This window comes from Amborella trichopoda, chromosome 4 (assembly GCF_054954075.1).
Source record: "Amborella trichopoda isolate Santa Cruz 75 chromosome 4, AtrichopodaSantaCruz75HAP2 v2.0, whole genome shotgun sequence".
Taxonomy (NCBI): domain Eukaryota; kingdom Viridiplantae; phylum Streptophyta; class Magnoliopsida; order Amborellales; family Amborellaceae; genus Amborella; species Amborella trichopoda.
Window position 1 is genome coordinate 28,338,779 of NC_142339.1, and position 72,089 is coordinate 28,410,867.

General features: G+C 38.3%; 1 protein-coding gene across 3 annotated transcripts; it reads right to left on the reverse strand.

The window, feature by feature from the left end:
* Nucleotides 1-4,168: 4,168 nt before the first annotated feature.
* Nucleotides 4,169-53,475, reverse strand: LOC18421752 (Transducin/WD40 repeat-like superfamily protein). 3 transcript variants are annotated; one of them, XM_020662345.2, is made up of 25 exons: nucleotides 53,179-53,475; nucleotides 52,918-53,096; nucleotides 46,877-46,986; nucleotides 43,421-43,586; nucleotides 43,182-43,282; nucleotides 42,961-43,033; nucleotides 42,695-42,830; nucleotides 27,850-28,010; nucleotides 23,076-23,200; nucleotides 22,893-22,995; nucleotides 19,834-19,930; nucleotides 13,697-13,748; nucleotides 13,494-13,595; nucleotides 13,251-13,397; nucleotides 13,005-13,167; nucleotides 12,682-12,918; nucleotides 12,441-12,595; nucleotides 8,727-8,855; nucleotides 8,492-8,609; nucleotides 8,148-8,343; nucleotides 7,825-7,936; nucleotides 7,595-7,749; nucleotides 5,723-7,142; nucleotides 5,445-5,639; nucleotides 4,169-5,045 (listed from the first exon to the last, which is right to left on the reverse strand). In XM_020662345.2, the coding sequence occupies exons 2-25, from the start codon at nucleotides 53,054-53,056 to the stop codon at nucleotides 4,575-4,577; spliced, it is 4,863 nt and encodes a 1,620-aa protein (XP_020518004.1). In that variant the 5' UTR covers nucleotides 53,057-53,096; nucleotides 53,179-53,475; the 3' UTR covers nucleotides 4,169-4,574. The 3 variants fall into 3 exon arrangements, with proteins under 3 accessions (XP_020518004.1, XP_088721228.1, XP_088721229.1); XM_088865102.1 differs by having other exon boundaries at nucleotides 5,365-5,639; nucleotides 52,918-53,365; XM_088865103.1 differs by lacking the exons at nucleotides 22,893-22,995; nucleotides 23,076-23,200; nucleotides 27,850-28,010; ... (5 more) ...; nucleotides 52,918-53,096; nucleotides 53,179-53,475 and adding an exon at nucleotides 20,868-20,969.
* Nucleotides 53,476-72,089: the final 18,614 nt, after the last annotated feature.

The window sequence follows — 72,089 nt, forward strand, 5'->3', positions numbered from 1 at the left end:
TGAGAGGGTTTGACAATGGAGATGCCAGCCTCTCGACGAAATGCAAGTGGTGAGGTTGCCTTGGGGCCATCATTCATGGTATGCAAATGTGTGTGGTAGTGTGATCGGCAGCTAGGCTGCCAGTGAGGTACTTGTGGATGAGGGGTGGCCTTTGAGGCACTCGAATGAAGTGCCCAACAACTAGGCCACATGTGGGATGCTGTACAAAACGCCTAGGCCACCAGTGGGGTGCTTGTGAGAGAGGGTGGTCTTGTAACCACTCCATGTGGAGACACTGGCGGCTAGGCTGCAAGTGAGCATGTGTGTGGAGGCAATAGCGGCTAGGCTGCCAATATGTGTGCGTGTGAGGTGTGGAGTGGAGACACTTGTTGCTAGGCTGCCAGTGTGAGAGTGTGAGTGAGTGATAGTAGCGGCTAGGGGCTGCTAGTATGATGGTGAGTGTGAGTGAGGGTGGCCTTATGGCCACCCCTGAGTGAGGAACTAGCGGCTAGGCCACCAGTGTCCAGTGTTGTGGAGACACTGGCAGCTAGACCACCCGTGACATGAAGGGGCAGGAGAGGGGTGGCCTTGTGGCCACCCCTGAGTGAGGAACTAGCGGCTAGGCCACCAGTGTCCAGTGTTGTGGAGACACTGGCAGCTAGACCACCCGTGACATGAAGGGGCAGGAGAGGGGTGGCCTTGTGGCCACCCTTGTAGCATGTAGCCGCCAGTGGCTAGGTGTGTTAGTGTGGTGCTGGCCTTTTGGCCACCCATATAAATGGCATCAACAGCTAAGCCATCGGAATGATCAGCAAGTGAGGAGTAATGGGGCTATAGGGTCCCTTCCCAACCCAAATGGGGGCATGATCCTGGGTGCAGGTGGTTGAACCACAGCATAAGGAAGGCAGGAGCAACGGGTGAGCTTGACACCCACCACCTTAGAGACAAGCCTTTGGATTCCGGGATCATAAAATCCCCGATCCGAACATAGGAGTACAGAGACTCTGTGGCCATAAAGTGCATTCGATGAATGAAGCGTTTTAGTGAATAGGAAGAACCAACTTTTGGGTGGTGCATCCCCAGTAGAGTCGCCAGTTAGTCAGCCCTAGATTTTCTTCAAAAAACCCTTTGGAAAACGTGCTTTTTTCTTTTCATTTTGGAAAAAGATAGAGGTGTGTGTCATGCCCCTAGTGTGGGTGGGCATGTGCGTACACAGGTGGCCCCAGTTTACATGCCCACTAGGATATAGCTCGTGACAGGGTGAAGCGATTCAAACCAACAAAAGAAATGTGTGAGGTAAGGCATACCTCGTGAGGATGGGGTTGGATGCATCCAGGCAGGCTGCCCTCTTAGATTCCGATGCCTTGAAGCGCTTGTGAAAAGCCCCCTAGCTTTTGGTCTGCACGGTTTGGAATCGACCTCTTGACAATCCTTGGTTCGGTGCTCCCTTGGGAGCTATGTGCACTCGTACGGTCTGGGTCATATGGACTCTTAGGCTTTGTCTCTTTGGCTTGGAAAAGATGTGCTTGGATGAGGCTTGATGGCTAGACAAGGTAGACAAGGTAATAGGCGCATGACATAATCTGACAGCATTCCGGCATCACCTCCCCTAAGAGGCAATACCGTGGTGACTGTGGAAAAGGTACTAAGCGCACGGCCTAGGTACCCTAGAGAACCTTTAAGGTCAAGACACTGACGGGCCAAACCTTACTAGAGTACGCCTCAGAATACCTCTTGAAGAGTGGTCTAGGTAAGGGAGTATGGTTAGTAGGGAGTACAGGAGGTAGGGAGTATGGGAAGTAGAGAGTACGGAAGGGTGTGTGGTATGGTCTAGGGTGGAAGTGGGGAGTATAGTGGGAGAGGGATATTATCCCTCAAGCCCAATATTTTATCTTTCACTCAAGGGTAGTAGACTTTCAAGAAAGCACAAAGAAAACTATACTCTCTCTCCTAGGTTAAGCACAATTTCAATCTTTTTCAAAAGCCTTTTCAAACATTACAAAGTATGGGGTTCACATAGAGGTAACCCTTGAAACATAGGTGCACACTCAAAACCCATAGGAATTGATGAAAAATAGAATAAAATAAAACAAAAAGTAATCTCGAAATAATGGAAAAATGACAAAAAAAAAGTCCCTAAGAAAACATGTAAATGACATTTAGGTCCCCAAAAAGGAGACTCTTCCCATCCACGTGACTTGGGGCCTTCTTTTCAGTCTTTCTGGTGACGTTTTGGGCGATCCATTGCTTTGAAATGTAGATCGTGTCAAAAGAATCATTTCGATATAAGATTTGCCTAGTGTCATGGAGTTTTGATCGTGTTCTTGCAAATTTTCACTTTTCTGGTCATCATGCAAACTTGTGTCTTCTTTGCTTGATCTTGTCCAAAATGTCGCTCTTATTGTCTTCTTTTTTTGGTAGATCGAAAGAGAAATTGTCATGATCATTTTGCAACAAGAATCGTGTGATTTGGCCTCCAATTGATCGTTTTGTGTTTTGGGGAAGTCGTTGGAAAATTTCTTTTCTGGCGACCTGGAAATTGTGTGCACGTGCGAGCCTTGGACATGTGTCTTCTTAGACTTTATTCTTGGTGTGTTTTACCTTAAATTGAAGCTTTCTGAGTCGCGATCAAAATGCCTCCGACTTTTGGGTCAATCTGACCTTGGGGCTTCGATCGTTGGAGGGAGAGCATGTCAAGCACATAGATTTTCCCCATAATGCATTTTTACACGACCTTCTCTTTAAGATTTCTCTTGACTCAGCTGTCGTCTTCGTCCATGACGTATGTCAAAAATTTGCTCTCGTTGAGGAGCACAACATATCAAAATTTGAGCTCGATCTGCCGTAGATAAAAAGTGTTGCAAGTTTGTCCCATTTTGGGAAGAGGTATCAATTTGTTACTATTTTAGGCAACTAGTTTTGCTTGCCCACACCTAAATAGTAAATGGCCTACCCATTTTAGTAAAGTAAGACCTAGAGAGGTCTGTTTGGTATGAAACATGCTAGTTAATAGTTTGTCGACTTTTTGAAGCCCTCTGCGGTGGTTGGGAGACCATCTAAAATCACTTTCAAGGAATTTTGGCTATGGTGTAGCTTGCACACGTATAGAATGCAATAATCCAAATCGTATCTTCTTCTTGTCTCTTCATGTCTTCACCTACTTGGGACGAAACTTGGAAAAAGACTTTGACATGTTAAAGGCCACGTTTATATTTTTGGGCCCGAGATGATACCCTTGCTAGGGCTCTTCAAAATTGGACTAATTCCGCATGGGCTTATGTGGTTCCTAGGCATATTTGCTGCTTGTGGGCTATAGTTGCAACCCCCTCTTCTTTTATGCGTATGGGGAAAGAGACGCGTCTAAAATAGACACCAACATATGCCTCTGGGTCCAAATTGCCTAAAACCCACGTGTGTACTTGATCCTCAATTTTCCCACATTTTGTTCAAGATTAAATGTTCTCTTAAAGACATTGTTGTTGGGCCTTTTATTCCATCTTGAAGAGTGGGCATTAAGAGTAGGGTTTCATGAGTGACTTGTTGCTTCAAGCAACCCTCTTCCATTCTACCACGGCGACTAAATCGTTGTTTCTTAACGACATTGTCATCTTCCTACCTATGAGAGTGCAATGCACAAAAGCCAGCAAAGTACAACAGCCAGTAATACACAGTGACTAACAAGCCATTGAAATTCATTAATGGCTTTAAGATCACACTCATATTGAATACTCTGTTCATTGATTCCTTCATGCAACCTTCAACAAATCAAATCACCAAAACACTGAAGTCAAATAACTTCCATATTCTAGTTTTCTGGGACCCCGAAACCAACGTTAAAGAAGAATCATGGATATCCAACTAAACTAGAACAATAAAGACAACCACAAATTACACCAATAATAAAATATCATACCCAAGATCACAGGAACATCACAAACCATAACCGATGTAACAAATATCATTCTCATGGCCATCCAAAACTTTACCTATCCATGTAATAAAAATGAACTTTAGCTTCACGAGTGGGCAACTAGGTGATTAAGGTGGTGGGGCACCCCAATTTGAAGTTTGAGTCCCACTCTAGGTGATTAAGGTGGTGGGGCACCCCAATTTGATGTTTGAGTTCCATTCTTACTTCAGGTAGTTATAAAAAATTAAAAAAAGCAAATGTAGGTCCAAATAAAGAAAATTAAAAAAAAAAAATTTGAACTTACATTCATCAATACATAGTGCACAACAGTCAATACAAGCAAATGTACCACTCAAACTAATTCTCCTAAATTAACAAGATAGTTCCAGCTGCAAGGCAGCCTTCGCACCTGCTCATTGATTTCTGTGAAGCCTTCCACCCAAGATCATCAAATAGTTGAGTGCAAGGGCTTTGTTGCATTAAGAATTGTAAAACAACTCTAAAAAAAATTTCCTGTCGCCGCATTCCACCCAACTTAAAAAAGAAGCCTCGAATGTAAGCACAATGTCCAGATGCTCCATGAATCTCTGCCCATTTTGAAGCTTTTGTAGGAGCATGTTTCAAAATTGAGGATCACTCGTAATAAGAGAGAATAAAAACCATATTGGCAAGGGAATATCATCAATCACCCAAATGGTGATGGGCTGGGCCCTGCATTGGCATCAGACCTCTTGATACTGCCCATACCACAAATAATGCAACCGGGTGTTGACAGGGCAGAAAACTTCGAACCACAGAGCTCACACGCATCATGCCCAATGGTGGGCAAACGACTTAAAGTAGCCGCACAGAATTGAGAGGGATCTTCTTGTGGGTCAATGGACTTGTTGGTGAGCCCCCTCTGTATGCATATATCAATCAGACTCCTCAGTTCCTCTTGCTTGTTCGGTGGAGCTTTAGAAAGAAGGAGATCGAGCATAGCCTTAGCATAGGCATAGTTTTGCACATCCATGTTCCTCTTTATTGCAGTTCGAAGGCAATTTATGCGGTGCTTTGCAAGGAGTGCTAGCGAACCCAGATGGCGTGACAGCCTTGCCATTTCCTCCTTGGCACTCACTGCACTGGGGCCTTGCACCTTCTGCAGACGCCCAATTTCCTGCATAATCACATCAGAAATGAAAGGTTCAGATGATACTGTTTTATACCAGAACATGGTAGGAGAAAAAAATCAGAGACCAATAATGAGGTGCAATATAATTGCTTTTGAGCACTATCATGAGAAACAAACTTGACAATTCCCAAGTAAACTAAGTTGGTTAACCCAAAGATTAAAAGCAAAAGACGCATCCCTAGATTAAAAGAGAAAAGGCCACATAAGAATGTCTAATCCACAGATGATTATGCAGAATTCCTTCAACAAACATGCATGTGCTTAATTATGCATTTCGACCAAGTTACAAGGAAAAGAATGTTACGCAGTGTTGAGAAAGGTCCTGCAATGTTTTTTGAGTTATTCATATTTTATCATGCACGCAGAGAACATGCTCAAATAAACCTGAAGCAGGGCCACAGCAATCTTGTACTGAGCGGAAATGGTTGCTTGAGCTTTTATATCAGTCCCACGTGACTGGTCCTTGGCCAGCGCAAGAAAAGCCTCATCCAAACAAGAAAGAGCATCCGAAAGTTGATTCTGCTCCAAGTGGGCAACCCCTGTTTTAAAGCATATCGCAGCAGCAGCCCCACGAGGTACCTAAAACACCAGAACTCTCACTGTAAATGAAAAAAACAAACAAACACATTATGTAGTTAAAACAATTGCTCAATCTTACTCACTTGGCCAGGCCGTACAGCTTTTGGTGGTGAAGGAGGCCTTTTCACCACACCTTGGCTAGTGCCAGGAGTTTCAAGAACAGCAAGATCAAAGGCTGGTGGTGAGGGCACCATGCTTCTAACTTGAGCAGCAGTTGGAGTCTGAGACTGGGGGGGGACCCCACCATCTGGTAGTCCTGTCAACTCCAAAGGAGCCATAGTTGGGGACTGAGCCTGAGGGAGAGGGGGCACCCCGCCATCAGGAAGACCAAACGCACCAGTTGTATGTTCCTGCTGTTGAGTCAAGGACACCGGCACATTGCCATCAACTCCTCGAGACATTTGGTCTAAGCTCTGTATGTATGCCACCGGAGATGGCAAGGAAGCTGCAATCTGGAAAGACGATACAGTATTCTGAAAGAAGTCCTCTGGAATAGGTCCCGCGGATGATACTCCCATACCCATTACCATTGAAGCTGTTTCAACAGCAGATGCTGGAACAGAAACTGACGCCGTAGCAGCAGAAGAGGGAGGAGCCACGGTAGTAACAGAATCAAGCTGAGACCAAGCCAACTCAAGATCTTGGGAGCCTCCAGATGACGATTTAGCTCTAGCCATTGGAGGGCCCAATCCATCACCAAGTTTGAACTGCCTTGTGGCTTCTTTGATCTTATTAACATCAACTGTAGCTGCTGCAACAGGCTTGTCACGTATCCGTATGTGTATCTTCTTTGTTTTCATTGTTCCTTCTTCCTCATCACTGCTACTACCCTCAACTCCATATAGAGGCTTCTTGAAATCCTCCTGTGCCTTTGCCTGCTCATTTGCAGCTGCTGCACCTCCTAAGGATCTAGTAAATGTTTCCGTCACGGTGACTGATTCTGACTTTGCATCAGTGTCAGCTCTATCCTTGGACTGGTTAGATAGTGATTTTGCTAGGGTTGTGTGTGTGCTCTCTGCTTTGCTCTCACCATTCATTGCAGTGAAGGCCTTAACCAAACTGCCTTCTTTCACTTCGATTACATTGCCCCTACCTTTAAGTATTCCCAAGTAAACCCCAATATGGTCAGTGATAATCGAAGGAATACTTCCGTCGTTGGTTTTCATGTATGGCATCACCTCTCCTGCTAGCTCCCACTGTGGTATATCCTTTGTATCAACAGCTCTCTTAATTTCCCAGTTTCCTCCTCCCCATTCAGGCCCTTTAGGAACCATGCTTTCCGCTGCAAAGTTGGCAAAAATACCCTGTGTCCATCCTGTGGACCGAATCCTTAATATCCTTTCAAGATATCTCCTAAGCCCTGGATCTCCACCAGAATCTTCCAATTTCTGTGCAAGACGACGCATGGCACTTGGGTTGAGGTGGCATATAAACAAATCGAGCATGCTCTCAAAGTCTGCAATAACTTCAAAGGTTTCCTTTGCAATATCAAATTGACCAAATCTGTAAGTCAAGCAGAAAACAAAACAGACAGTAAAGATAGAGCTGATAACATGTAACATATTATGTAGAATGGATAAATCTTCGCATGCTTGAATGTCACAAAAATCAAGGTGTTAATGCTCACTATTCTTCACTTGTGAAGGTGGGCAACCCGCCTTCAAACTGACAACATAATCTCCCAATATTTTAAAAATTCCTTTTGTACAAATAATTACATTGAACCCATAGCCCATGAATGGAAGACAAGCCATACAATGGAGAGTCCTATAGGTTCCTTAGGGATGTAGTTCACATATCACCAGTCATGCACTTAGGGAGACGAGGCAACACACAGTATGGCTTGTGCAGTCCCAAGGAACGATATCGTACAGTAAGAAAATTTTTATAGATAGAAGCAAGAATAAAAATATATTAAAAGCACAATAAAATAGAAAAAACAAAATTGAACGTACTTAATACAGGCATAGCCCAATTGTCGAAAACGATGGAACAAATGAGAAGTGGGAGGACACTGTGGATAGTCTCTTGATCGAAGGAACTCATCCTTCAAAACTGAAAGCGCTGTAGGAAATCGGAGGGCTTTGATTGCATAAATGCACCGCAGTACCTGAAGAAAGTTTATGTATATTTAGAGTAAAAATCAAGAATATCAAATAACTTGGGGCAAAAAAATGTAGTGCACCTGAGTAAACTGGGGACCAGCTTGGGCTAATGCTACTGCAAGGTCACCACAAACTGAAGATCCTTTGGCAAGAATATCAAGCGACCTTGGTGTAATGCGCAAGCTATCAAACCTTCATACCACATTATCGTGAAAGACTATTAGACTTTGCAACTAGTATCCAGGATAAAAGCATAAAGAGAAACAAATATTGTACATAAAAAATATTAAGAACCTGCCCAAACAAATTTCAGTGATATCTTGATTATGTTCCTCAAACAAATTGCTCCTACTCTTTACTGGGAAGGAAAGAACCACAGGCATGATACCAGATAAGGACCCACCTGGAGGTCAATTGGTACAGAATTTCAGAAAGATCAAGTTTCTGCTCAAAATTTTGTTGCATGGTAGCGAAACCAATAAGCAGGGGTTCAAGAAGTCCCACAAGACAGCTCTTAATTTCAACCCCTTTCTTTTGCTTGGGATTGATATCAGTAGCGTTTGCAAGAAGTACACGATCATTCAAAGCACCAACCAGCACTGCATGTAAACAAGGAGACATGTCCAAAGGTTCATTGTGATATGTTGAGTTAGTTGCACAACAGAATTTTCTATCTAAGAATCCGTAAATGCCTAAATACAAGTAGATCAATATGCTAATGATATGAAAAAGAGAATAGAAGCATACCAGAATTGGGCATGCTAACTGAGAGAACATTACTAACTCTACTATCCCATCCAAGTATTCCTATTGAAGTTGCTGTTGAAAAGAGGAGGGCTGGTCCAACCCACAAAAGGGATCTATAGTATAGATCAGTTAAGGATTTGGCCCAAATGTAGATCATTAAAAATGAATCGATGAAATTCCGATACAGAATAGCACAAGGAAGAAGAAAAAAGAACAATTTAACAGTTCTGGATATTGAAGGGAAGCCTTTATCAAAGCAACCAGAAGTGGTAGACATTATCTCCAGTTCCACAGAAACAATCAATACCCTGTGTGTTGTCATTATCCCGGCAACATGACCTCTTAGAGTTTCTTGCCAATGAACCTGTAAAGGAGAAGAAAGAATAAAGAATTAAAGTTACATAGTCTGGTCAGGATTCACAGTCAGAGTTTGTTGAGAGCATGAAGTATCATTTCCACATATAACAGAAGAATGGCAGAAGAGTTCATCTTACTTGGGTCCAAACAAGTCCATCTTAACCCCAATAATTCATAATTTTGGTAAAATATTGCATTTGGGCAAGATTTTTCCAAAAACATCACCCCATTTTTGAGCCTTTAACCCGAATCCACTTTCCCTGCAATCTCTCATTTCTCAACCAAATTCTCAAGTTTGATTCAAAATGTTGGTATTGGAGCCCTCTTAAAGATCCCCGAAGAGAATTGTTCGACATAAATACAGAAGGAAGGAAATCAAGAGTTGAAATCTCGGGGATATTTTGAGCCTGAAATTGAAAATTTTTAATATCTCTCTTATTTATTAACAAAATGTGTTCATATTTGTCTAAGATGATTCTATCATAATGATTTGCAAAAGCCCTAAGAAGTTTATTTGAACCAAAAAAAGAAAAAAGAACACTCGAATTTCATTTTTTTTCTCCCCCTTTTCTGCCTTTCATTCAAAAGTTTGTTTTTTTCTTCTAATATTTATTTCAATTTTGTTTTACACCCCAATAAAATTAAATCTAATTTTCGATAATTGCTTTTACGTTTTTTATGTAATTTTTAGGAAGATGTCTATCTGCCTTTTATGTGATCTACATTTAATAATCTATAAAAGTGGATCGCATAAAAGCCAGATAGACCTCTTCCTAGTTAAGAAGATAGATCGACCATTATGTAAACACTGCAAGGTTATCTCAGGAGAGAGTTTGACTATCCAACATAGGCTTGTGGTTATGGACGTCTACATAAAGACATGGAAGAGAAGGGGTTAAAGTAATGGGTGTCAAAGGACTAGGTGGTGGAACTTAAAAATGAGAACATAGACTTATTTAGGGATAATTAGCTGAAGAAAGAAAATGAAACTATGAACATGATGTTAATGTTATAGAATGAGATGGCCGACTGTATCAAGAAAGTGGTAAAAAAAGTTTTAGGAGAATCTAGAGGGAAAAAGAAACTCTAATAAGAAAACTTGGTGGAGGAGTAATGAGGTTCAGAAGGCCATTAGTGAAAAACGATTATGTTATAAAACTTGGCAATATAATAATAACGATCAAAACTTAGAAAAATATAAAAATGCCAAAAAAAACGCTAAACAAATAATAAGTAAAGCTAAACTTAAGACATATGATAATCTTCTATACATAAAATGCCAACAGCTTTGTACACACACATTGTACACACACATGTCATTCACTATTTGCTTCTCACATCTGGGTAGCGGTTTGGATAGTGGTTCGGAGGAAAACAAGCCAAGCTCACACCGCATGTCTATTTATAAAATGTCTATATGCTCCCATGCTACATACTATAATTCATGATCTAAGTATCTATAAAACTAAAATCTCAACTTTTCTGTTTTCATATACTCTTTCCATCATTTTAAAGTAGATCCAAAAAATTAGCAAAATAGACATTTTTATAATGAGTATTTTACACGAGGAAATAAATATACAGTGCGGTATTGTGGGATCGCTATGTCACAAATTTCACTAAGGAAAATAAGGTGCGCGCGCTGAGACACGTTGTATGTAACGTTAACTACATTTAATACTAATAAGACAAAATCTTAATTTTCCTTTTAAGCACTTTTATCTTTTCATTATACAAACATTTTAACATTTAGAATAAAATATTTCACCAATATATAACGTAATAGGAACTTCCCCATAATCAATTTGATTTTTATTATAAAATAAATCTTATTTAGGTAAATTCCATATTCCACTTCATTCAAATATTGATTTTAAAATCATATAAATAATAGGTTAAACTTTGAATTTAAAACATAAATGGGATAATTTCATTTTATGAACATATTTTTAGATAACAAATTCATAAATTTTTAAACGATTTTAAATAATTGGATTTAATTCAAAGTTCCTTAAGTATAATTTAAAGTAGCTCAAGTATAATTCAAAGTGGCTCAGAGAAAGTTTAGATACGATATCATGAATTTTTCTAATGTAAACATAAAACTGGAATTGTAGTGATACTAGAGCCCCAATCGTTTTTTAAAAAATTTAATGTATTGAAATAAATTTGAATTGTATAATGAAGTAAATATTGGATTTAGGTAAATTTTACATTCATGTTTTTTTCCAAAATATTTTGAAAGCTATAAATTTTATATAAAATGTAATGTTGTTAAAAATTTTAAATCGTATTAATAATCATTTCTATAATTGTTGCCCTAATGTAACACTTATTTTAAAGTATAGAGAGAGCACATGGGCCCATGAGTGACATAGATAAAGGCCTTAACCATTTTTATGGGCTAGAACCTTTTTTTTTTAGTTTTTATGGGGGCTTACAATATAAATTTCTTGTCGGGATGGCACTACACAGAGGTTTGGCCCACCTAGGCAGCTGCCTTGGGTGCTTAGGAACATGTCTGCCTACAGCGCCTGCCTAGGCCTATATCAGTCCTCTTTTTTCCCCCAGCTGTTTAGACAGCTAGGTGGTCGAATTTTTGAACAATTAGTGTGGCTATACTTTAGGGTATCTGGCTTGAACAGACAGAAAAAAAAAGATTTAAGAGAAACATTCAAAGGTTAGTACTGTCAGGAAGAGAGTTAGAGATATAACTTTGGTTATTGCTAAAGAGGATTTTACAGGAACCCACACACAAGACTTAGGGAGAAGGTGGAAGGAAGGGGCCTGTAATTGAGCAACATAATGAGTTGCATGTGATACGGAAGGCACACAAAGAAATCTCTTCAAGCTTAACTTAAGCTCTATGGGGAATGTCAGGTTGACCTTTGCAGATAATGTAGGACAAAATGATGTTGAGAGGGGGAGGTCATTGCTCTTCTCACAAACTCAATTTATTCTATCAAACCTTTTCAGTTCCACTAATGGTCGAAGGAGATTCTATAAATGTTATCCGATGGGCAAATAAAGAAAGCCAGGTCCTGTAGAAATTGACAGAGGTGTTATTGAGGGGATGTATGATTTATTCAAGGAAGGGTGGTCTGTTTCCATGATGTACCGTGTAGGGCATAGCCAATCATCAGGTTGGGCTAGGAATCAAAGGCAAGATCTTTATGTAGGATCAGTCTTCCTCAACCTAGTAACACTTTATATGTCTCTCCATTTAACTCTCACCCTATGCCATGTACATCTGATTTCTCTGCGGCCAACTTGATTAAATGGTTTCACACTTAATATTTGCCCTTCCAAATAAGATAAGAAAAGAAAAGAAGGTAACAAACTGATGCTGAATCTAGTGCATAACAGTAGAGTACTTAGGATGCTTAGCACAATGCAAATTTTGAAACATTGTCAAGAAAGATAATGTGGATAAGAGAAGGTCACCTCTCCATCGTTCCAGCAGTCAAAGGCTCTAACAAAATAATTTCTAAAACAAAAAAAAATGTAACACTGTAAAAATTGACACACTAACACCAAATAAGATGCACAATGCAGAAATTTTAGCATAAGAGAAATTAGAAAGCTGTAGTACCTGAAGTATGGTTTCATTTGCCTTTAGAATGATTATCCTCTTCCCTTCAGGTTTTGTTTTTATATATTGGTCATCCTGAGTTGAAAGTCGATATGATTGAAGCAGCCTAGCAAGCCCAATGTGACTCCCATGGCAAGCAAACAATACAGTTAATTCTGCAGCATTTAAGCAACAATTAGTAAATCAATCATCATAAGGAGGTCATTGATTGCTAGAAATATATTCACTAATCACGACTAACCCAACGGCGAAGAAAAGATACGATCAACTTCACTATCGAACGTGAATTGCAGAGGACCCCGATCCGATTGGACATTATTCTCACTAAATGAATCTGGATCCAGTGCCCCATTGCTTCCTTTCACTTCTTGTGGAGCTGTAGCATCATTTTGCAGAGAATACAGAGCTAGGCTGGTTTTGTCATCATCCAAGATAGCATACTTATTCTCTTTAGGGCCAACAAATGCCGCATCTCGGCCTGTTACATTGAAAAGTGAAAAACATTATGCCCATATTACATCAAATGTACCAAAGATGTTTCACATGAGAAACAAGACTAGTAACCTTTAACTGATACTCCTTTACTACTAGCCGACTGGAAATCCATCTGTTCCCAATAGAGTACAACTTCATGTGTAGCACCACCTAACTCAAAAACAATCATAAATAGATGTTGTGTTGAGCTGTAAACCATGTGTTTTGGATAGATCTCGGCATTTGTAGGAACCTGAAACCAGATAATACAAATGAATAAACTAATTGTTAGGCTTCCCAGAAAGCTGTAATAACTAGAAAAATTCCAAACATTACGGTAGCATAAAGCTTCTTGTAAATAGTGTCCACTCCAGAGCAGAGATTATACGCCATAAGGTTGATTCCATCCATGTAAAATGCCCGAACAGGATAATGCAGAATACGATTCTCCTTGTTAAAGAAATTCAGTTCCAAATGAAATGGCTGCAGAGTAACAGGTTATTTGCAGGTCATAAAGAGTCCCAAAAAATAAATACGAGAACAAGAATCGAAATGTGTCTGAAATATTAAAAAAAAGACCTGACAAACAGGGAAATCTCTCAGAAGATGGTTAGTGTCTCTGATAGTGATGAGTGGTAAGCGAGAGATTGGACCACCTTTTGCATGCCCTTCCATGAAATGCTGCATAGAAATATACCATAACTAGCAACTTGGAAGTACACCAACATAAGTAAGCAAAGCACCAACTCCAGGCAAGGTTTAAGCAGTGGATAAGAACGTACACTGTGAAGAAATGCTTTCCTTGCAATATCTGATATTGTGAATTGGTTTTGACTGACACAGAACAAATTTAAGACATCAGTAAATGACTACTTGAGTCATTTATATAATAATCAATGCACTAACAACTCCCAGAAGACAGGAAGATGGACACAATAAAGTGCCTCCATAAAAGCACTAAAAAAGAGACACATTGATTCAAGTGGCTTAAATTGCAGCCTACCCATATTCAGCAGATATATAGAATATAAAAATAACAACCCAGGTTGCACTCATCGAAAGTGCTTCATTGCAACTTCCAACAATGTGTGTTCAAGCCACGTGACGAAGAGTACACTAATGAAACATGGAAATGTATATACTTTTGATACAAGAAGGTCACAATCATTGTCAACTGTTGGATGTGCAATTGAATGGGTCATGATGCATAATCATTTGAGCACAAAGTCCGAAACAAATTTTCTAGAAAGCTATGATACATTTTAATATGTTAGATTTTACATGCAAAGGCTAAGAAAATCTGTGACCATGTACCAAAAATAAATGGTCTCATAGTATACAATCCTATGAAACATATGCAAAAAAATGGTTTCATTAACAAATGATTGACAGCCAAACGCAACTTATAATCGCAGCCCGGAGATATTAAGGTTCTTCAGCACTCGAGATATGATAAATTTCAATAAAATTTGGTACACCATGCTGCTTTAAGAGAAGCTGAAAAAAAAAAGTCATTCCACATTACTCAAACAAATAGAAATATACATAGGGTACTAGACACATGCATAAGGGGATTGCAAGCCACATACACAACACGCGTTGACAACCTCTTCAGAGAGCAATTTCCATAATTGATGTTATAACCCATGCTTGTGGGAATATTAGCAAAAGGATGGGAGACTCCCAAATACTGTATCAGTGTGCATGTGTGTGCATGTGCGTGTATGTGTGTGTGTGAGCCCAAGAAATTATACTGTAGCATAAACCTGTTGGAGGTAGAGGGGGTTGTTAGACCTCAAAATTTCACTTCACATTTATCATCTCATCTAGGTGACCAAAATCAGAAGTGTTGCATAAAGCCTGTGGAGTATACTTGTATTGTAGCACTGACAGTGTCATTGTAGTCCAAGAACACATGTAACTACTGTAAATGAATAGAAGGCAAACATACAATCACATAACACATGTATCATAACAAAATCCTGCTGGACATGACTTAGTCCATTTTTCACTTTTTAGAATCCCTTGTCTTTTTTTCTTTTTTTTTGTAGCTATTAGAATCACTTACTTTTTACTATAAAACCCCCGAGTATGAAATCTATTTGAGTTTTATATTGTATCAAAACAAAGATAGAACCCACAGAAGCAACTCATCCTTATCATGCAATAATAGTGGAAGATCATGAACAACTTATGGTTGATGTCATAATCATACGGTGCTGGCATCATCTGTACAGAAGGAGCAGATTCTCAGATCCGCAATTTCTTATGGGCTTTTACTCAGATGGTCGACCCGAGAATTTTGATACCAAAATTGAAGGGATAGAGTAATTATTTGAAGTTTTTCAACTAGAGTGGTACTTTTCTGGTGTTTTCTTATTCTTGCAATATCTCTTGATAAAGTCTCGCAGCAAGGCATCGTGTGGGACACATTTGTCAAAGGATATCAAATCCATATGGTGCCACAGTAAGCCATATGTAGCACATCTCATTACATGAACGAGTTTGAGTGCATCATAGTTCTTCCCCCTTTGATCGTTCAAAAACAAAAGTGTTCTTCACATAGATCTATTCAATCTCAGACTGCCCTGGTCTAATCAATCTCTTTCTAAGGTTGTTTGAGGTTTGAATCCCTAAAAGGTAGTGTGTTGGTTATTGCTGTTTTGGCCAGACCGATTTTCTTGAATTATTTTTTTAGAGATATCATCATTTGGCACTCAGTCGATGTCCTCAACAACTCGAGATTTAATTGACACTCATCGATTGATCATCTGTTGCTTCTCATCTCAATAGGCATAAGCTCCCTAAAGCTATGGCAATTTGGTCCCAAATATTATAGTATATTACATTATATTATATAGAATAGACAGATAGATACATAGAGAGGCACCTTAGGTGGTCCATCCCAACTGCCTAGGTCATCTATATAATTTAGGAATCTTGCTCAATCTGGAATTTTTCAAATCATCCATACTCATCCCCAATATCAAATTCCTAAAAGAGAAAAAAGATTGAGTCGAAGCACAAAATATTCTTCAAATCAATTCACACTAAAAGGTTGTATCTGCATTGCGTGACTATGGATCTACAGTCCTAAGAACTAAAACCATTTCGTATTCTTTCTCGGAACTGTTTGTATAAATCAAAGATCATATAAAAATTTTCAGAACAAAATAATCCCCAAAATTATGTTTTTGGGGGCTAGACCACTAAATAGGTGGTTACACTAGGTGTTTGCTAGAATGTGCGTGACTGTAATATGAAGCTTGTGGTTTAAAGGCAAACACTACACATCTTTTAAATTATCAACCAAAAAAATGCAATAATACAAATTATTTAACAGCAGCTCTGTTTAAAGAGTTGAAGATTGTTGATAGTGATTCTAGCCTGCCATGGGGCATGTATATGAAGCAAGGTTTTAAAAACAGATCGGTGACCAGATCATCCATCTGGAAATCCAAGTCAGATCGGTACATCGGCGGTCCAAGCTGAAGAATCGGCCAGATTCGACCTTAAAAAAAAAATTAAAACATCTCTAAAATTTCTTAAAAATCTTGATTATTATAGTTTTTCAAAAAAACAACGATATTGCAATATGTTTTTTTTTTTTTTTTACAAAAACATATAAATACTGACAACTTATCTCACGTCTGAGCGTTTGTTATCCATTAAATTCCGAACACAATCAACAACTCATCTTTTCCGATCTCTGTTATCTAATGGATAAAGAAATATGTGCCAATACACACCGAAATTATTTCTCTTGCCATCTGAATTACTTCAAATTTTAAAAATATATAAAGAATACATTCTTGTGACATTTTGAATTCAAAACTGATTTTATAAGAAGTTCCATCATATTTTGCAAAAATGAATGGGATAAAAAACATTAAAGAGATACAAATGGTTGGATCTTTTAAGAAATTTCATTTCAAATGATTTTTAAATGGTATTATAAGAAGTTTCATTTTGATCCCATTTAAAAATTAAAACTACTTAAAAATCAAACCTATTTCTCTCTTTTTGATGCTGCCTATTTCTCTCGCATTACGCATCTCTTTCCCTCTCTCGTTCTTATCTTTTCTTTCGCCCATCTCTCTTTTGCTTATTCTGTTTGTTTTTGCACCCTCTCTCTCTCTCTCTCTCTCTCTCTCTCTCTCTCTTCTTATGGCGTTGGCATATTAATCCCACATCGAGCGTAGCCAAGAGTTACAGGGAGCTTAAAAGTTATAAAAGGTGAGCCGAATGAGCTGCTGAGGGCGTGCGAGGCACACATGGTGAAGACCTTCTCAAAGGGTGTGGACCACCCCTTAAAAGGGGTTCTTAAAATGTTTAAAGTTTGAATTGTGAGAAAATACATAAATTAAAGGAGGGAGGGCCAAGTGCCGCCCATCTTAAAATGCAAAATTACCAAATAAAAAATAAAAACAAAAAATAAGTATTAAACAAGACTTTAAAATAAAGGCGGAATGCCAGGCCCGTTCACTGTCAGATTATGTCAATGAACCAGTAGGTTCATAGGGGGAGTCAGTCGGTTCCCGATATATTGGGGAACCAGGTCGGCTCTACCGATATCAAATCCAGATCAGGCGATTCCAATCCGGATCAAAGCGATTTTTAAAACCTTGATACAAAGTAATGGACCAGCCAAGGAGACTATAGCTGCAATATTTATGCAAAGGAGGAGCCAATAAGAGAATTATCGGGATACTATAGACTAGAGATGTGATATGAAGATTCATTGCCCTATAATCAACCCATAATCTTCTACAACAAAGCTAAATTACCAACTCATCTTGAGATATTGAAGGGCAAGCATAACATGATAGAGATGGTATACCAAATAGACATGTGCAAATTAGGACTTCAAAGGTGATGAGCTTATATAAGAAGGCAACAGGGGAAATTGGGCAACCAATGGCAATCAACTTAGGTGGTGAAATCCTCCCAAGTGAGTCATTTATTAATTTAATTATTTCTCCTCATAAAGTTTAATACAAATTGTAATATCTCATGTTATTTTCTATTATTTGATTTCTACTTTCAATTTCCATTTTCAGGAGATTGGTGGGAACAAATTGGGGGAAAGCTCCCAACCCTAAGTAATTCACCATATGTATTCTCAGCCAAACTTGCAGTGCAAGTGGCTGCAAGAAGAATTTGAGTATTTTCCAATGCATCCACATGGATAAGCAAAGTTAGAGAACAAGACGCTGAATGACTAGGACTTGCGCAATACAACCTCATCCTGAGGCAGAGGAAATATGCTCTTATTTGTTCTCCCATTCCTGTTCAATAATTGTCAAATTCTACATATGTTTAAAACTTCAAATGATAAGAAATTCTATAAAATGTAAGACCATGCAAACACCCATATGCTCGGATCCAATTGACTTGTAGAACAGCAATATTGTAGAAGAAGGCATTGAAGAGCAACTAGATACATGAATGGAAAAGGAACCACTTAAGGAGGCAAATTTAAGTTTTATGATATAATGTTTTAGCTTTAGGAACTTAATTTGGTTTCTTTCCTAGATTATATTAAGGGATTGTCTACAAAGAGAACATTTATCTTTTGTATACGGAGGTCACAATCATTCTTTTCCTTTAAATTTCAAAATGGGAGGTTGTAAAAGTGTCATTGAATAGACACAATTCTAAAAAAAAAAAGTTTCTCAATCTTTGTGACTTGCTCCAAACCATCCAATTTGATATCTAATGAGCGGGAATGATTGTGACCTTCATGTACAAAAGATAAATGGTCCCTTTGTAGACAATCCCTTATATTAATAGCTTACTGATTGTAAGAATTATTTACTCCTAGGCTTCTATGGTGCGTATGATTTGTCAATAAACATTTTGTAACTTGATAGTTTATAACTTGATTAGTAATATTTAATACTTCCCATAGATGGTGGAGATGATGATGATTTGGAGATCTATTAGAGAGGAAGTCAATGAAGAGACAGGTGGAAATGATGACGAAGGAGGGGATGAGAAGGAAGATGAATATTACTTACTACATAGGACTTTTTTTTAGCATTTTTTGATATGTGATAAGCTACATAATTTTGACAAACCAATTATTCCTCTATGGGACATGGAGTTGTGGACTTCTGGAGTAGTGGACTGGTTTTTTACTTTTCTTTCTATGCCTTGGCTCATCAATTCATGACTTTATGTTTTATGACTTTTTGCCTTCAATTTCATTGTTGTTGCTTAATGGGTTATTGGAAGGAACTGGGCTTGGGTCAAGACGGTAGAGACTGGGTTTCCATAGCACAACGTCTCAAGTTCCATTTCTATGTAACCTTGCCAAAAAAAAAAAAAAGGGGTTTATTGGAGCGCATAATGACATATGGACATATATGAATTATAATTTTATTTCCCCTCCTCACAATTTAATTTCTTCTTATTTTTTAGATTTTTATTCTTTGGTCAATTTTTCTATTTTTCTAAATTTATTTTCCAATTTTTTGACGATATAAACGATGAATTGGTCTGGTCCTGCCGGACCAACCGAACCATTACCAACATGTTTCAAATTCCATAGCATATAAATCATTTTTGCTTTGCATAAACTCATGAAACATACAGTTAGAATAATTACTGCAAGCAATTACAGAAAAAGGGAATGAGACTAGGCCACAAGGCACCTATCAAAGCACACTGTGGCAAACAAACACATCATCAAATCATAGTGCACAACTAATTGATGCATCCAATAATTAACAAGCATGCCCTTCACAAAGCTATCAATTAAAACTAGTATATTTTCATATTTCTGAGTTTTCCATGACATTTTAATCATACAGAAGCACTCATAAGCATAGGATCTCATTTAACCAAAGGAATCAATGCGCTAAGACTCCTACATGCTTGAGAACAAGCAAACCAGTGTGAAGCCTGAAAAACTCACCCCTTCAAGTGTTGTTCTTGCAACTGCGTTTGGAGTTGATGATCAGCCAGAATTCCAGATGAGCCTAATGATGAAAGCTTTTCCTTGAGTGCCGCAGCTGCGAGCGATCACAAATTAGAATAGTTTATATTGAAAATGAGACTAAATTTATGAGTTATATTCTACAATATCCTCAATTAAGCTAATATAATTATGATACTTATTTCAAATTCTAATTTCTTTATCTTCAAATATAACTGAAAGGAAAAACAGAAACGGTTACGCGCAGAAACTTATACATGCCCAACATGCCATTGTCATACCATTTCAACAACATTACTGATACTGGATACTGCTAGGATACTTCCTTATGTCCTAACTATAAAATATATAAGATAAAATCAACAGAATAATGAGTTTTGATATGATAATAGCACAAAGTGCCATACTATAGAACATATAAGATGAATTAACTATGACACGCTGTGTGTATATCTGTTTGTGTGCATATATTTATGCACATATCTGTTTGTTATGTCAGTAAATCTGGATTCTTAAAATTTTATGCAAGGACCAATGAAACAAAAGAAAAATGACATAAATAAATGATTATGACAACAGCTGAGGATCCAAATACGAAAAGATTGAAAATCACAGCAATAATGGGAAATAAAACCGAAAAGATTACAATCCGTAAATTCTGCTTAAATTTTGGCAGAAGCATCAAGGATACAATCAGTACAATGAGGACTAGAATATGCAGTTCTGACAGAGAAAGTATGTCCAATGCTGACATTTGTGCAAGTGCATTATGTGACCAGTAATAAAAGCTAAATTGTTCTCCAAAAGTGGGACTTCTGCTCCCAAATATGGACACCTAGGTGATTCAGATTCAAACTTTACGCTGCCAGATTCCACGAAAGAATCTGCTACATCTGCAACAATGAATCTAACTTTTAAGAATACAAAGAAAATCAGGTCCTTGGATGTCCAACTTTCACAGAGATGAGAAATGGGGTGTTTGTCAAGGCTTTTCAAAAGATGCAGAGAAATACCATTATGCTCCCTGCAGCTCCAATTGGAAATAGACAATAGACCATCGACCTATTCTCACCACTTAAGAACTGAAGGACCGCAACTTCAATTTAAACCACCCAATTCTCTCCTCTAAGAAGACAACGACTCAAGCTGCCAGTGATTAAAAAACTAAATGCATATTAAAGAGTTGCAACATTACAAAGAGCGCCTCCTAAAAAGAGCGACAAAAAGCAAGCCTGTAAAAAGGCAACAAGATAGACCTACATGCAAATTATTAAATCTTGCCAAAAAGAAAGATATCTTTCACATTTTTAGATGTGTAAGTCATGGCAGTTGCATGTTTACACCTTGACTATATGCCTTCAGATATTATTGCTGATTAGGATGTATGGAAACAACAAAGAAACCAAAAAAAAATTGAACTTCATAAACTTAAAATGACTGGAAGCTATAAGTTTACGTCATCCCATGGTTACCACAAAAAGATCTTTGAATCAATTGCCACAGAACTTCATTTAGTAATCCAAAAGAGATTATTTGGTCAATGGAATAAAATCATTCAATTTATTTTTTAAAATAGAATAAGAAAGTGAAACAAATAGAAAACAGTAAATCTCGAAAGTTGTAGAAAAATTTAAGAATATGTAACCAGAAAAATCAAGCCTTGGCAAGATTAAGTAACAAAGAGATGTAGCTACCGAATGAATCCACCAAGGTTATACTCGTGTGGATAGTCAGCAAAACAACACAACGCCAATACACAGCGCTACAAAACTAACAACAGAATAAAAATAAGAGTAAAGAACAGGAAGACATTTACTTTTCATTAGGAAAAAAAAAAGAATCTAGACATGTTAAATATGCAACATTGAGCCTTGAAATTCTAGGTTTCCTAAGTTCCATTATAATAAAAATATTTCATCCATTTGAGAGAAGGAAAATGTGTCCTCTGGGTAAATAAAAGTAGCTCCCAAATATTAGATCAAAACCTGGGGGAAAAAAGGGGAGAGAGAGAGACTCTTATGGGTACGGCAAACCCTTACAAGGCCAACAGGCAAAAGAAGGGATCATGAGCAAGAAGGACAACAAAAAATTGAATGGCCACAAGGCTAAGGAAGCAGCACATAAAATACTGTGCAAGCAGGAAAAATTCATATGTATACACACAAGTAAACACCGTATATAATACACATTTATGAATATTACAGAATCCAATGAAGGGAAAATATCTCCATATCCCCTATTTTTAGGTTTCATTTCTTGATAAACCCAAGGTATCAAAAGATATCTTCTAAACCCCCGGCCACTTTAAACCTATTTTTTAACCTAAACAAATGTGAGAAAGACATGCTCTTTCTAAACCCAAGTCTTTCTCTCTCTTCACTTATATACCCCAAACTTCTCTCTTTCTCTCTCTTCCAGCATCTCTCACTCTCTGTCCTCCTATGTTATTCCAAACACCGCTCTCTCTCCCGGTAATCTCTCACCTCCATGAAGCCCTTCTCTCTCTCTCTAAAAGTTTGGGAGGATGGCTTTTAGAAAAGGCATGTCTTTTTAGATTTGTTTGGCCTGAATAAACAGGTTTAAATTAGCTCAAGGGGTTAGAAGAAATAAAATCTACAATTTTTATGCCCCAAGATATCTTTTAACACCATGGGTCTATTGTGAAATGAAACCTAAAAATAGGGGTTATGGAGATACTTTCTCTTCAATGAATATAACATAATAGATGCGTACATTATAATAATAAGTTATGATATACACATGTATACACAAGCACAATAATTTGTCATAATATGTTCCAATACATTTACACAATATCACCACAATAGATCAGTATGTAACACATAAAGTAGCTATGGTACTAGATAGCTTATATGTATGAATAAGGGCATGAGACACGTAGAGCCACTTTTTGTCGCACCCTGAAGTTTCATGCATTCACACTACAACCATACACTAAATGCCATACATATATATATAAACCTATATATTGGTATTTGAACAAATTTCTAGCATATTGACTAGTTATAAATAATCACCTGTGGATCCTCTAGCACTTTGTAGAACAGCAAAAAGTTGTTTCCTTCCTTCCCTAGTAAAAGACGCAGCCCTGTTCCTCAAACTGTCTCCACTTGCAGAGCTCTGAAATGTAAAAGTCATGTTGACTAAATTGACACCAACAGGCTGCACAACCACAAACTGAAAGTGAAAGCATACGTAACTGCAAATAGAATCATTGCTAAATTTAATTTTGGATGAACTGTTAGATTTTTTATTCTCGGCAAAGGATAAACAGCCTCCCCTCCTTGCTGAGAAAGTATCCGTGTGATATCGATTGGTTCAATTCCTGTAAAAACCAAAGGAAGTGAAATCCTTCTTTATAAAATTAAGAGGTTATTATTTTCAAGGCTAATAGTCCTACAGTACAAAACCAATTAGAAAATTCCAGTACAATGAATTAAATATGCAACAGAAATATATGAGCAGAAAAATCTTGAAATGCAGATGCCAAAAAATGCACAATACAAACTCAAAAAAATCCATCAAACAGTATAATACATGTTATTATATTTATGGAATAAGCACCCAAGTGGAACGTTCACGTTCTAGAATTATTTAACATGTAACACAAAGGCAAAAAGCATAAAGCAGACAAAGGGTGAATTGTTGCATTGATCTAGCCCTAGGATCTACCCCAAGAAGACACCATTAAAGCTGAAGAAAATTGCAGAACTCAAGGGGCTGACTCAGGGGGGGTCACTCATCCCTTTCTTGTTACCTATTATAGCAAGGGCCTTCAGTTGGTTAGCAGAGAGAGCTTTTTCACTGTAGGACAATCTCAGGTTTCAGTGTTGCACCTGGGAATCCTGTTAGCTCACGCCTAAACTATGCCCAAGGCACCTTTTTCTTTTGTTATACAGTCCCAAAGCAAGTTGAAAAACTATGATTCATTTGCAAGTGTTTGAGATTTTGAGAACATCAAGGGCCTTCATGATAATTTGGGAAAACAAAGTACCATTGCTAAGGTCGAAGTGAAGCAGAAGGGCACATGATCAATGCCAACTATCCTGGGTCAAGACACCATGACCTTCCCCAATCATTATTTAGGCCTCTCACTTTGAGCATGCAAGCCTATAAAGACTCAGGAATCCAGTAATACAGAAAGCCAAAAGGAGATCAGCACCTTCCTCTCCATAGCGGAGGAAGGATCACACTTATTAAGCCTACCCAAGGAAATCTGCTAGTGTATTTTGTTTATTTGCATATGTATGTTGCAGTTGGAGAGACTACAAATTGATTTTCTGTGGCATGGTAGTAAGAGTGGGAATTTCATCTCTTAAAACGTTTGTCATCCTAGGAATCTTAGAGAACTGAATGCAGTTGACAATCAAGCTGTCAGGGAAATGTCTGCAGGCTAGGTAATGCAAATTCCTATCAAGAAAACATAAAGATTTCTAAAAAATAACTTATGAATAGATTCAAAATTAAAGGAAGCTAACAAGCCTAGCTTCAATGGCTCTACAGAATTCAAGGAAACAAAGTTTCTAAAACAATAACTCAAACCCCAACCAAAACCTTGACTCATATAGCCTTTATTTGAACCTCCTAATCCTAATTCAATTAGAAATGGAAGTCCTGATTGAAACAGAATTCGTAATGACATTTTTACTCCTGATAAATCAAATAATAATATATTTACTCCTAATAATCAAAGATTCCATGTGCACTTTAACTACTTTATTAAACAACTCCTATAATCCTAAAAATGTATATAAAGAAAAAAAACCTACAATCCCTAAGAAAATTAAAAAACCCTAAAAATAAACCCAAATTTAAAATTAAAATATACTCCTTCGAAATCAAACAAAAATTAAAAATAAGAATAATTTTGTCATGCATCACTAAGGGAGGATAAGATGGGTCTCTGAAGGAAGTCATCAGAGGCAAGTAGGAAATACAAGGGCTTGTAAGGTCTATTCTCAAACTGTTTGTTGTGCATTGGTAGTGTGGGAAGAGGTGATAAAAAGGAAAAGAATGAATGGCAATCAGTCCTTCAATATTGGTAGGTTGGAGCTACTTCAGATCCATATGCTTTGGTTAGTGCCTGTCTCAAGAGGAGAGGTAGAAAAATATTGCAGCATCCCCCATTTAGCAAGGCATTGACAGAGACTTCTTTACACAATTCACATCACTTTGGGCCACCTAAATGACGTATAAATCCATAGTTACCTGAATGTCTCACCCAAAGTTGTAATTCCAATTAGGAATCCCTTTCCATGATCCCGACAAGGAATCGTTACGGAATCCGTTTCCATGAAGTTAGGGGGAACATGGAGCAAATAGTGGGGTGCACAATTGTGCACAAGCCACCACAATTGCGTGCAAAAAACCAACACTGTTTTCGCACGAATCGCACGTGTTGAGTTGAGCGCACGCGGTGTGCATGTGCACCAAATTTCGTACGGAGGGCAATTTGATGGCACTTCTTGCGCACGTGTTCGAGGGAACGTGGGGCAAATAGTAGGATGCACAATTGTACATAAGCCACCACAATTGAGCGCAAAAAACCGGCAATCTCAAATCTTTATTTTAGGAATCTCAATTCTAGCACTTACAGAATCTCATTCCCAATATTTAATCGATTCCGCAATTGTTGAATCTAGGTTCTTCATTTGTTGAATCAAGATTCCCAATATAACGATACTCAATTGGATTTTTTTTTATCTAGATTCCTAAATATCAAGTACTGTGGTTCCCAATGCAAGAAACAACGAACTAATCAAACATCAAATATTGCTTCCACCTCATACAATCCCAATCTAATTTTTTAGAATCATTATACAATAAAATCAAATACTAATGTTCTAGGTGCAGAAATCTGTGAATTATGGATTGGTTCAAATAATCATGGACTTTGATTTGAGTTAATTGGAAACCGGACTAAAGATGATTGCCTCCCATAGTTCATAAGTGCTACCATAGTTCAAAATCTCAATCACTCTCTATCCATGGGTGTGCTTCATGTTTTAGACTTGCAATTCTTCCTCTAATGCTCAGGTACAATGTGAATGTCAGCAAAATAAGGGAAAAAAAAAAAACAAATTAAAGAACATGGCATCCAAGATCATGAAGGCTTGCTATTTTTTTAAGGTTAACAAGGAATAGAGATTTAGGTTCGATTCAGACGCGGTTCTAATGGTGCTAGGACTGGCTCAAACCATGTTTCTAATGGGGCTAGGATTGACTGCCTCTTTTTAAGATATAATTGGCAAAGAGTTTTACAAAAAATAGACCTAGAACATAGACCACACCATAGCACAAAACAGGCCTATTTTGAATTATACTAATAAATCAAAAATTGCGTTTTAAAATACATGAGATGATATTTGTATCGTTTGTACATAACCCCCTGTGAACAAGAAGTATCTATTATCATTTGTACATAACCCCCTGTGAACAAGAAGTATCTATTAATTGACCTTACTTCTGATCCTGTGTCTTAAGCTCAATAGTCAATATACAGACTTCATATCTATCTACCGAACCCGTCTACGAGTACTCACCCAAAAAAAAACCCTTCTTCATGTCTTAGAGACCTTTGATCTCGATTTCTTGATGAGGTTCTAAGTTGTTAAGGCGCAAGATGTCATTGATGTAGAATCTTGATTCTAAAGGGGTTGAAACTCGACCTCCATAGAGTTACAAATCTCGATTGCCAAGTGGATCATTCCAAACTGATATGAATCTCGATTGCAAATTGGTATGAATCTCGATTCCAAAGATGTCGGAATCTCGATTCCATATATAAAGGAATATTGATTCCATATGGGTCGATTCCAAGTATGTTAGAAACTCAATTCCTAAGAGGTCGGGATCTCGATTACATATATGTAGGGATCTCGATTCCATTTGGGTCGAATCTTGAATTCTACAAAATAAGAATCTTGTTGCCCACGATTCCCTTTGTATAGACGTCGATTCTAAAAACAAGAATCTTCTAGCCAGCCGCAATTCTGCGATTCCCGATTCCTAAAATGATTCGGAATCTCAGGCATTTCCAACAACCATGCATAAATCTATGGAGGATTCTGTTTGTGGATACGGAAGGTCATTTCTTTGTAAGTTCTTCGGATGAAGTGACTTTGATGTTCAACTGTACCCCTTCTACCATGGTCTATGGGATCATTAGTCTAAATAAAATCCTCACAACGTATCATAGGGAACATCCTACGATCCAGTTCCTAGTGTATGCTTTATGTGATTATAGGAACACAGATGAGTCAATGGATCATCTCCTCATTCATTGCTTAGTACCGAGCAACATGTGATCACACTAATAGGGCTTTTGGTATTCATTAAGATTGACCAGAGGGAATAGTGGGCATTGTTGTTGGGTGGAGTTCTATCCGCCTATCTCTAAGCAGTCAGATTATGGCAGCTATCGCGATTGGACATTCTTAAGGGAATTAGAAAGAAAAGAGAAACTGGACTTTTAGAGAGCGGAGAACTATGTTTGATTTTCTTGTGCACACCCTAATTTACACCATCTCCTTCCACCAAACCTGTGGCTTAGGAGCGAATGCTTAGAAATTTGCCAAATCAACAAACCTCAATTACCCCGCGAACCTCAGCAGAATCTTATAAAACTTGCCGAGTCTCATCTGCTTCCCTTAGGTTTAGCAAGATTAGGCCGAGCCTCATAAGACTTGACCAAGTCAACAAAACTCAGCTCCATACCAGGCTGAGTAGCGCGCCAAGTCTGAATTTAGAAACATCGTTAGCAGCATTTAGAGATACAACTAATCAAAAGGGATTCCCATTTTCAGTTCCATTGAAGAAAAATGACGTTTAGCACAATAAAACAAGCAAGCAAAAAGCATTAGAAGTAAACCAGCACCCATGCACTAGGATTGCAGATCTCAACAGGCTTCACAAAGACGAGCAGAAACAGAAAAGACAATTGCCATTAACGATTTTAATTGAGTAAACATTTACCTGCACGTTCAAAAAAATTTGCTTGCATTGGCTGCCTATTCGGATTGATTATCACACGAGTTCTCCACACTTGGAGAGAGCCATCCTTTGAAAGAGTGAGAAGCAAGCGCAGCATAGGATGCCATGCAGTAGCAATTATTGGATGTGATCCAGCCTGTGTTCTGTAATTTGAAACAACCAAAAGCAGAAAAAATAATATTAACAGGAAGTAAGAACATACAAAAAAAGCATTATTAACTATTAATGACAATAAATAAATGTCAGACCCATATAAAATGAAACAAAACCCAGTCCTTCAAAAGCAACTAAATTACAGAAATAACAGTGTTACTAGCTCAACAGAGGTAACCAGCAATAACATTACACCACATGTAAATTGCATATGTAAGCAGACAGTACCTTATTGGCTATCATGTTACAACTTTCGGAAAAAGATTCTCCAGCAAATATCATCTAATAACATCCAAACCACGAAAGATGATGACCAATACAAGTCACATTAACTCCAAAACCAGGTTCTTAACAATCACAGCAATTTCAGTATTCAACAGTCCCTTTCAATCCCTGGTCAGAGATCTCATGAAGGAGCCTGCAGTTATGTCGGAACAAACTAACAACATGTAATGTATAAGTCTGATCAAATAACCCACCACCATATGAAATCAAAGTTACTTAAGGTAGTAGCCACTTATGGTGTCTTCTACATACAATAAACAGGTGATAGAAGGTCGTCTTCAGACGACTTAAAGCCTTGAAACAGATTGTCATCAAATAGGCTTGAGATCAATTAGCTGAACTTCGCCATGATGGCCAACAAAAAAGGTGATAGTGGGTGTCCTTGGTGGAGACCTCTCAAAATGACGAAGAATCCTTAGGAGGATCCATTGACTGCAACCAAAAACCATGGGGAAAAGGTACACCCCCTAATCCAGGTCCTCCACCTGTTACTGAAGCCCATCAAGTGTAGAACTTAGTCGAGAATGGCCCAGTGGACATGATCACAAGTCCTTTCCCAGTCTAGTTTGAGAACAAGGCTAGGGAGCTTGGGTTATCTAGTGAGGATGCACTCATGTGCAATCAATCAACGAACCATCCAGAATTTGGCAGTCTAGGACAAAAGCCCCTTGTGCGGGATAAATGACATGGATTAGCACATGTTGCATGCGCTAGGCAAGCACTTGACAGTATTTTTTATGTGTCTAATAGTGGCCCTACTATAGTCAAAGGGCTTCTCATATAAGATATGATATGGAGGACAGGATTGGCTCTTCCATGACAGTTCACAATCTTATGAAAGAATGTGGTGTTCCTATGTCTTTTTACCCATTTGATCCTAGATCTTTGATGCCGATATGAATAGATCTCCTTGTGCATTAGTAGTTCCTAAATTCCACTTCTGCCTCAACCATCCTAGCTCTCTCAACTGATGAGAGACATCTAGTTTCTTCTAAAAGTTCCAACTCATAAATTGCTTGCAATAGGGCCCCTTTCCTCCCCCGATGTTCAGAGATATTAAGTTAATCATTCAACAAATCAAATTTTTTGCCGCGTTGTCATAGTGAGATCAATTGATATGATTCACTGAAGTCAAGCCACTGAGACCAGATTGCTATCTAAAGGATAGCGATGTGGTCCAAAATGGGTTCTAAAAGGGATCTGAAGTGCAATCCCAAGAATTATTCATCTTACTAGGGGAAAATAATCTAATCTGCTTAGATGAATTCGGCTTGCAGCATGTTTGGACCATGTGAAAGAATAACCTTGGGGGAGAGACTGATCAAACAAGTTTCCATGACAAAATTCAAAAATCCACCATAGTAGTTGTGATACGGCCATTCCTGCTCTTCTCCAAAGACCACCTAGTAACATTAAAAATGCCGCCAAGGCACCAAGTGTGGGGGAGGAGAGGCTACCTGTGACGACCTAAAACTTTTGGTGCAAAAAAATAAAATAAAATAAAAATAAAAAATTAATAATAATAATAATAATATTAATGGTGTTAACAGAAATAAATACAAAATAAATAAATAAAATAATAATTATATATTAGTAATGATAATAATAATAATAATAATTTTATACCGCTAAGATATTGCTACTTTTATATTATCAATAAATAAAACGATATTATTGTTAATATACTTGAGGGTTCAATTTTATTTGGGTGGACCTTAAGTCCACCATCTTAAAACTTTATGTTAACACAAGCTTTTGTTTTTAACATGGCGGCTTTACATTCCTCTTATCTCGTTTGTAAAACACCTTGCATCTGAGGTGTTTCTATTTTATTCGACACTCTCTCTCTCTCTCTAGCATGGTTACTGTTTATGTTTAGGTAATGATGAATATGTGCTTCCTTTAAAAAAAAAAGATTGGGGATGTGAAAAAGAATGAGGTTGTCGATTTGGTATGCAAGGTAACTTTTGCAAACACTACTTTCATTTGCTCCTGTAAATCACAATCCATGTTAAGTTGATTTTATATGCTTTCTTTCCCTGGAAAAGATTTTTCATTCACATCGAGTCTCTAAAGAAAGTACCGATGTTTTTGTGTGGGATGGAACTGATGCTCCCCCAATTTCGGAGTTAATGTAAGGGATCTCATTGTCTCGAAGAATAATCTTTTTAGTAAAAATGGGGATATTTTATCTATTGTAAAATATTTTAAATACTGAAAATTACTAGAAATAAATGTGATATTTCCTTTTTAGTAAAATTGTGAGATTTCTTTCTACTGTTTTTGAATATTTAGACATTGTAAATTTCATGTGCAAATGACTGCCTTATTATTTGAAAGCTGATATTTTTGCATTTGATTATAGAATTGTCTGTGAAATGTTTATTTGCGAATTGACATCCCATAAATTGTGATAATTCCGTACTCTTGAATTTCTATAAGAGTTTTTCTATACATATTAGATTGGCAATTATGCTAGAATGTCTTTACGAACTGTTACCTTTCTAAATTTGAGCCCAAAATATTTGACTGGTTATTTTTTAAATGTTATTGAAAGTGACTGTTACTAATGGTTTCAGTGAAATTCATATTAATAATTTAAGTGATATGTTGAGTACATGATATTGCTGCTTTCAAATGTTTAAAAAGATTTAAAAATACTTTAAGTATGCAAGTGGATTCATCTGGTTCGTCGGTGAGGTATAAGTGGACCTATCCGGTACGCCGGTAGGGATTAAGTGGACTCATCCGGTGCCGACGAGGTATAAGTAGACCTGCAAGGATTAAGTGGACCTATCTGGGACACTGATAGGGATTAAGTGGACCCATCAGGACGCTGATGGGGTATATAAGTGACCTACTTGGGACGCCAGTAGGGTAATTTGTGAAATCCTTTTAATTATGCACTGCCGTTAAAATGTTATATGCATTTCAATTATTCGGATTATACTTAATTATGCATTTTTTAAAGTGAAACTGTTAATGCATTTCTGTTAATAGATCTCCTTTTTGAAAATAATGATATCTTTTAACTATGATTACTTTTAAGATTATGATGATCACTTACTGAGTAGCCAAACTCATCCAATTATGGTAAACATTTTTTTCCGGATAACTGCGGTTTCATTTTGAGTGCTCGTCAGGATCAACTCTGGAAGATATTGTTGTTGTGCTTAAACTTTTTTTGTTACTTTGTAAGAATTCACCATTGTAAATTTGTCCTAAAAAGAGATGTATATATGTTTTGACTGTCACATCTCAGGAATATCAATATTGTAAATTCTTGGGGCGTGACAATTATGGTATCAGAGCAATAGGTTTAAGATTCTTAAGAAATTTAAAAAGAGTGTACTTAAAATCACATTTATTGTGTGTACAGATTGGGACGAAGTCATGATTCATAATAGCTGAAGCTAATATGGAAGGAATTCACAAAGCTTTGGAAAATATAGTTGCTCTAATGCAACATCAAATGGAAAACAACAATCCACCCAAGCAGTCAGTTACGGGAAATGGTAGGAGTAATATCGAACAATTTAAGAAATTGACCCCACCTTCTTTTAAGGTTGTTGTAAACCCACTGGAAGCCGAGGGATGAATTATGCAATTGGAGAAAATATTCGAGGTAATGGAATGTCCTGATGAAAGGAAGGTGGCCTTGGCAGTTTTTATGTTAGAAGGTGAAGCACAACATTGGTGGCGAATGGCAAAAGGTGTATTGGTCAAAGAAAATAAACTCTTGACGTAGGAAGTATTTTCTAGATTTATTCAAGACCAAAAAGAAATGGAATTTCTGGAATTAATCCAAGAAAAACGGACAGTAGCACAGTACGAGGCCAAGTTTACTGTGGTCAGGTTTGCACCACATATGATTAACAATGAGGCAAGAAAGGTGAAAAAATTTTGAAAGGGGTCTCTGACCAGCTATTAGAAGCAAAATATCAGTCTTAAAATTGAGAACTTATGCTCAAATAGTGGATCGAGCCCAAATTGTCGAAAAAGATTTCGAAGATTGCCAAAAGATGAAAGATCAGAAAAGTCAGGTTAGACCCACACCATCTAATCGACAACAGTTTGAAAGGGTAAACAAGAAGCCAAGGCCCTTGCCACTTCAAAGCCCAATAGAACCATGTAAAAAATGTGGGAAAAACTATGGATCGAGCCCATGTTATTGGAATACTGGAGCCTGTTTTAAATGTGAAAAATTGGGGCTCCAGAGTAGAGAATGTCCTAGCTTACAGATGCAATAGTTTCCAAAGCAAGTAGAGATAGCTCAAAAGCCTCAGATAAAAGGAAGAGTATTTGTGATCACCCAGCAAGACGCTCAGGCCTCAAAATCAGTGATCCAAGATACTCTTATTATCTTCCAAAAAGTAGCTCATGTTTTTATTGATCCTGGATCTACTCATTCATTTGTGTCACCACACTTTGCATGCCACTTAAAGGTAGAACCAAAACAATTAGAATACATTCTAAAGGTAGCTACACCGATGGGAAATTCAAGTGACACCAATATAGTGTAAAAATCCTGTGTAATAAAAATAGAAGAAAAAGAACTGCTGGTTGATTTAATACTCCTAGAAATTCAAGATTTTGATGTAATCTTAAGCATGGATTGGCTTTCTGCATACCATGCAAGTATTAATTGTTATTAGAAAATGGTTACCTTTAGTATTCCGGATCAACCAGTATTATACTTCAATGGTATCAAAGAAGATTTCCCATCATATTTAATCTCCTGTATTCGAGCTAATCGCCTCCGTCGGAAAGGGTGTCAAGGCTTTCTTGCCTATATCGAAGAAGATAGAAAGGAAAAGATAAATTTGGATACCACTCCGGTTATCCTAGAATTTCCCGACATTTTCCATGAAGAATTGCCAGGATTACTCCTTAACAGGGAAATTGAATTCTCTATTGAATTATTGCCAGGGGTAGCCCCAATTTCTAAGGCACTTGCAGAACTTAAGGAACTTAAACAACAATTGGAAGAATTATTAAAAAAAGGTTTTATCAGGCCCAATGTGTCACCTTGGGGTGCTCCGGTATTATTTGTTAAAAAGAAAGATGGGACCATGAGATTGTGTATCGATTAAAGACAGTTGAACCAAGTGACAGTGAAAAATAAGTATCCATTACCTAGAATTGATGATTTATTTGATCAATTACAAGGATCACAAGTGTTTTCAAAAATTGATCTTAGATCTGGATACCATCAGCTTAAGATTAAAAGTGAAGATGTTCCTAAGACAGCTTTCAGAACAAGGTATGGCTATTATGAATTTTTAGTCATGCCTTTTGGATTAACCAATGCACCTGCTGCATTTATGGATTTGATGAATCGGATCGTTAAGCCCTTTTTGGATAAATTTATTGTGGTATTCATTAATGATATTTTAATTTATTCCAAGAATCAGAAGGAACATGAGCAGCATGTAAGAATTGTATTGCAAATATTAAGAGAAAAGAAATTGTACGCCGAACTTAGTAAATGTGAATTTTGGCTTGAACAAGTGACATTTTTAGGACATGTCATATCAAAGGAAGGTCTATCAGTTGATCCTTCAAAGGTTGAAGCCGTTGTTAATTGGAAACAGCCAAGTAATGTGACTGAAGTTCGAAGCTTTTTGGGATTGGCAGGATATTACAGAAAATTTGTAGAAGGATTTTCTTGAATCACAACCCCATTGACTCGATTGACACAGAAAAATATCAAATTTGAGTAGACAAGTGAATGTGATGAGAGTTTTCAAGAACGAAAAGTTCGATTAACTTCAGCACCTATTTTAACTATTCCTGAGGGGAGTAGGGGATTTGTGATTTATACTGATGCTTCACATAAAAGCTTGGGTTGTATATCAATGCAATATGGGAAGGTAGTAGCATAAGCATCCAGACAGTTGAAAGAATATGAGAAAAAATATCCAATTCATGACTTGGAGCTGGCTGCAATAGTATACGCTTTGAAAATGTGGAGGCATTATCTATATGGTGAGCAATTCGTAATATACACGGATCAAAAGAGCTTGAAATACCTCTTCTCTCAAAAGGATTTAAATATGCGACAGATAAGATGGATGGATTTCTTAAAAGATTATGATTGTACAATCCATTATCATTCGGGAAAAGCTAACGTTGTGGCCGACGCTCTAAATAGAAAATCTATAGGAGTCTTAGCTCATCTAATGATCCAAGAAATGAGATTATTACAGGAAATAGTGGATTGACATCCGACTCCATCCAGTAATGATGTGGTAAGTATGATTGCCAAAATTAAGGCAGAACCTCAATTAATCCAACAGATTCGATCGGCACAAAAGAAAGACCCTCAGCTTATAACAATTGTAGAAGAGGTGAAGCTGGGAAAGAGAGAAGAATTCTCTATATGTTGTGAGGATCTGCTAAGATTCAAAGGTCGGGTTTGTGTCCCGAATGATGAGTGTGAAGAAGCTATCTTGGAAGAAGCACATCACTCTCGTTATACGATACATCTTGGAAGTATTAAAATGTATCAAGACCTCAAGAAAACCTTCTGATGGAGTAATATGAAAAAAGAGATAGCACTATTTGTGTTTAAGTGCTTAACATGCCAGCAAGTAAAAGTTGAGCATCAAATGCCCGCTGGGTTGTTGCAGCCTTTACCCGTGCCAGAGTGGAAGTGGGAGCACATATCTATGGATTTTGTCTCTAGCTTGCCTAGAACAAATTCAAGACATGATAGCATTTGGGTCATTATGGACTGGCTGACCAAAGCTGCCCATTTTTTGCCGATTCGCACGACGTACACTTTGGATCAACTGGCCCAGTTGTATATTAAGGAAATAGTGCGGTTGCATGGAGTTCCGATCAGTATTGTATCGGACAAGGATACTCGGTTTACTTCTAAATTTTGAGCTAGGCTACAGTCAGCCATGGGGACGAGACTCACCTTTAGCACCGCCTTTCACCCCCAAACTGATGGACAATCGGAGAGGACCATCCAAACCTTGGAAGATATGCTGAAGGCTTGTGTCATTGACTTTACAGGAAGCTGGGATGATCATTTACCCCTGATTGAGTTTGCTTATAATAATAGCTTCCAAGCCAGTATTCAGATGGCACCATATGAAGCCCTGTATGGAAGGAAATGCAGGTCACCCATCTGTTGGGACGAGGTTGGTGAAAGAAAGCTTTTAGGGCCACAAATTGTCCAAGTAACCACAGATAAGATAACATTAATTCGAGAAAGGCCCAGGACAGCTCAACTTCGGCAAAAGAGTTATGCCGATAACCGACGGAAAAATCTTGAATTTGAGGAAGGTGATTGAGTTTTCCTAAAGATCTCACCAATAAAAGGCAATATGAGATTCGACAAGAAAGGAAAGCTAAGCCCACGTCCTTGGACGATTTGAAATCTTGGAAAGAATCGGAGGTGTCGCTTATAGACTTGCCTTACCACCCGAATTGGCAAACGTCCATAATGTCTTCCATGTATCATCACTACGAAAATATCAGCCCAACCCATCCCATATCTTGAAATATGAACTTTTACCGATCAGGAAGGACCTATCCTTCATTACGCAGCCAATTTTGACACTGGATTGAAGGGTACAAGTGTTGCGCAACACGAAGATTCCCTTGGTCTGTATATTATGGCAGTACCATTCAAAAGAGGAGTCGACTTGGGAACGAGAAGATGATATCAAAGAAAAATATCCCTATCTTTTTCAGTAATCAAGTACACAAATTTAGAGGACTAAATTTCGTTAAGGGGGGGAGATTGTGACGACCTAAAACTTTTGGAACAAAAAATAATAATAATAATAATAATATTAATCATGTTAACAGAAATAAATACAAAATAAATAAATAAAATAATAATTATATATTAGTAATGACAATAATAATTTTATACCATTAAGATATTGCTACTTTTATATTAACAATAAATAAAACGATATTATTGTTAATATACTTGAGGGTTCAATTTTATTTGGGTGGATCTTAGGTGCACCATCTTAAAACTTTATGTTAACACAAGCTTTTGTTTTTAACGTGGCGGCATTACATTCCTCTTATCTCGTTTGTAAAACACCTTGCATCTGAGGTGTTTCTATTTTATTCGACACTCTCTCTCTCTCTCTCTAGCATGGTTACTGTTTATGTTTAGGTAATGATGAATATGTGCTTCCTTTAAAAAAAAAAGATTGGGGAAGTGAAAAAGAATGAGGTTGTTGATTTGGTATGCAAGGTAACTTTTGCATACACTACTTTCATTTGCTCCTGTAAATCACAATCCCTGATAAGTTGATTTTATATGCTTTCTTTCCCCGGAAAAGATTCGTCATTCACATCGAGTCTCTGAGAAAGTACCGATGTTTTTGTCAGGATGGAACTGATGCTCCCCCAATTTCGGAGTTAATGTAAGCGCACTCATTGTCTTTAAGAATAATCTTTTTGGTAAAAAAGGTGATATTTTATCTATTGTAAAATATTTTAAATGCTGTAAATTATTAGAAATAAATGTGATATTTTCGCTTTTAGTAAAATTGTGAGATTTCTTTCTACTGTTTTTGAATATTTAGACATTGTAAATTTCATGAGCAAATGACTGCCTTATTATTTGAAAACTGATATTTTTGCAATTGATTATAGCATTGTCTGTGAAATGTTTATTTGCGAATTGACATCCCATAAATTGTGATAATTCCGTATTCTTGAATTTCTATAAGAGTTTTTCTATACATATTAGATTGGCAATTATGCTAGAATGTCTTTACAAACTGCTACCTTTCTAAATTTGAGTCCAAAATTTGACTGGTTATTTTTGAAATGTTATTGAAAGTGACTGTTATTAATGGTTTCAGTGAAATTCATATTAATAATTTCAGTGATATGTTGAGTACATGATATTGCTGCGTTCAAATGTTTAAAGTGATTTAAAAATACTTTAAGTATACAAGTGGACGCATCCAGTTCGCCGGTGAGGTATAAGTGGACCTATCCGGTACACCGGTAGGGATTAAGTGGACTCATCCGGTGCCGGTGAGGTATAAGTAGACCTGCAGGGATTAAGTGGACCTATCTGGGACGCCGATAGGGATTAAGTGGACCCATCAGGACGCTAATGGGGTATATAGGTGACGTACTTGGGATGCCAGTAGGGTAATTTGTGAAATCCTTTGAATTATGCACTGCCGTTAAAATGTTATATTCATTTCAATTATTCGGATTATACTTAATTATGTATTTTTTAAAGTGAAATTGTTAATGCATTTCTGTTAATAGATCTCCTTTTTGAAAATATTGATATCTTTCAACCATGATTATTTTTAGGATTATGATGATCACTTACTGAGTAGCAAAACTCATCCAATTATGGTAAACATTTTTCTCAGGATAACTGCAGTTTCATTTTGAGTGCTCGTCAGGATCAACTCTGGAAGATATTGTTGTTGTGCTTAAACTTTTTTTGTTACTTTATAAGAATTCGCCATTGTAAATTTGTCCTAAAAAAAGATGTATATATGTTTTGACTGTCACATCTCAAGAATATCAGTATTGTAAATTCTTGGGGCGTGACACTACCCTATCTAATTGTTACCACAAAACTTCTCTAACATTTGGTCTATTGAAGCCATAGCCCAAGGAAAACTTCAGCTTAAAATCATCAGTCCTCTGGACAGTGACACTGTGACCAAGATAGACTAAAGGTTGTCTGAGTTGACCTTGATGAATGCCCCACAACCGATCTTCCAAAAGATATCAAGATGCCATCCATGAAGGGGTATCCCCTCAAGCCATAATCCATAGTTTGCTCTTCTTTAGGCCTCCGAAGGATGCCAACCATGGTGAAAGGCTAAGCTTTGTCCGTTTCGAATTTGAATATGAGGATTTCAAGCTTCCTGAGCCAAAGGATGAGTTGGGACAAGGAAAAAGACTGCACTTTCCTCGATTAAAATGCATTTTAGCTGAGGTTAGTGTTGGGGTTTGTGGCCTTTAAAGCCTTGAGAGTACTTAAAACTCATGACTATAGTAGATATGTACTCTAGTGGGAGTTAGGCCCTATGGACTAGTATGGTTGTACCCATCCGGTTTGAGTGGTCTAGACCTAGATCGAGTCCCAAACCCTTACCACTGGGCATAATAAACAAGCGGAGAGGATTTCATAATTGACGGAAGCAATTGCACGAATATTATATCCCAAGAGATGGTAGATAAGCTGAAATTTTGAAGACAAAGAGTTCCTGGTTCAAGAAGGGTAACAAGGGAGCTGTTTAGAAGTAGCCTGGTTCAAGAAGGGTAACAAGGTAATAGTTTTTAAATGTTGCTTGGTTTCTTTTTCAATTCAAAACACTAGAAAGATGAATTTTGAGGTGACGTAGTGCCTATGGACGCGAGTCATCCGTCATTGGGTAAACTGTGGCAGTATGACAGGCGCACTATACATGATGGGGGTTTAACAAAACCTCCTACCTTGTCAACGACGGGGTGAAGGTGGTTTTAGGCCCATCCAAGACAGAAAATACATTCCAAGTCAGAAGGGAGAGTGTGACCTTATGAGGGTTTGGAGGAGATCTTTATGTTATACACAATGCATCCTGTGGAAGAGCAGCCTACCAGTTGGGTTCCACCACAATTGGAGACATTAGTGAGGGACTATTGTGATGCCATCCTAGATGAGCTTCCCGAGGAATTACCACCTATGAGGGACATCCAATATCGCACAGACCTTCTTTCTGGTTTTAGCTTACCGAACAATGTAGCATATAGGATGAGCCTAAAAGAACATGAAGAGTTACCCAAGCATGTTATAAGGCTTTCACAAAAGGGGTTCATTTGAGAAAGCATAAGTCCATGCACCATCCCAGCTTTCTTGACACCTAAGAAGGATAGGACGGCATATATATGTGGACAGCAAGGCCATATATAAGATTACGATCAAGAACCGCTTTCCAGTTCCATATCTAGATGATATTTTGGACATGTTGGCCAGTGCTACCGTTTTCTCGAAGAGAATTGAGGAGTGAATACCATCAGATCCGTATCCAGCAACGGATAGGTGGAAGACTATATTTAAAAGGCGAGAGGACCTTTATGAGTGGTTAGTGATGTCATTTGACCTCTCTAATGTTCCTAGTACCTTTACGAGGGTGATGGCATAGATATTCAAGCATTTTATTGGGAATTTCGAAGGTGGTCTATTTCAATTCCATACAAGTGAGCATTGGTGAGCAAGCACATATGGAGCACTTGCGACTAGTGCTTAATCTGTTACAGGAACAGCAATTGCACGTGATACTGAAGAAGTGTGATTGTACGATGGGCAGCATGATTTTTCTTGGTTACATTGTTTCAGTTGAGGGTATCAAGGTTGATCAGAAGAAGGTAGCAGCAATGAGAGATTGGCCTACTCCCACTACAGTTCATGATGTTCGCAGTTTCCATGGGCTGGCTGGACTCGAATAGGAAACATTTCCGAGCTTACAAGTGGTCTTCTCGTTTTAGATCGAAAGGAGATTTGTCACAGGCTTGTACCTATTCAAACCAGATTAGTTCTCAAAGTATGCCCTGATAACCATGCCCTCCATCATAGGCATCAGATTGATTATTGCGCCTATCACATTCCCTAAAGGAGGCAATTTTGTGGACAAAAAGCCCAAGAAGAGCTTTCAGCTAGTGACACAAAAGATGGCCAAGGATCGTGTTGGTATTCCCGACTTTGATAAGCTCTTTGAGTTGGATTGTGATGCATTACATGTCAGCATTGGTGCAGTGTTGGGCCAAGAGGGCATCCAGTAGCCTTCTTCAATGAATGTTGACTGAGACCCGACAACGCTACTTTACTTATGCGGACCTTTATTCAGGCTTTGAGGCGTCAGTGTCATTACTTGATTCCGAGGGAGTTTCTTTTGCTCTCAGATCATTAGGCGCTGAAGTACATTAATAGGCAATACAAGATGAACTAGGGGCAAGCTAGTTACGTGGCCTATTTGCAGGAGTTCACTATTGTCATTCAGCATAAAGCAAGTAGTCAGAACAAGGTAGCAAATGCTCTGAGTAGAAGGTAGCTTTATTGACTACCATGTTGATTTCAAGAAGATATAGATTCAACCCAGTGATGGCTTCGACAGACTCTTATAGTAGAGCTTCATTGAGGAGATCTAGGTGGACATCTTAAACAGCACGAAACCATAGCACTGGTGGAGAATTTCTACCCAAGGTCGACGAGGGATGTTACTTGGTTTATAGAGACATCATACATGTCAGCTGGATAAGGGGAAACACACAAAACACGACACTTTATTATCCACTTCCAATTCCTAATGCACCTTGGGAGGATATCAGCATGGATTTTGTGTTGGGTTTTTGCAGACTCTTTATTGTGGTAGCAGATAGATTTTAAAAAATGGCTCGTTTCATAGCTTTACAACAAGACATTAGATGCTACACATGATGCTAATCTGTACTTCAGAGAGGTAGAGAGATTACAAGGTGTTCCGAAAATGGTCACTTCAAATCGGGATACTAATTTTCTCAACCATTATTGGGGAACCTTGTGGAAGAAATTGGGTACTTGATTACAATTCAGTAACACCTATAACCCACAGATAGATCGGCACACTGAAGTGCTAAATCATACTCTAGGGAATCTTCTCATAAGTATAGTGGGAGAAAAGAAGAAACTGCAGCATCTAGCACTACCTCAAGCAAAATTTTCCTATTACAGTGTTCTTAGCAGATCCACTGGGAATGGTCCGTTTAAAGTGCAGCCATGTTTATGGCCAGAACCCTACCACTCACTGGATTTCTTCCTATTCAGACTAATGGGAAGGGTCATACCACAGCTGAGGAGTTGGTTGAGCAGATGAAAGAAGCCCATGAGCAGGTGCGAGCTCATTTAAAAGCTAATACAACCATGTATGAAGAGGCTGCGAACAAACATCATCATTTCAAGGAGTTCAATTTGGGTGATTTGGTAATGGTATACATCATATAGGAGAGGCATCCAGCAAGCAAGTACAACAAAATGAATGACCAGAAGGAAGGATCATTCAAGATCTTAAAGATAGACAGCAATGCCTATAAGGTCGCACTACCTTCAAATATGGAGACCTCTGATATTTTAAGGAATTATACAATATGAGACCATTTATCTTTGACACAAGGAGGTCACAATTATTTCAAGTCATTAGATGTAAAATTGGATGGCTTGGGCTATGTCACGAAGTTCGAGAAATTTTTTTTGAACTTTGAGTGTAGCCAATGACACTCTTACAATAACCCGATTGAAATTTGATGGACAAGAGTGATTATGACCTCCAACCAAAAGTACATGCCCTCTTTGTGTACTTTTCCAATTTTTAACATTGCTAATTTGCCTGAGTATCATGGACTAGAGGTGGTTGATGATGAGGGTTCTAACTCGAGGGCGAGTTCTCTTCAACCAAGGGAGAATGATGATGTGCAAGTATGATTAACGAGCAGATTCCTCCTAATGTGTGTATCAATGTGGAGGTTACAAATCCCAAACGAGCTACAAAGAAGAATAAAAAGAGCAAGCACTAATAGGGATTTTTTCTCTTGTGGATTTCTTATTATTTCAGATTTTTTTCTGTTTTAGTTCTAATTTCTTTTATTTTTTAGTTAAGGACAAATATGGCAATTTAGTTTAAGTTTGGCCAATTTAGTCATTTTTATTGGGGTGAATGGTATTGGTTACTTTGAGTTCCTTTTACATTATAAAAGGAGGTGTGTGGAATGGGGTTGAAGTCAAGGTAGTAACACCACCTGTGACTCAACTAACACCACCTATGACTCATCTACTGGTCTTTATTTCCATTCCTACCAATGGCAACCCCTTTTGAAAACTACTAAGTGCTTCAAAAATTGCTAACCCATTACTAACAGTTTTTTTGAGAAAAAAAACCATTACTAACTGCTAACATTCAAACAAAAAAAAATAGGAAAAATAAAGAAAAAAGGGAACTATTGGCATTTTGTTTTTAATAGAGGGAAAAGGAAAAGGAAGCTTTTGCCAGGATCCCTAGTAAGGGTTCAAATAAGAAATCCCATATTTCTTCAAGTTGTGCTTGTGCTTGCTTGGAACTTGTTCAATTTTCCGATTTCCTTCATCCAATTCCTAATCACATTGATTAAAGAAAATATTCAAAGTGAACCAAAATGTAAAATATCCTAAAACAAAACCATTCTTAAGATTTTTTGTTTATTTTGATACTATCATACTCACCTTCTTATGATTTTCACATTCTTATGCTGCAGGTTTGAATTAATTTCAGTGAACCACATCTGCTATATGGTTCACAAGAGAGTAGTTCTACTAGCTCCAAGTTATATAGCACTGTAATACGAAAGAAATGGAAATCACAATGCCGGAACATCATAGACTTACATCCCTATCATGTTTGGTCTCTCTGTTGACACATCCCAGGCCAGAAGTGTACCCCGTCTATCACCAATAAATATCCACTCCAAGGTGGGATGGAAAGCAAATGCACCAGCTCCAATCAACTTAATTGAATTTTCCACTGCATCAAATAATAAACATGAAAATTAACACCATTTAAAAAAAAAATTCTTTCAATCAAGGAACCATAATAGGACAAGTATTAGATAGATGATCTCCAAAAACAAACAAGTGGTGCATTTTCATCTTACACTGTAATGTATACTGAACAGCATATGTCTGTATATTGTAAGCTCGAATCAAACCATCTGCATAAGCCACATACTAAAACAAAAAGCTGACAGTCAAGCACTAATAAAAGTCCCAATGGCCAGTAAGGTATTAATCAGAATAAGCCAAGAATGTAGATGTAAGGCATGCATGTTGCCTTGTTTCCCAGTAAGGATGCACTTCTATCACCCATTGGACATACCAGGACAGGTAGACGGGGATGGCAAGCAAGGTTCACAATAGGCTTCTTAAGATCAGTTTTAATTTTCATGGGAGCCCTTCCTCCTTCTACAGTACCAACAACTGCAGACAGACCAAGTAGGTTAGTCAAAGTCAATATTTTGTTATCCACTTCCAAAAGATATATCAGTACCACATTCTCAAAAAAAAAAAAAAAAGAAGATATATCAGTACAATGTACAATATGAGAGAGTGCACTACCTGTCACACTCATCCTCCTGTGAAAACCAAAAAACACAAGAGGCTGGAGGGGAGTCAAAGTCATATGAACTTCAGTATCAGCAGTTATTTGCTCCGTCCTCTTTTCAGGAGAATGTAGCACAAATGTCTGCTCAGTATCAAAATCACATGATCTGATAGTACAGTCCTACAAAACAATAAATGAGAATAAATTCTATGCAAATTGGAAGAAACATGAGATGGCATTAAAAAAAAAATCGGCACAATAACATAATCAAATTGATAAATTGAAAATGGAGAGCAAAAGCAACTATTAATTCGGAGGAATGGATTTGAGCAATCAGACGAAAAGACTCATCAAGAATCAGATTGTAGTTTGAGTATCAATCATTAAAAGCCACAAATGGTCAGATTCAATAAATGACTTCAACCAATCCTAACGCGGAATATATGAAATTTCAAATGTTAAAGCATTTTGGTGAACCCATTCATACACAGGATCAGTAAACCCTTTCTCAGCTCAGCCTGGTACGAAGGTCTACAAGCAGTGTTTTAAAAAACGGACCGCCCAGTGCCTGGGGGGCCACCTAGGCGGCCTAGAAGGCCTGGGCGCATCGCCCAGGCCTAGGCGGCCAAATTAGGCGTATATCCCTGGTCACCCGCCTAGGCGGCCAGGAACCCACCTAAGCGCCCGCCCCTACGGCTGCCCAAGGGCGGAAATGCCCCTCATTGAGGGTATTTTTTGGGTCATTTTTTTAATATTAAAGGGGCAAAATTGTGGGTTTTAGGTTCATTCGAAACCTAAAAACCATTAGAGCTTATTTTAGAGAGAGAAAAACCCCAAAAAAAAAATGTCTGCTGGGCCGTCCAGGTTCTGGGCGGCCTAGACCCCCCCGACCGCTTTTTGAAACATTCTCTACAAGCCAAACAAAAGTTAACCAACTTCCAAAAGATCATCTACAAGATTGCAACTTTGTAGATACAAAATACTTTTTTGATTTTCTTGCTCAATGACTTTGAAAGGTACTTAATATGCCCTATGGCCCCATAGGTGGCCCATTCACAGATAATTGTACTAATTTTGTCAGCTCGAGTGGTAACATTAGTCTCTTTAATCTTTTTTCAGAAGCAATAAAAGGGTAAACAAAAAAGAAAAACAGATTTAATGCCGATTGTAGTGGGAGACTTATCAGTTATATTTTTTCATGGTCCCGAGAATGCCAATATTAGCACTGATGGTGCGTGAATGTAACTCGTTGTTCAAGTAACTATTCAGAGTTTCTAGAGCTCCTTGCAAGGCTTGTTGGAAAACTCGTTTTCGGACTTGAATAATCGCTCTAGTTCAAAATGAATGCTTTCATTTTTCTAATTTTCTAAGCGTTCTAAATTTCCAAAAGCAACATCAATCAAATTCCTTTTTTCTCATTCTATCTCAAAGTATCCATTCACTCGAAACCCATCTGCCTCAGTTTCCACTTTCCATAACCGAGCCCAGGCTTCTTCAAGCTGCTCAATGGCCCTCCCACATAGATTATATGTCATGTAAGTACTAATTGCCAAGACAGGATCTACATCAACAAAGGCAAGGGGCAACAAGGAGGCCTATGTCAGCAAGTTATTTGAGCCCATTGTATTTATGTGATTCTACATTAGCAGAGGGTTGTTACAGTTCCACTGATCTGCCCCTGCCATCAAGATTAGTAGTAGAGGGGGATTGTTTTAATGCCATTAGATGGGCCTGTAATGAGACCTATTCCAAAGAGGGTGGTAATGATTTTTGGTGACATCCTCAACATTTGTGATACTAAGGATTGTTGCAAATTTTAAGGAGTGCCAACCATGAGGACAGGAACATTGCTAATCAAGGGCTTCTTCAGGAGTTTCTCTTTGTTCACAAAATTTAATGTTGGAGTTCTGAGCTGTCGTCTTGACATCTCTTAACCATACATTTTGGGTTTCCTTTAATTTTAAGTAATGAAACTTTTTGTTCATAATTAAAAAACCAAGGACACCTATGTCAGCCAACTTGCTGACAAAAACAAACTCACTGCATTGGTTTCTAACTGAAGCAAGCTTATGATCTTTAATTTGCTTCATTTTGGATGTAGTCCCATCTCTTCAATAATATTGTGTCATCTACTTTCATCTTAAATAAGGGAGTATAGGGTCTTTGTAAAGCAAAAATGCTTTTGTCGTCTTCCAGACTCCATTGAGTTATTTGTAATTTGCACACTATATAATATAGTTAGGTATTCCAGTACATTAGTAAGACCATAAACTAGGGATTTAAAAAATAAAAAATAAAAAAAATCATATGGAAGTTTAATTGTTGAGATTGAGATGTCAAAAAGTGGTATGCTTCAGAAGACAAGGGTTTCGCTCCTGTCCTTACTGGGAGATAATTAAGCACAGTGCTTAAGAAATAGGACTCGAGTCAGGACTTGCTAGGGCCCCAATCCCGAGTCAGACGGACTCGATTCGTAACAAGACCCTCCCAAATCTATAAAAAATTTGACACAGGAGAGAAAAAATTAAAGTGAGACTTGGGCGAGTGCTGAGGCCTAGCTCAGGACAAGCCAAAGCCCCATCAAGAGCTGACTCAGTACTAGGTGAGTTTTGAAACACTGATTCAGAAATTGATATGCTTTCACATCGATATGCATAAGCAACCTCAGAATACTCTGCATAACTTACCATCTATATAAAAATCCATTAGAGTTACTCCTCTTCACAGAAAAAATATGGGAGATACTTCAGAAATTGAATATGAAATAGTTAAATGATTTCATATTGGTAGGAATGTTGGGTTCATTATCTTGTCTCAAAGAAATGTTAGAAACGCAAACTTACTCCCTTGGAAGCCACGCACTCCTGATATTCAAAAAATTTCACTACCGAATCCCCATAGCAAAAATAAAACCTTCCTTATTAAACATGAAACGAAACAGCTACTTCCAATCAGTCCACATGCAAAATTGACCGTCAAACTTGACTGGAAGACTGTCATCCACATTTTTTGATCAACTCTTTTGGGCAGTTCAACAGTAAGATTCGAACTTGATATATAGTGCTGCAATGTCAGCACCTTAAACAATTAAGACCCAACCAAGAATCCTAATTGCCATGGATGGAGAGTGTATCCCAAGAAGCAGCCGAGTGCTTGGGAAATAGAACGAACTTCAATATTCTATGAACAAAACAAACAGGATCTACTTAATTTTCCCTTGCAAAGAAATGCAACTCACATTCTTTTGGAACTCAAGAATATTGCATGTAACTAATAACATGTACAAGAACATATTTCCATACAAGTCTTCAAGAGCTACAAAGCAAGAATACAGTAAGATATTTTTTGTTGTAAATTGAATTCAAAATACATTAACAAGCATCATCGCGAGAAGTTACGTTAACGTCCACTAATGGAGCACAAGAATATACCTCTAGAAAAACCAAAAAGTAGATGAGAATTACAGTTACCTCAAGAATTGCAATCACGATATGACCACTGATGGGACTGTAGGACATCCGTACAACAGGTGAACCCATGTCTATAGAAGAAATCTTGCCTCCAGTAAGTGCATCAAATTCTATGCATTTAAAATGGCAAGCAACATTAAACCATACCATCCCAACACATTTTACCAAGTATTAAGAGAATAAAATTTCCATCATGCCACATATAGTGAAAAGATCAAGTTCATGTCTTCAAGATGAGGCTAAAGCAAGAAAAAAAAACCAGATAATTTGGAAGCATATAACAGATATAACAATAAGCATGATCATATGCTACGACCAAACACAAATAACGAAAATATTATTCACTTATCCTAATATTCAACTCGTTTGTCTCTCCATTATTTTTTACCCAATGACCATCAAGTTATTGTACAAGTTGTAGTCCCTATCATTGTTTTAAAAGGCAGACCACCCAGCGCCTAGGCGGTCTAGGCAGCCAAATTAGGGGGTCTACCCCTGGGCGGCCGCTTAGGCAATGGGGCACCCATCTAGGCAGGCACCCAGGGCCTGCTCCCTGCCCAAGGGCGGAAATGCCCCTTGTTAAGGGGTATTTTTGGGTTTTTATTGAAAAATAAAAGGTTTTAAAAGTGGGTTTTAGGTTCATTTAAAACCTAAACCCCATTAGAGCCCATTTTAGAGAGAGAGAAACCTCAAAAAAACTAGACTTTGTGATTTTCATAGGATCGAAGGGTCTCTCAAAGTTACAAGAAATGGATCGAAATATCACCCATTGAGATTAGATTTAGTTTTGGAGTTTTTTTAAGCCCATTAGAGGTTTTTTGAAGATTTTAGCCCTAGAAAACATCTCAAAGGCAGACGTTTGGAGATGAAACAATCAAAGTAAGTGCAGAATTTTATTTTTTAAATTGCTTGTATTATTTTGAGATGTCTTCTTTAGGATCTAGTCGAACTGGCGACCCAGGATGGAAATATAGCTATAACTCGAATCCTTCGGATTAAAAATTGCATAAGATGCAATAATTGTGAAACAGATACAAAAGATGGCATAAACCGATTTAAGAAACATCTTGCCGGTATTTGGGGGAATGTTGCCCCTTGTAAAAATGTTCCTGAAGCTATCAGAGAGGAGATTAACCAATATATGAGTTCAGTAAAACACAAACAGGAACAAAATCCTTGTCATTTGATAGGTATATTTCTGGTTCTGCTAGAAGAGGTGATCCGCATTGGAAGTATGGTTATAACCCGAAACCAAACGATAAAAATTGTATAAGGAGTACTTTTGTAAAAAAGAAACAAATGGGAGTATTAACCGATTCAAGAAACACCTTGCTGGTATTCAAGAGAATGTTTCTTCTTGTAAAAAGGTTCCTGAAGCTATTAGGGATGAGATTAGACAATATCTAAATTTAGTAGAACCAAAAAATGAAGAAAATGAGCCTTGTTCTATGAAAATATCTTCTCTAGGTTCTTCTAGCATTGTCTAGCTCCTAAGGCCAAGACTCCTAGGGCCCCCATCTGCACAGAGTTAGAGGGGGGGGAAGAAGATGAGGAAGAGACAAATTCGGAAGAAACAAAAGAGGACAAGCATTATGTTGAACAGGGAAATGACTCTGATGATGATGGCCTCAAATCTGATGCATATGATGAGGCTTATCCTACTCCTTCTGATGATGATGATGATAACTGAAGAATGAAGACGTTTGAATCTTAGCGTTGACTGTTGAGTCTTAGACAATGTATTTTCTTTTTCTTATTTTCTAGATTCTAGTTTCTACTATCTAATTCTTGTGTGTATGCTATGTGGTTCTAGCATTGTATGGAATATGGATTATGGACAATCTAAATTCTCCTCATTCACTTATCCACTTATTCTTATGCTGCCTCTGTTTGTTCAAGTGGGGCAGTTTTAGTTTACCTTCCATTGTACGTAATGGCTTTCAATCAATCTCAACTGGATCTTAAGATACTCCCAAGTTTTTCCACAAGAGCAGCGATAAACTTCTTCTTTCCCTTCTATTTTATTCCTTCTACTATTAGTATTCCAGAAGTCACAGCTTTCTTCATTCTCCACATTACCTTCTTTAAAATTTCTCATCAAATTCTATGAAATCATTTGCCACATTCCAATGGTTACCAAGTCTAAACCACAAAACAAACATCAATAAACTCCCTTACTCATGCCACTGAGATGGTTCTCCAAATATTGAAGAAAAAATGCCATGTAAAGGACTCATCCCACGCAAAGGAGTCATTCTTTAGAGACCAAGTATAGAAGCTATAATGTGGTTCATATGGACCAAATGAAACAAACATATTTTCAAAAGTTAAGCAATGGAAATGAACCAACTCAAAGATAAGATGATTGCATATGTCATCTGACGGGCCACAACCAAAATAGATGTCTCAAGCTTTTCATCCACAAATTTACATAGCCAATGGAAAGCAATAACAGAAGCAAAACCTAAAAAGAAGCTATCACCACCAAAAGATTCCACCTTTAGAAGGTACAATCCATAGTTGTTGGAAACGCCTGGGAACCCGAATCATTTTAGGAACCAGAATCGCGGAATCGTGGCCGGCTAGAAGATTCTTGTCTTAGGAATCATTGTCCGTACAATAGGAATCGTTGGGAATGAGATTCCTAGTTTTTGAGAATCGTGTTTCAACCGAAATAGATCCAAGTTTCATCCACATATGGAATCGAGATTCCCATCTCCTTGGAATCGACACTCCAAGAGTCCAGATTCATTAACATGCAGAATCGAGTATCCAACATCTATAGAGTCGAGTTTCTGACATGTGGAACAAAGATTTGTTGTTGTTTCGAATATATGTGGAATAGAGTATATGGATCAGAGATCCATGCCAGTTTCAGATCAAGATTTACAATAATATGGACTATGGAATGTGTTTGACGACCCCTATCAGGAATCGAGATTTCATTTTTATGGAGAAAGAAGCCACAAGGATATTTTGATCCTTATCAACTTTAGAACCTATATTGGATGTCTCTTATTAGAAGGTTTTCCAAATGTTAAAGTGATTGTGTTGACTATTGAACTTACGGCCATTATATACAAAAGACAAGTATTTCAAAATTATGATTTTGACTTCATTATTATAAAAGACAAAATAGAATTATGTCTACAACATGGCTTTTCTTTTAATTGTATGTGTTGTATTTACCAATGATATTTGAAATTTAAGGTAAACGCTGTCCAGGGTGGCACAAATAAAATAATGAAACCTTGCAACCACTAGAAGCATTCAAAGGAAGATTTCTACTCCAATTTCCTTTAGAAAGTGCATAACCATCATAGACATTGGAGATTATGTACTTTGAATTAGTGTACCAATTGACATGGAATCAAGATTTAATCCTCGCTGGAATCTAGATTCAATATATTTGGGAACATCTGTCCACAATTAATGGGTTTAAGTTTCTAAAGACGTGTTGGATCAAGATTATGAAACTAAAGAATCGAGTTTCCTTGATTCCGATAAATGGTTTCTAAAGATGTGTTGAATCGAGATTCCGAAATTAAGGAATCGAGTTTTATTGGTTTCGAAAAATGGTTTCTAAAGATGTGTTGAATTGAGATTCCAAAATTAAGAAATCGAGTTTCCTTGGTTCCGAAAAACAATTTATATGGAGATTCCTTAACAGAAACACGGAATCGGGTTTCGGAACTGGAAACGCAAGGTCAGTGGAGAGATTCTGGTAACTATGGTACAATCAAACTCAAACTCAATAATATTTCTGCAGGCAAACCTAGCCCAGCCAGTATGGGAGGAATTTCTTGATTGCATACAGCACAAGTTATCACCACAAGTTATCACCACATACTACTGAGGTCCCAAGAGGACAAAGGCTCCACTAAAGCAGAAGCCTTGACACCTTTCACAGGCATACAAGTAATCCAAACAGAGTGGACATCACAAGGGGTTGAAGGCGACAACTTGAATGTGGTTGCATGGGCATAGACTAAATGCCATTATGGAGGCCTACCTACATATTTTACAAAATTAAAGAAAATGTACGCATATACCGATCACTTTTGTGCATAATTGGTAAGAGTCAAACCATGCAACTAATTTTTCATTTTTATATAAGAATTATGTACTAAGACCATAATTGATTGGTCTCTGCTCCCTAACTACCTAAATTTTTATCATCTTTTCTCTTTTTATAACTATAGAAGCCCACTCAATTTGTACCTATGACTCTATATTTGTGATTTTTATCAAGGATTAATAAAACAAGAATGCTAATTAAAAACAAAAAACAAATCACGATCATTCTCTTAAAATAGTAGTATAGCACCTTGAAATTCTCAAAATGCCTACAATAGAAAAGATCCAAGCATAAAGTACTACCCTGCTATTGAATTTTAGCAACACCGCGGTCGTCCTGCATCAAAGAGAAATATCAAGTCCTATTTCCCAGATCCAACTTTTCTATTCACCATGCCACCCACCTTTCTATTCACCATACCACTCTAGACAAGCCTGATAGCTTGCGTGCTCTACTCAAAGTTACAGCTGTTTGGCGATTGCCATTAAGCTTAGGAAGATGGATTTGGCAAAGAAATCATCCCTACCATTTGGGCTTCAAATAAGTGTTCCCCCTTGCTGTAGGGTATGAATGTTTCCTGCAAGCAAGACAACAAATTCTATACCTCGCATGGCTCTACATAATTCATCCCTTGCCTGAAAGTGGGGATCCACACCCATTACACTATCGAATTTAGAAGAATATTTGCACTAGTGGAATTCGGATTGGTAGAATGGTGACCAATGTGGGGAAATGCTTAGATAGGTTGTTATTTCCCATTCAAAAATCATTCCAGACACTTACAAATCTTCCATCTCCAAGGCTGAATTTAATACACCTCCAAGACTTTCTTGTGCTAACCTTATATTCTTCTATCCTCCCAATTCTCAATTCCATATGGCTGACTTCGTTTAACCAACTGTCCAACTTATCCACGACATATTTGTGCTTAACAAGTGCAAATCCGCATAGCCATTTGATCAATAATGCAAAGTTGAACACTTCTACCCTTCGAATGCCTAGCTCTCCTGCTTTCCTTGTTGTACATAGACATTACTGCAAGGTGGGGCTAGTTGGCTCATTCATTTGACTTAAGCTAAAAGAAAAATCAGCAAATGGATCCGAAGGCTTCCTTCAGTTCCATCAAGTCCTTTGATTGTAGAGTGCGAATGTCTTGATGATAATTAGATGGGCAAACCATGGACCTAAAAGAAGCTACCAGGGAATCAAATTCACACAGGAATTTGAATGTATTCCTTGTCTACTCAGGCCTATTTGTTTCCCTACTGAACTCTATTTTTTAAAATAGATCCCCTGATTGCATCATTAATGCAACACAAAGTTCACTGGTTTCCACTTTAACAAGCAAGAAAATAAATTAGCCTATGTTTTAACACCAACTTTCCCGCCAGGTTTTGACACTTCCTAAAAAAATCAGATTTGATGTGTAAAAGTCCTAAATAAAGTCTGACGTGGCCACGTGGGTGCTGCAACTACCTCAAGAAGCACAAAGGGATTGAGTCCATTTCCTGAATGTGCATCCCCTCAAGGGCAACCCAAGAGAGTCGTAAGTGGGCAAAGGAAGAGAAATGATAACCACAAGCTTTATTCAATGGAAGAAACCAGAGATCATCAACCCTAAACATCACCAGTTTCACCAAATGATTTGATCAAGTCACAAACCATCAAGCTACATCTTGAGTATTGAGGACAACCCTCATCCACACTCCATTAAATGAAAAGCAACCTAAACGTTCTTTCTCATTGAGTGAAAATCAGGAGATGAAGCTTGAATTGATGAAAGTAATTTGAATATTTTCAAGCACACAATGTTGTTAAAAGAAAACGTGAATAATTTTTTCAACTATGAGTACCAGAAACATTCACAAAATTCAAATTTCTTAGGTATTGCTCCATTAAACATCAGTCATTTCATATAAAAGGGAATTGGAAAGGAGTAGAAATGCATGGAAAGAGACCACACCAGCTATGTAGCTTCCAATGGCTACAGCCAAAATGGCCTGATTTGGATGAAAAGCAGCGAAATGAGGCTGCAAGGGTTTGAGGCCACGATGTATATGACGCAGATCCAGGTGCTGGAGAGTCAACCACTCCATGGCCATCTGATCTGATCTGCTCTAGTCCCCGATTGCACCAAGTGAACTAAACAGAGAAATTCGCCATTAAACCCGCACTCCCGTGTTCATGAACGCAGGATCTGAAACGTAAAATAGCAATAACCCACCCACTGCGTGTTTGAGTGAGAACGAGACCTCCACGACGAAATCGATCGAGAGAGAGAACTAGCAGCGGTGGCCTTCTCTCATATTTCGCGCTCGACTTTCAGGAGAAATTTTAAGGCTCCGTTCCTTCTTTCACCGTCTTCTATCACCTGCAAAAAGCAAGTTCACTCAGGATTCTTTCGAGGCCGTGTACTCTGCCCCGTCGGGAGCATACTATAAATGTACTCCATCTGGCGAAACACTTATTTGGAGTTTTTTTTCTATTTGAAATTTCGAGATCCGTCTAATTATCAACTACATGATTATTAAATTATAAAAAATATACTTTAAACTTTTTATCATGGAAAATAAACCCTAACTTTTTTTAAAACCTCATCTATACCTTTTTCTTAGGTGAGTAGAAAAAAATAGTATGTGCATTAGTAATCTTAGAACCATGATGGCACTGAGATGGTCATCGCGGGTTGTAAGTCAAATGTAGTTTTGAAGCATTACAGTTTTACCTAAAGTATCATTGCTTTTAAAGTGTCATGATTCCTTAATGACCATCACAATGTGTCATGCCTCTTAATAACCATCACGGCTGTGTAAGGGTCATGATGCCTCAAAACATTAAACTGCCCATGACCATCACAGTAGTGAGTTTACTGTGATGTCTTTATGGTTTTAAGACTACTACGAAGGTTATTTTGGTCATAAAAAAAAAGTAAAGAAAATGAATATAGATGAGGTTTTAGAAAGTTGAGAGTTTATTTCCAATAATTTAAAAAATTAATGTATATTTTTATAAGGGTGTGGTTTGTATAAGGCCGAGGCTCTAAACAATCAAAGTAAAACACACTTTCAAATAGTGTCAAGAAATGTGGTTTCAATTATAAAATTTAAGGCTTCAAAAATAGCGTAGATCGAGCAGATATACGAAAGCTTGAAATCTCGAAAATTGACAATCCAAAGATGTGTTACAAGATGCACTATTTCTAAAACTTAAAATCCATTTTTTTTTCTCATGTTATAGAGAAAATCAATTTTAGGATATTTGGGCATCAAAACAACCTCTTCTAGTTAATTTTTTGAGGTGGGCTCTAATTTGATTGTTTAGAGCCTTGGCTCTATATGAACTTTTTTCCTTTTTATGATATCTCATATTAAAAAGCTTTGAGAAAATTAGGTACGAACACTAATGGGTAAGCAAACATTGTCAGGTAATACAAACATTGGATACGGGGGCATGCGTTTTAAGTTGTGAGTTTGATGTCCGGTGTTCGTAATATCAGACAGGGGATTTTATAATTTTCAAGTTGAGTTTGCTGCACGATGTTCGAAATACCTGACATATGCTTGGCTGCGGGCCCCATTTCGCTTCGCCGTTTTCTCTTTTCTCGTTCTCTCCTCTCGCTCGCTGTTTGGTCAAGCCCGCCCAAGCCCAAGCCCAAGTCAAGCACTTCTCTCGCTTTATCTTTCCTGTAGCCCAACCCTCTCTGTGACATTCGAGCAAGCATCTCAATCCACAATCAAATCAGGTATGTTTCAGATTTCTTTTCTTTTTTTTGGGAAAAATGAGATTTGGAGGATTAGGGTTTTTGAGATAAAATGACGCCAAAATTTGTAAATGATGGATTAGGGTTTTTGGTTCACTTCTGAATGTTCATTTTCCTATTTGATTGTGATTGAAAATATGCATTGTTAGGTCTTATTGAATATTCAATTGGATTGAGAATGAATGCTTATTGATTGATAAGAAAAAAGAAAGATCGAGAATGCCTTGAATGTAGTGGTGAGTTCCCTATTTATCTTATAAAAAAATGTTGAGTTCATCTAATCTTAGGGTTTAATGGATTTTTACTGATTAAATGTAGTGAGATAGCTTCAGTCACATGATACTATTTTACTTTGTTAATAAAAAAAAATATTTATGCTCCTACATGAGTGTATTGTTGGTCATAAAAAATAAACCCCAAGAGTGAGGGATTTTTTCTTTTATCTAGAAGATTTAGGTTATGCAATCTTATAGAAAAAAACTGCAAATCTAGAATTTAGGTTACTTCCATTTGATCTCAATGTTGTTCTTATTCTATGGTTAAGGTATATGTATATCATTTTATTTTATTTTATGTTTGTTCTTATTATGTTATAGCATATGATGTACACATTCTTTTTGCTCAATTTTATTTCCGTTTTTTATATTTTCTGGTTATGTTGGATCTTATGAAGTAAGAAATTTATATCAATTATATAGACCTTTTTACATTAATACTACTCACCATATTGATTCATGGCTACTAGTGGAGTTAGATTATTGTTTCACCATGGTGGTTATTTTGAGCGTAATCAGAATGATAGATAGACAAGTTATAAAGACGGTAACTTAAAAGCCACATTATATAATGGGGGCGATTCACTGCAGCAATTAAAGGCTCATATGGGTCTATATTGAGCTCGAGCCCAGTTATTTGATTAAATAGATGATGGGGATGTATCGTGTATGATGATGGTAGCCTCCAATATATACGTATGTGTTACAAACCAGCCATCGCAACCAAATCTAGTGGAGCATCTGCTCATTGTTCATACATTTGCTCCATTAACAAGAGATAGGTATGTGTGATGAAAGACCTTCAATATTTAAATTATATTTGAACTAGATGTGGATCGATACATACTAAATGCTTGAAAATTTTTCTCGCAGCTGCCCTTTTGTACAAGTGAATGTCGCTACAACGAGTAACATAGTTGCAGAGCAGGAGTCTGAATTCAGGGCCAAGCTTGTGATAGAATGTGATGTAGACGACACGACGTCCTTAGAGACCCTATTCATATCAACACGCTCACTGATGGACCTAGTTGTGGGACAGGATTTCGAGACTGTTGTGGAATTATGTAATCACTTAGTTGATTATGCGATGTATCATATTTTATGATGAAGTATTATAGAAATGATCAAGAAAAAGTGAGTGCATATTGTAAAGGAGCACTGGATTGCACTTGGCACGTGCGGTGCTTAGAGTCAGATAGTCAAAATACTTCAGGGTGAGAGAATTTATAAATGAGCACACTTGCAGAGGGTTGGAAGGAAGCCAATGGGTTGCAAAAAGGATTAAACATCAGCTAAAAGGCTAGATGACACTCAAATTTAAAGATATTGCAAATGATGTTCATCATGATCATGGGGTCCAAATATCATACATGCAAGCTTGGTGTGGCAAAGAAGTTGCAAGGGCAATGATCCTAGGCTTAGAAGCGCAATCATATACTGAACTACCTCTCTATCTTGAGAAACTGAATATCACCAACCCTAGAACTATATCAGTCATACAAACCGATGAGCAGAGTAGATTTGAGTGTCTCTTTCTTAGCTTTCGTCCATGCCTCAATGGATTTCTGCATGGTTGTAGGCCATTGTTAGGGTTAGATGGGACATTCTTGAAGGGAACATATATGGAGATCCTATTAGCTGCAATTGTCATAGATGCTAATGGTAGCACATTTCTTGTTGCGCTTGTCGTGGTTAGATATGATTCCTAGAGATTTTGTGGGGTGTTTCTTTAGCAAGTAAGAAACTTACCATGTTTGTCAATTCCATGTGATCATTAGAAGGATTTGCAAACTGCAACCAAAACTGTATTCCCGAGATCATATCCAGATCATTGCATGCGCCATCTTGTAGACAATTTCAAGAGAAAATGGAAAAGCAGAGTATTCCTAAAGAAGTGGTGAAATGCCGCACGAACATTATCTATTGAAGGGTTCGAGGAAGAGATGTTGAAAATTAAAGAGATAGATGAAGAGGCTTACAATTGGATAATGAAATAGGGAAAATAATAATGGGCAAATGCTTATTTCGAGGGTAAGAGGTACGATCATCTTACATCTAATATATCTGAGTCATTTAACAGTTGGATTTTAGAGAAACATGACATGCCTCTCATCTTTGTGCGAAATCTTAAGAATAAAGTTAGCCAAGAGATGGAATGAATGTCTGCAAGAAGGTGAGCAATGGAATGGTGTTCTAGTGCCTAAAGCGCAAGAAGTTCTTAATGAATAGAATACGAAGTAGAGGTTCGAGCATACTGTAATATGAGATCCATGAGGATAAGACACATGCTGTAGATCTAGATGCTCGAATCTGTACTTGCAAAGTGTGGAGGAACAACGGGTTGCCATGTACTCATGCAATTTCAACTATGGTTCACTGCCAACACCAATCAACTGACTTTTGCGAGTTGCTATGTACCCATGCAATTTTGAACATCGGATAGCTTTTTGGAATCACAAAGCCTTTGTGACAATCCTGTATTTCGAACACCAAATAACTTTCTAGTATAAAAAAAGTCTTTGTTGTTGTCTGGCATTTCGAACACTAGACAACTTTCTGGAATCACAAAGCCTTTATAGCTGTTTGGTATTTCGAACACTGAACAACTTTCTGGAATAAAAAAGCCTTTCTTATTGTCCACACCTTTCGAACACTGGACAATTTTCTGGTATCACAAAGCCTTTGTGGTTGTCCAGTATTTCAAATAAAGTCCAGGGGTGATCCATTCCAAAGAGTTGTCGAGTATTGCAAGTACAAGACAACCACAAAGGCTTTTGATTCCAGAACACGATACGATACTTGATGTACCAGACAAATATTTTGACCTTTTTAAGTTTTAGTTTTTTCAAGTTTCAAATTTTTCTAAGTAACTACAAATTTGCACTACGATTTGAATTATGTTCCCCAAGTTCAATTTTTTGAAATCCTTATTCTAACTCAAAGATAACCTATCGTTCGAGTCGATTATTCACTCACAAAAGGTTTCAAACCAACCAAACCAGTTTAGTTTTAGGAAGGCAAAATTCCTCTGAACTTTGAAACTTCTTCATGAATAATTTAGAAACTTGCCCCCCACCCCATCCCCCCCCCCCCCCCCCCCCCCCCCCCGCGGACCTCGCTTTCTCTCTCTCCCCTTATGTCATGACCCTGCTCCCTACCTTCCCTGTTGGACCCACAAAGGGCTAGGCCCGAACTCGTCGGAGGACAATAGGGCGTGGGGTCACGATCATTAGTAGCGAGTGCCACCCAGGCTGGAGTACTCTCAACACTTTGAAAAGAAGGAATTTCCAGTATCAAAGCTAAACCACACAAGAAACGAAAACTGAAACACAATGAACATTACTATAATTTGCTGGACAAATGAGTCCCAAAGTATATATAACGGTCTAAATTAGTACATATGGGTCCAAGGTACAAAAGGCCCAACATCAGACATAATGCTAACTCAAAATGGACTACATGGCCAAAACTGCCAACCAAAACATATATTGTAAAATGGAGCTTCGAAAGAAGGGGAGTAAGGGACCCCATGCGTGACCACCAAGACACGCCACTCCAAACACGCTGACTATCACTCTATGTGGAGGAAAATTTTAAAAGAGTAAGTTGTAAAGCCCAGTAAATAGATCTAGGTGCCATGAAATCATGCTTACAATTATCAGGGTTTCATGAAAATCTGACAAAACATGGATTCACGAGTCAAATTCACATTTAAACAAACATGTTATGCATGATTTGTTTTATGGTGGAGTAATAACAAATCAAATTCACCAGAAATGATTATGATAAGAGTTGATCAAATCATTCGAGCATGAGTGTCATAACAGCTCAAAACATTTAGGCATGTATGTAATAAACATAATTAAGATCAAGAGATACCAACTAACTTCTAAAGTAGAAGCCCCACCCATCAGGCCAATCAAATCCTGATGGCTAGAGCCTCTACCATCACAACCAAGAGGAAAGCACCACCAACGGGTAATCTGTTGCCCAACATGCTTTGGGGATTTTGATAGGCACTGGCCTTGCAAGACACGACCCTCTCATGTGCCCTTCTGGCTAGAGTGTTACACTACCAAAAGGGTCCCCATAAGTAGTGCCTCACATAATTTTTGGGGAAGCGACTATTAAAATACACACGCTCCTAACTCTCATCCTATCATGGAGAGTTAGGAAAAAATCACAGCTGTCAGCACAAATATCTCATCATATCATAACAAAAGTATATTTCCATACGCCCATATCTTATCAGAAGCATGTTACCATGCACACAATCTTATCAGAAGCATGTTGTCATGCACACATATCTTATCAGAAGCATGTTGCCATGCACACATATCTTATCAGAAGCATGTTGTCATGCACACATATATTATCAGAAGCATGTTGCCATGCACATATGTCATATCAGAAGCATGTTACCATGCAAACATATCTTATCAAAAGCATGTTGCCATGCATACATATCTTATCAGAAGTATGTTTCCATGCACACATATCTAATCAGAAGCATGTTTTCATGCACACATATCTTATCAGAAGTATGTTTCCATACGCACATATCATATCAGAAGCATACATGTATCATATAACAGAACCACATCTCCATGCACACGAATCGTATTAGAAGCACGTTATACATATAATCACAAAAATATCAACATGTCCAAAGCATGCTACACATATAATAACAAGAACCATCACTATGTCATATTGTCATGCTTGTCAACTCAAGAGACATTATCATGTCGATAACATTCTATATATCAATGCAATAAACATCACTACGTCATATTATCATGCTTATCATTCTAAATACATTGTCATGTCAATATTATGCCATATATCAATGCAATAAACATCATTATGTCATATTATCATGCTTATCAATTCTAGATACATTGTCATGTCAATATCATGCCATATATCAATGCAATAAAGATCACTATATCATATTATTATGCATATCAATTTTAGATATATTGTCATGTCAATGTCATGTCATATATCAATGCAATGGACATCACTATGTCATATTTATGGTTTTCCATGATGAACACTATCCACCTTTAAGAGAATATCAGTAAATTTAAAGGTCATTAAACCTTGCAACCAATTTTATGACAATTTAACTCATAAAAAGACAAATTTTATATAGGAAATAACCCAAATATTGGTCTAAAGTTTGTCAAACTATTTGATATTCTCAATGAAATTTCTGTTTTGCGCAGCAGCAAATCCAGGGTGACACCCTACTTGAGAAATGATCATAACTTTGAAAACATAAGGAATTTTATTATGAGTCTAGAACTAATTTTAAACTAGACTCATCTATCTAACATTTCAAAGTAGTTGGACTGCATTCTAGTACATTTTGTTCAGTTAAACGCTTCACACAAAAACACATGAAATCGTTGGAATTTCGTTTCACAGATCTGACATGCTTCAATAAATAGTTACTAGCTCTCAAATTAAATTAGATATTAACAAGGGGTCTTTTCCACGTAGAAACACATTCAATATACTACTGACCCACCAAAATTCATGGTTTAAGGCGAGTTTAAATTATGCTAACAATCTCTCAAATAGGGACCACATTTCTAGAAATTAGAATACACTTTAACATAATTTTAGTAGCATGCACCCACACTCGAATTTCACATTTTAATTGAGTAAGGAAACATGCATTAATATAAGCATGAAACCATGGAAACTAAATCTACTTACTCCAATCAAAACTTCCAAGGTGAAATGCTCAACGAGTTCCACTTCGATCGCCAAGCATCAAGTGGATTGGGTTCAAGCTTCAGAGGTTAAGGGCTTAGGGGGAGAAGTTGATGAGCTTGGAGGGGTTTAAAGGATAAGGGGAAAAGAGGGGCAAGTGAGGATGTGAAGAGGTGAGGAGAGAGAGAGCAAACCAAATTCATGAGTGGATGGGGGGTATATATAAGCATGGGGGTGGAAGCATACATGTGCCACACGGCACTCAAGTGATCATGAGAAGAGAGAATACATGCTTGAGGAAAACAATGGTGGGGGTGGAAGCATGCATGTGCCACATGACACTCAAGTGATCATGCATGAGGAGAGAGAAGGCTGATGTCAAGAGAGAAGGTTGATGTTGGAGGTCCTGGTTTCCCTCCTGGTGGGGAGGCAGAAACCCTCTCTTGTGCGAGCGGATAGGAGGCCGACAGTGGGAGAGATTTTTGCGACTGGATAGCGAATGCCCTTGCGTCGTTTTAGTGGTTCAGGGACACGCCCGGGTAGATGGCCCTCTTAGAGCAATTACGTAGCCCTCCAGCTGTATGTCATCACGATTTGGACGCAAGCCCTCTTCAAGCTTACAACCTCTCTCCTCTCACTCTCTATGTGCTTTTGGGGTGGGATCCGAATGTCCCTCCTCCTTGGCCCCCCTTTTTGGAGGAGACCTGCTAGCCACTAATAGGGATGTGGAGAAACCTAAGAGATGAGACATGCAGGTTCTCTCATGTCCATAGGTTCGCGGATGGACACGGGTTGTCGTGCAGATGGGGGTCACGCTCGCAGAGGCGAGAGCAAGAGAGAGAGAGAAGAAACGACTCAGCTTAAGAGAGATGGGGGGACCCACGCGATCAGGGTGCCCGCGGGACCGCTCACTTAGGGTATCCCCTTTTCTAAAAAAATTCTCTCTCTCCCTCTCCTCTCCCTCAAGGGCTCACGAAGAAAGATAAACCAACAAAAAAAATCTAGCCTTAATTTTTCTCAGCCTTTTGGGGTAATGGAACTTGAAAGGAGGGGGTTTTTCCCCAAAAAGGAAGGTTCTCTTACAAGTGAGTTAAGCTTACTGATATAGATGATTCACTAAACAAGGGTGAACGCTCAAAAGTTAAGCTTAATTACAATTAAATAAATTTAAAACAAATCAAAAAATTAGGCACAAATGACCAAAATGTCCCTATGATCTTTTTTCCCCAATGACGAGACTGTTCTTGCATGCAGGCTATTCTGTCATGGGAAGACCTTGGAAGCTGGTTCTGCAACTTGTGGCAACTGTTCGACTGTTTCGGCAACATATCTTCGTTCTTCTCTCGATTGTGAGCATTTTGATGCCCTCCAATCATGCTGTGGTGGCCTTTTTCCCCGAGGTTAAAGTCTAGCCGTTTTTGCAAACTTTGTTTGTCAATGCATCTTCGAGCTGCATCATTTTGGCTCCTGGCTCTGCTTGCAAGTCAGAGAGGAGGCTGCTGCAGTCATTTTGCACCAAGTGTGGGCTGATTTGGTGTTGATTTGTGCATTTGCCTAATTTTGAAGGTTGCCAGAGAAAGGGATTTTGGCAACATGCTGGATTTGCTTGTTTAGTGACCCGAGGACTTGCATTCATCGAACCATGGATTGAATGCAAGAGTTGTACCAGAATGTAGCTCTTTGTGAGGGGATTTTGCTGAACTCCTCCTCGCTTTAATCTATGGTTTGGATGTTGAGCTACACTTCACTGAATTTGAAGCTTGCTGAACCCTATTTTTTCCTTTGGTTTCTTCAGCCACCTTCCTTCTCAGAGCAATAGAGGTTCTCGATCATGCCACAATGCGCCCCATAGGTCAAAATGACGGGGCTGAAGTGATCTGGAACATGCCAACATTTGAGCTCTGTCTGGTTTTGGAGGAAGACGCTGTGGGTTGGGGAAGTCATTGCCTAAAAACATCGTAGCAGTCCCCATCTTCGGGACTGGTTTGGTGAAGTGGCATCGCGCTATGGTAAAACCCATAAGTTGCGAGGCCGCATGAGCGTAGACCCCTCTAAGGAGATCCGATTGAGCCCACATTTGGTCATCGGGGGTTTTTTGACGTTCTAAGCGCAATGGCAATGATCTGGTCCCCTGTTGCAGTTGCTAACATAGGGCTACAATGAAGGATCCTTCTTTGGTGCGAAGGAACCGCACCTAGGTCACCAGACTGGAGGCTTTATTTTCGACACAATCATGGTCTGCAGGTGTTTCGTGAACTTGCGAGACCAGACTATCGTCGGCTCTCTCCTTATTGGCATGGGATGATGGAAGTACGTCAAAAACTTGCCCCACCGAATGTTGTGCTTCAAGAGAAGTGAGTCGAAAAAATTTAACGTCGTAGCTCCTCTGACGAATCCTCGCCAAGATGTGTTTATTGTCTCTTGATCAATATTTTTTTCTTGATCACCGGCACAGCGCAATCCTCGAGGTGTAGACCTTGTTGAGCTGTTCCCTTGACCGGGGGGGGACCAAAGTGGCTCCTGGTGGTCCGATGCCTTGTTGAGGGGCTTTCTCCGGGTCCTGCCAGTATCCGTTTTTTATTTTTGAGAGAACACGTTGATATTTTGATGTTGACGGGCTTACGACTTCTCAACATGAACTCTTGGTTTTCCAGCCGGTGGGGGCCCTTCTTGTGAGCTTTATCCCATTCCGGCTAGGTGGTCCTGACATTCCAGTTAGCAGGGACCTTTCTTGTGAGCTTTATCCCTATCCAAACATAAACGGCAGAAGCAAACAAGGTACCTCTTGGCTTACGTCCCACAGGTCTAGTTGGGGGTCTCTAGAATTACCCTTACAAGAAAGGAAGATGGCCTTCGGTCCCATTTTAGGGGACTTCACCCAAGATGCTTAAAGATTGGTGGAGGAAGAAAAGTTAGGCAAGGTACCTCTTTGACTTACGTCCCACCGGTCCAGTTGGGGGTCTCCCGAATTACCCAGACTAGTTAGAAGGATGGCCTCTGACGCGGTCCCATTTTAGGGGACTTCACCTTGGATGCTGGAGTTTGATGAGAAGAACGACAAACAAGGTACCTCTTTGGCTTATGTCTTACTGGTCCAGTTGGGGGCTCTCGAATTACCCAGACTCAACAAGAGGATGGCCGCTGAGGTGGTCCCATTTTAGGGGACTTCACCCAGCTGCAAGAGATTGATGGAAGAGAAGAGGAGGAGAGTATTTTTTTTTTGTGGCAGCACTAAGGCCCGGGATAAAAGGGTGGCACCAGGGCACTAAGGCTTCGGTGCCGAAACTAAGAAGGCGACACTTAGGCCTGGGATAAAAGGGGGGCACCGAGGTATTAAGGCTTCGGTGCCGAAAATAAGAAGGCTGCACTAAGGCTCGGGATAAAAGGGTGGCACTGGGGCACTAAGGCTCCGGTGCCGAAAATAAGAAGGAGTCACTAAGGCCTGGGATAAAATGGTGGCACCGGGGCGCTAACGCGCCAGTGCAAAAAATAAGAAGGCGGCACTAAGGCTTGGGATAAAAGGGTGGCGTCGGGGCACTAAGGCTCCGGTACCAAAAATAAGGAGGCAGCACTAAGGCATGGGATAAAAGGTTAGCACCAGGGTACTAAGGCTCTAGTGCCGAAAATAAGAAGGCGACACTAAGGCCCGGGATAAAAAAAGGTGGTACTGGAGCCGAAATTTTTTTTGAAGGCACTGGGCCGAATTTTTTTTTAAGGCACTGGGGCCGAATGTTTTTGAAGGGACTGGGGCCAGATTTTTAGAAGGCACTAGGGCCGGAGTTTTTTTTTGTGGAAGGCACTGGGCCCGAAGTTTTTTTTTTGAAGGCACTGGACCCAGAGTTTTTTTTTTTTGAAAGGCACTGGGGCTAGTGTTTTTTTTTTTTGGAAGGTACTGGGGTCAGAGTTTTTTTTTTGAAGGCACTGGGGCCGGGGTGAGGAGGTTTGGCCCTAAGGCCGGAAAAGGAAGGCTTGGTCCAGGCACCCTTTTGCACTTGGACATAGTGGTTTTCAACATATCCTTTGTTGGGGCGTTTTTACCTGTGACTTTGAGGCCACTTCCACCCGTTAATTTTCGCTTCTACTCATGGCGCCCTTTACCGGTTTTCGTCATGCCTGGATTTTTTTTAAGACTCTTTTACTAATGGCTTCATAGTCATGCCTGTTTGTGGGTTTCACCATGCCCCTGTTTTTTTTGTTGAGCGATTTTACCCATAGCCTTTTTGGCTATGTCTGCCTGAAGCACTTTACTTTTACTCGCGATGGCTGTCATCGTGCCCGGCTTCTTTCTCTTTCTCTTTTTTTCTTTGAGGGGGAGGAGGGTCCATTTTATTGAGACCCGAGCAGTTTATGACTGTGCGGGGACGATGATGGAGGTATCCGCGAGAGGTGTCGGATGGTGCCCGCGGTAGTGGGATGTTAGAAGTACCCACCGGGAGGTAGAATGATGGAAGGGGTGGTGTGAAGAAGGTACTTACGAGGGGGCGGTATGAAGAGGGCACCCGCGGGGGGTGGAATGAAGAAGTTACTCGCGGGGGGTGGGGTGAAGCAGGTACTTGTGGAGGGTGGTTTGAAGAAGGTACCTACAGGGGGCAATGTGAAGAGGGCACCCGCGGGGGGTAGAATGAAGAAGGTACCCGTGGGGGGTGGTATGAAGAGGGCACCCGCGGGGGGTGGAATGAAGATGGTATCTGCGGGGGGTGGTGTGAAGAGGGCACCTATGGGGGGTGGTGTGATGAGGGCACCAACGGGGGGTGGAATGAAGAAGGCACCCACGGGGGGTGGTGTGATGGTGTAGACACCCCGTCGAAATTCTGGCTAAGGGAACTCCCAAAAACCTCGATTCTGGTCCTAAAGGATCACACAAATCCTAGTAGACCATAGACAACCTAGAACCAATTTAATTAATCCAAAACTACCCAACTCTTATCCCAACTTAAAATAGAGCCCAAGAGCTTTCTAACGGTCCAAGAATCTTCTGAATCAGACCTATGGATAAAACGATATAACAAATGACAATTTAATCCCTTAAAGACCCAACTGTCGGGCTGCAAGCCTGGTTGTAACGGACCCGACAGGCCCAGATGCAGCCTGATGATACAAACATGGCATTTATGATGTAGTTAATATGTTTTATAATGCAGTAAACGTGTTTTCTTTAATTAGATAAGGCTAAAACTTCAAGATAAATAAATAAAAATCCGAAAAAACTCCAAAAAAATTAGGAAAAATCACCAATGGAGTTCTATAAATACCCCCTTCATAACCCAAAAGAAAGAGACCATAAACTATAAAGAAATCCCTTAAAAATTCTCGAAATTAGAAAAATAGCCCAAAAGTACCCAAAAATAGAAAAAAATTCTTAGAAAAATCCTAAAAACTTAGAAAAAATCCTCAAAAATCCCAAAAAATTAGAGAAAAATCTCAAAAGTCATATAGAACCTCTAGAGATCCCAAAACCCTTAGGAAACTAAGAAAATTCTCTTATAATCATAAGAAAAGCCTAGGTAAACTCTACTTAAAATTATCAGCTTTTCCCCTTGCCTTAGGAATCCTAGATCTAGGTCAAAAGAACCATAGATCTACCAATTCAAACAAGAAAAGGCATCCAAAAAAGGAGATGGTGGTGTAAATCGAAATAGCGGTCTGATTTAAGCCCGAAACTCCAGGTTTCATGTCCTTATACGCAAGTATATCTTTCTTTGCTTAATTTAATTTGTTTTTCATCATTTAATTATCTTCTTTATTTTATTTTTCTTGAAACTAATTCATATTTAAATTTAATTAAATTTAAAAGCGTTTTTAGGTCAACATATGGATTTGCAACTGGCGCTGCCGGTGGACCCAGAAAAAGATCGGATCTGTAAAGATCTGGGATTTTTCTGAGCTCATAATTCAAGCGACCCCACTTTTTCTACCTTTTAAAAATTAATACAATTTTTGCTAAGATTTAAGTAGATCTTATCACATAGATCAGTGTAGATCGGAGTGTAAACAGTTTGGTGCCCACCATGGGGCACTTTGAGCTTCAGATCTGTATTTTAGACTTAAAAAGCTTCTTCTTTTTTTCTCGTATTTATTTTTCCATCAAAAATAAAAGTAAAAAATAAAAAATAAAAAAAAGAAAATCAAAGTAGATTTGAAAAGATTTCTTTTTTATTAGATTCGATCGTTTCTTTCTAGGTCTTATTTTTTCTCTCTCTATAAGAAATTTAGGATCATTTTTCTCTTAATCTTTATGATCATTCGGATTGTTTAGAACATATTCTTTTAGATTAATCTTTTAGATCAATTATTATTATTATTATTATTATTATTTTCTTTTATATCCTTCTTGATCATCTTTAGCTTAAGATCATCTTTATCTTTAGATCATCTTTTAGGTCAATCTTTTAGATCATCTTTAGATCATCTTTATCTTTTTTAAATAATATTCTTTTAGTTCAATCTTTTTTTAAATAATCTTCTCTAAAAAATATCTTTTTCTTTTCTATGCATCTTTATCTTGTTTTTTTTTAGATAGCTAAAAAAAAAAAAGATTAAAAAAAGAAGAAGATTTTTGCTGCATAATTTTCTAGTCATATCTGTAGTTCATAATGACTGAGATACTTAATCTACTGCCCATACTAGACCCAAAGAGCTATGCAACATGATCAACTTTTAACGGCACCAACCCCCATTACATTTACTGATGATGACATACCTCTGGGGTTTGATCGTTTTCACACCCATCCACACTATATCACTGTTTTCATGAGCAGTTATGAAATCAGGAGAGTGATGGTTGACAATGGGGCATCTCTTAACATATGTCCCTTGAAAACTATTACAAGAGTAGGGTTATCACAAACAAACATTGAGGTCTCAAACATCTCAATTGCAGCCTATGATGGGGCTCAAAGAGAACCTTAGGGATCATCCCTCTCACTCTTAAGATTGGGCATGTGGTCCAAATAGTGAGGTTTTATGTCTTTGACATTGAACCTTCTTTCAATCTACTTGTTGGCAAGCCATGACTACATGAAAATCTTGTTATGGCCTTCACTTTACACCAATGCCTGCAGTTCTCAACTGTTGGAGAGTAGCTCGCGTACGTTCAGATGCAGTCAAAGTAGTAAAAGAGAAACTCTCTGAAAATTTGAAAATCCAAGAGATCCCACCTTTAACATATAAGGAAAATTGTGTTATGATCCATGAAACACATGAAGTGTCTAAGAAATTGAAATTTGTTATAATCATTATGATTTCGGTTCGTGCACAATGTGGAATATGTTATTGGCTCAGAGGTATTGCCCCAGCTCTGACCTTGGAAATAATGGGCAAAGTGTTGTTGAGGCAATTACTCATTCCCCTCATGCTAAAGTAGACACCGACGATCGAAGAGGGTTGGGTTGCACACTTTCTAAACTTCATTATAAACTCAAATCTTCTGAGCATCCAAGTTTTATTCTTGGACGAATTCAAGGTCTTGACCACCAAAAACCTGAATTTCTTCCAAAATCGAAGATCACAATTGAAATTCGTCTAGAAGAAGAGCTGTTAGAATGACAATTTTCCCTGCTTACACTTGGAGCCCATATTACTCCCACTGAGGAACTCATGTTTCAAGCTAAGCAGTTCAAGACAAGATTCGACGGTAGTCCTACTGCTATTATTGAGGAGACCTTAGACATTAATTTATGAACTGAGAAAGATCTGACGATCACAAGAATTGGATGCTCTCTGTCACCAGAAGAACAAGATAAGATGGTCTCCCTCTTTAAAGAATACATTGACATATTTGCTTGATCCTATGAAGATATGCCTAGCTTAAATCCCAAATTGGTACGACACCATCTTGCACTCCATGAAGGGACAGGAGCCATCAAACAGAAACAACGTCGACAAAAGCCTCACTTGGAGTTGAAGATAAAAGAAGAGCTTGACAAACTTTTAAAGGCAAAGTTCATCTTACCTGTGGACTATCCGGATTGATTTGCCAATATCGTAGTAGTACCTAAGAAAGATGGGAGAATTAGAGTTTGTATCGGCTATAGGGACCTAAATAAAGCATGTCTTAAGGATGACTTTCCTCTTCCAAATATAGATGCCCTAGTTGATAACATTGCTGAACACCAAATGCTATCCTTCATGGACGGTTTCTCTGGCTACAATCAGATCCACATGGTGAAAGGAGACCAAAAAAAGACTTCATTCATCACGTAATGGGGGACATACTTCTATAGAGTCATGCCTTTCGATCTTAAAAGTGCTGGGGCAACCTACCAAAGGGTCATGACTTCTATATTTCATGACTTGATGCATGCAATTATGGAAGACTATGCGGATGACATCCTCGTCAAATCCAAAACTCGGGATGCCCATCTTCTCAATTTGAAAAGAGTATTTGACCGAATTCAATAGCATCAATTAAAGCTAAATCCTCAGAAGTACGCCTTCGGTGTTGAGTTTGGCAAGCTACTTGGCTTCATTGTGAGCCAAAGAGGAGTAAAAGTGGACCCAATGAAAATGAAGGCTATCTCAGAAATGCCACCTCCAAAGAATATTCAAGAAATTCGTGGGTTACAAGGTAGAATATAGGCTATCCCAAGATTTATATCCCAATTAGCTAAGAAATGCGGTCCATTTAATCGTCTGTTAAAGAAGGACACCCCATTTATCTGGGATGAGACATGTAAAAAACCCTTCAACCGTATAAGGGAGTACCTTTCTAACCCATTGATCTTGAGTCCACCTGATTCCAACAAACCTCTATTGCTTTACCTTGCTGTGACAGATAAGACAATGGGGGCGATGTTAGGGTAATATAATGACCAAGGAAAAGAGAAGATCATCTACTACATCAGTAAGACAATGGTCGACTATGAAATACGATACTCGGATGTGGAGAAACATTATCTAATCTTAGTGTGGGCAACTCAAAAGTTGAGGCATTATGTGTTGTCTCAGACCATCAAGTTGATATCCAAGATGGATCCACTCAAGTACCTGCTAGAAAGATATGTTCTAAATGGATGATTAGTCAAATGGAGAATGCTCCAAAGTGAATTTGACATCGAATATGTTACTGAGAAATCAGTCAAGGGGCAAGCAATTTCAGATAATTTAGCTAAACATGCCTTACCTGACTACATCCCCATCAAAACGGATCTCCCTCATGAGGACCTCTTTGTCATTGAGGATCCCACTTGGGAGTTATACTTTGACGGGGTTAGGAATGAATATGGCACTGGTGTAGGAGTCATCCTATGCACTTCAGAGAAAAAAATGTTTCCAACCGCCATAAGGCTCAATTTTTCCTGCACAAGCAATGCTGCAGAATATGAAGCTTTAATAGCTGGTCTCGAGAATGCCTGTGAACTCCAAATTGAACAATTACGGGTCACGGGAGATTCTTTGCTTGTAATAAATCAAATTAACGAAGAATGGAAAGTTAAAGTCAAAAAGCTTCAGCTCTACTGGGACTCAGTTGTAAAGTTGTCAAAATGCTTAAAAAAAGCAACCTTTCAACATGTGACTTGGGAAAACAACCGGTTCACCAATACTTGGGCCACTCTCACATCAATGGTGGATATTCATCCCCAAATGAGTGTCCAACCATTCTACATTAGACACAAGAGTGATTCTTCTCCTCCCAAGATGGAGTTGGAAGAGTAGGATCTAGAATAAGAGAGGGGAGAAGAAGTGTTCACCTTCGGGGCTAACCAGATAGTCAAAGCTAAACCTTGGTATCATGATGTATCAGTCTTACTCAAAGATGGAACGTATCCCGAAGGAGCCTCAAAGAGATATAGGGATGCCTTAAGAAGACTCTCAATCACCTTCTTGATCAAAGACGACATCCTCTACAAGAAGTCCTTTAAAGGAATCCTCCTAAGGTGTATTGACCAACTAGAAGTCAACACGGTGCTCAAAGAACTACATAACGAAGGAGGACACATATCCTAGCTCAGAAAGTCAAAAGACAAGGATACTATTGGACTACTATGGCAAAAAACTGTTGGAAATATGTGAAGAGATGTCCTAAGTGTCAAGTTTATGAGGATCTCATGCATGCTCGTTCCATGCCACTCAATTCAACACCTCATGTCTGGCCATTTTCCACGTGGGCCTTAGACATAATCGGAATGATAGAACCAAGAGCTTATAATGGACACAGGTTTATCCTCACTGCTACTGAATATTTCACAAAGTGGGCCGATGCTGGTTCATTCACCAAAATAGAAGGACAACATGTAATTAGATTTATTACAAACAACATCATCCATAGATTTGGAGTCTCCGAAATGATCATCACTGATAATGGGACTAACTTCAAAAATGAAAAAGTGGCAAAGATGTGTAAAAGATTTGGAATCGATCATAAGTTCTCTTCGCCCTATTACCCCCAAGGCAATGGTCAAGCATAAGTGACCAACAAAGCCCTCCTAAAGATCATCAAACGTACCATAGAAGTTGGCAAGGATTCACATGAGAAATTACAAGCTGCACTCTGGGCTTATAAAACCACTGAGAAAACAGCCTCAGGGATGACTCCCTACTCCTTAGTCTATGGCATGGAGGCAGTACTTCCAATCGAAGTGGAAATACCCTCTCTTAGGGTACTTGTTCATAAAGAATTAGACTACAAGCAATAGGCTAAAGGCCGACTAGCCACTCTTGAAACCATGGATGAGAGACAACTACGAGTAGCTGACAAAATGATATTCTATCATCATAGAATTGAGCGTGCATATCGAAAGAAGGTGATACTCCGAGAATTCAGAGTTGGGGTCTAATTCTAAAAAAAATCTTCCATTCGATGGTGAATCCTCACCCATTAGGAAAGTTCAAGCCTAATTGGGAAGGACCATACCTCATAACCCAAATCCATTCAGGAAATTCCTACAAACTCAGAAACCTTGACGGACAAGAACTGAATGATTCTATCAATGCTATGTACCTCAAGAAATACTACCCCTAAAAAACAAAAAGAGAGAAAATGAGCTTAGCCAACCCAACGAGAGATTGAAGGACTAGGATATTGAAAGTGACTCCGAGTCCGATGATCAAAGCTCGAGTGAAGCAATCCAAGGTGGAAATATTCTATAAGAATTCGACAACCTTTGTCAAGGAAGTACAAGGAAAATCTAAGGATACCAAGACTGGGACCTCCTTGTTAGTTGGAAGAAGGAAGGATGATCGAGTTCTTATCTGTTTTTTTTTAGGACGAAGTGCGACAAGAAGGAAAAACAGCCACAAACTCTTGTCCTCCTCCTCTGTTTCCATCTTCTTCAAAAGAAAAGGAAAGAAAAAAAAAAAAAAATTTCGTTGAGATGAAAATCGAAAAGAATCTTGAGCATTGGAAAAAAGGCGACTGGGCTGAACAACTAACAGGGA

Bases quoted from the DNA above. Each gene is read 5' to 3' on its own strand.
- LOC18421752 (XM_020662345.2), bottom strand. From the start codon at position 53,056: ATGGCCATGGAGTGGTTGACTCTCCAGCACCTGGATCTGCGTCATATA. The intron at 28,011-42,694 runs GTAAGTCTATGA...TTCAAATTACAG, and splicing joins AGACCAAACATGATAGGGAT to AACACAGGCTGGATCACATC. The intron at 13,596-13,696 runs GTACGTTCTTAT...ATTTCTATGCAG, and splicing joins GGAAAGCATTTCTTCACAGT to CATTTCATGGAAGGGCATGC.